The 72089-nt window shown below is 37.9% G+C and overlaps 1 long non-coding RNA gene across 1 annotated transcript; it reads right to left on the minus strand.

Annotated features, from left to right (window-relative positions):
* Window positions 1-8175: 8175 nt before the first annotated feature.
* On the minus strand, window positions 8176-37960 carry LOC107973687 (uncharacterized). Its single transcript, XR_002942762.3, has 3 exons — window positions 37929-37960; window positions 36110-36209; window positions 8176-8380 (listed from the first exon to the last, which is right to left on the minus strand). It is a non-coding gene; the product is annotated as an uncharacterized LOC107973687 (long non-coding RNA).
* Window positions 37961-72089: the final 34129 nt, after the last annotated feature.

The raw sequence follows: 72089 nt of genomic DNA on the forward strand, positions 1-72089 counted from the left end.
CACATTTGAACAAATAAAGGCTTTTTGTTTGTTTGTTTGTTTGTTTTTTGAGATGGAGCCTCACTCTGTTGCACAGGCTTGAGTGTAGTGTTGCAATCTCGGCTCACTGCAACCTCCGTCTCCCAGGTTCAAGCGATTCTCTTGCCTCAGCCTCCCCAAGTAGCTGGAATTACAGACGTGTGCCACCACACCCAGCAAATTTTTTTTTTTTTACTTTTAGTAGAGACGGTGTTTCACCATGTTGGCCAGGCTGGTCTCGAACTCCTGACCTCAAATGATCTGCCTGCCTCAGCTTCCCAAAGTGCCGGGATTATAAGCATGAGCCACCGTGCCCAGTCAATAATGGCTTTTTTAAGGAAGGAAGGCTTGGACAAGCCATGGGGAGGGATGAGCTAAAGAGCCAAACCAGCAAGCATGCACATGTTCAGCATAAACTGTCCGTGAGCCCAGTATACTGGGCAAGCTGAGAAATAATTATGTCCTCCTTCCTTGATCTTGCCCACCAATTTCTGCCTCTCATCCTACTGTGGTATCCACTCCCAGTACCTGTGGACTCCTATCGCATCATCACATCTATTGCCTGGCTTCACAGATCCTTCCGTCCAGGCCATGTAGACCCTCACACTCAGGTTTGCCTTCCTTTGGCACAGTCTCACACCCCTAACTCTTCTACTTACCACCACTATAAAAAATATATGACCTCTCACAATGCTCTATCCTCAGAGCTCAGAGAGGTGCTTCATAGACAAGGACACTGCGGAAGCAAAAGGGCACAGTACAGTTTAAGATGCATTCCCAGCTCATAAAAAATTAGCAACTAATTGATAATTTATCTAAGGTCATTTGCTTCCAGGGTTATTTTGAAAAATTATACTTAAGAGAACAGTAATTTAACCCAAAATGAATGCCTCAGCAGTGGAATCTTAAACCAGTCACAGGCTGTTGAGACATTTTTGGAGTAGAGCTGGGTGATGGGGTGAGACAGGTGGTGCCCTGCAAATCACATCTGAAAAATGTCAGTTCTTGACCACACCCCCAGAAGTGTGATTTCCCTTTTGCTGCAGTCATGGTTAGAACTTTAGCATCAACATAGTCCCAGGAAAACATGGACATATGGTCTTCGGGTGTTTTCTCCTCTAGGCGAAACACTGTTCCACATAATGTTTATGTGAATATTAGCACTTACCTTTTCATTCGGGATAATTCAGGGATATGTAGAAAAAGAGACACAAAATAGACACCACTCTAAGCATTATTCTGGAGCTGAAGCATGACATTCTGCTTTTCTCTCTCTTATTATTTTTTTTTTTTTCTGAGACTGAGTCTGGCTCTGTCGCCCAGGCTGGAATGCAGTCTCCGCTCACTGCAAGCTCCGCCTCCCGGGTTCACGCTATTCTCCTGCCTCAGCCTCCTGAGTAGCTGGGATTACAGGCACCTGCCACCACGCCCGGCTAATTTTTTGTATTTTTAGTAGAGACGGGGTTTCACCATGTTAGCCAGATGGTCTCAATCTCCTGACCTCGTGATCCACCCGCCTCAGCCTCCCAAAGTGCTGGGATTACAGGCGTAAGCCACCGTGCCCGGCCGACATTCAGGTTTTCAATAGCTCCCCATCTTAATAATTTCTATGAGGCACATGCCATCACTTCCAGAACTTGGTTTCATCATGCACCATTGTTGACGTTTCTATCTGGTTAAATGTGCAACACCGTGTTTCCTCTCTCTGGAAGTTACCTTTCTTCCATGTCTTCCTCCAGACTTAGATTTTTCCATCTCTGATAGTTGCTTGATGGAATGAGTGTAAATTTCATAGGTAAAGAAATAGACATGAGGTCATTCATGAAGCCTGGGCCCACCAAGGTTGCCTGAAAAAGGTTTGGGCATATTGCCTGGTGAGTTAATGTCAGATTTTTCACTTGTGACTGTTAGCTTTGGTGAGGTCTAGAATGTCAATATTACAAAGTATTTGAACTCAGTCATGGAAAGATATGCAATCAATAGTCCCCTTATCTTATTCCAAACAGGTCTTAAAAAAAAAAAAAAAAAAAAAAAAAGATGGCCAAAGAATGACCTACTAGCATTACCTAATGAACAAAATATTCTCTTTTCCCTTTTACCTCTCCAAATATTAAATTGTCAATTTTATAATTTAACATTAAATAAGTGCTTACTACATGCCAGGTACAGCCCTAGGCCCTGGAGACATACAGATAAATAAAATCCCTGCAGTCCTTAAGGAGAGCACAGTGAAATGGGGAAGACATGTGTCAATAAAAATGTGCAAAAAAGAGTGGTAGGACAAGATGATGTAAATCCATTTCTCCCTGCTGTTTGTTACTAAGAAGCCACAGGAGGAAGTGACTCCCTTTTCCAGCAAGCTTGAGACGTCCATCACCCTCCAAAAGTACAAAGGTAGGGAGGTGGAAATGGTAAGATAGATTCAACCACAGCAATCAGCCTGTCCAGAAAGCTTCTTATCTCCACGGGCCTAAGACTGCTTCCTCCTCCAGGGTAGGTGGGCCAGAACATTTCCCAGTTTACTTTATGAGGCCAGTATTATTCATATATCAAAGCCCCAAAAAGACAGTACAGAAACAAAACCACAAAGTATTCTCTCTCGTGAACATAGACACACAATTTCTCAATAAAGTATTAGCAGACTTGCTGATACAAGCAGCAAAGAAAAAAATTTAAAAAATTATTAGCAAACAAATCTATGAATGTATACAAATAATCAATTATACTCAATGTCCAAGTGATATTTATTCTAAGTATGCAAGGCTAGCTCAACATTCTAAAATTAATGAATATAATCCAATATATCACACACAAAGTTCAAAATAGATGAAAGGATGGAAAAGGATATACCAAATTAATTATAATAAAAAGAAATCTGGAGTGACTATATTAGTATCAGACAAAGTAGAAATCAGGACAAGAAATAACATAAGGAATGAACAGAGACATTGGATAATGATAAAGTGGTAAATTATTCAAGACAAACCAATTGCAAATTTATATGCCCCTTAAACAGTTTCAAAATATATAAGGTAGAAACCTATCAAACTAAAAGGAGAAACAGACAAATTCACAATAACATTTAGAAACACTACAACCCTCTCTAAGCAATTGAAAACAACTAGACTGAAAATCATTAAGAATATTTAATACCTGAATAACACTATCAATCAACATGGCTTAATTGACATGTGTGAACACTTCAACCAAAAACAGCAGTATACACATTCTAAGTACACATGGAACATTCACCATGATAGACCATACTCCTAGTCATAAAACAAAATGTACTAAACTTAAAAGGATTCATATCATACAAAGTGTGATCTTGGATCAAAATGAAATTAAAACTAAAAATTGGTAACAAAATATTATTCAGAAAGCATTCAAATATTTAGAAATTAAACACCATACTTCTCAAAAAATCCAAGGACAAAAGTGGAAATCACAATGGATATTATGTGATTTTTATATTGATTAAAATGAAAATGCAACATATCAAACCATGTGGGGCATAACTAAAGCAGAGCTTAGAAGAAAATTTATAGTGTAAAATTGTTATATTCAAAATGACAAGAAGTCTCAATAATTTAATCTTCAACCTTGAACTATGAAAGGAAGGGCAAATTAAATGTGAAGGGAAAAGTAGGAAATAATTAAAATTAAAGATGAAAATCAATAAAACAAGAAGAGAAAAAATATAGAGAAAGTAAACAAAATAAATTGCTATTTCATGAAGAGATATATAAAATTGATGTCCTTCTAGCCAAATGGATGAAGAAAAACCAGAACTGACACAATTTACTAAGAAATATAAGAAATCTCATGGACTACAAGAAAGATAATAAGGTAATATCAATAGTAATTTTATGTCAGTGAATTTGATTTGATAACATAGGTGAAATGGACAAATTACTTGAAATCAGCAAACTATCAAAACTCAAGAAGTACACGTAATGAACAGTCCTATATCTATACAAGATATTGAATTTTTATTCAACAGTCTTTTCACAAAGAAAAAAATCCAGGAATATATAAGAACAAATCTACCAAACATTTAAGCAGAAAAATCTACCAAATGTTGAAATTTACCAATGTTTAAGCAGAAAATTATATACAATTATAAAAATTATTCTGAAGAAAATAGAATTAAAGGAAAGCCATCCTAATTTCATTTATGAGGCCAGCATCACACTAGTGACAATATCAGGCAAAGACAGTAAAATAAATAAAATATACAGACCAATACAATTATTATTATATACATAAAAATCCTTAGCAAATGATTAGCAAATAGAATTCAGCAATAAAAATATAAGGATAATGCAATGTGAGCAAATGAGATTTATCACAGGCATGCAAGGTTGGTCCAATATTTTTTAAGTGAGCCAATGTGGTCACAAATCTATTATCTCAGTTCTTACCTGAAAGAAAACTAGGAAAACAGTAGTAAAGCTGATCAGTCAAAAAGAAGATATTTCTTAATTTTTGAAAGATATCTCTTTATGTGAAATATGACAACTTATTTGAAGATAAGAGCAGAGATCAGTGAAATAGAAATATGGAAAACAACTGAGAAAATAAATGAATCAAAAAGCTGATTGTCTCAACGAAATTAAGAAAATTAACAAACCACTAAAAAGGCTGACAAAAACAAAATGAGAAGGCATGAGTCACCAATATCAGGAATGAAACAGAGGACAGCACTACAAATCCTCTAGCAGTACCGACAATGAGAGAATGGTAGACACAACTTTATGCTGATAAATTTTACAATTTAGGATAAATGAATGAATTCCTTGAGAAACTTAACCAAGATAACATATGTAATCTGAATAGCCCTATAGTCAATAAAGAAATAAAAATTTATAAAAGCCCTAGAAAAAAATCTCCAAACGCACAAAAATTTACTAGAAAATTTTACCAAACATTTAAAGGAAATTACACATGATAACTTCCAGAAAATACAAAACTAAGCAGTTCCCAGTTCATTTCATAAAGCCAGTATTATCCTGACACCAAAAGCCTAAAATGACATTACATGAAAGGAAACTGTCAGCCATTATCTCTCATGAACTTAGTCACAGAAATCATTAACAAAATTTAGCAAATGAATTCACCAATATATTTAAAAAAAAAAAAACCTCATGACCAAGTGGGATTTCTTTTTCAAGTATACAAATCTTCAACATTTGACCATCAATTAATGTGATTAACCATATCAACAAGCTAAAGAAGGAAAGTCGTATCATCTTATCAATTGACACATGAAAAGCATTTTCTCCCATTCATGATAAAAACTCTCAAAAAATTAAGAATAGAAGCAAATTAACTCAACTTGATAAAGAGCTTTCCAACATGTTTCAGTCAGACCCTTTTTAAGATACTATCCTCATTAGTGACTGCCTGCATATAATGTCCCCTTTTTCCTTGGATACTTCATAAAGGCCTTGCTCAAACACAACCTCCTCTAGTAAGCCTTCCATGACCAGCACACCCTTATTTACTAGCCAGTTCTACATTAAAAAAAAAAAAAACATGATTTGTGTCACAAAAAATCCATGTAAAACATGTAATATTGTTCATTATTATTACATGTGGCATTAACTTTGTTCCATCAATAACAACAGAAGATTCTTAAGGGAAGGAATTTAGGACATAGTTTCTGTGTTATCCACTGGTCCTCCTACAAAAATAAATGAATTATAGATTCTGAGTAAATCCAACTAAACATAAGGGAAGAGGATGAATTGAGTAAGAATGAGAGAAAAGAGTAAATGAGTACTTGTCTGCAAGAAAATGTATGTTCTATGTTATAATATATAACATTTAGTAAATCAAATAATTTCCACAGCTTAATTTACCGTATATGTAAAATAAAGAGAAATATATCTGTGCTGGTTATGGTAAGAGCTATTGGGCTGAACTAGGAATGAGATGGCTCATAGAGAAGAATACATGAGCTGGCCTGGGAAGCCACTTCTAGGCTGAGGGGAGGTAAGCATGAGGAGTTCATAGGCACCACTGTCAGGCCTAAGGTTGTAGGACTGAGGTGGGGTGAATAGATGCAGGGATTTAGGGTGGAGGGCTCCTTCAATGAGTATGACTATGAAAGTAAAGACAACGGAGGCCAGGGTGGAGAAGCAAGTCCATAGGTGGTGTGTGATTCAGAATTCTCCAGAGAAACAGAACCAATAGAATGGGTGGATAGATAGATGATAGATAGATAGATAGATAGATAGATAGATAATAGATAGATAGATAGATAATAGATAGATAGATAGACAGATGGTAGATGATAGACAGAGATGGAGATATATAACAGACTAGATAGATGGATACATTCGATAGATGAATAGAAACAGATAATACATATAAATATAGATAGACAAAAATCAGAGGAATTTATTATGGGATTTGGTCACAAAATTATGGAAACCTAGAAGTCCCATGAAAACCAGAAATGCTGGTGGTGTAATTCAGTCCAAATCTGAAGGCCTGAGAACAAGGGGAGCCAAATGGGACTCCCAGTCTGAAGCCAATAACCTGAGAACTAGAGGGATGCTTAGTGCAAGTTCCAGAGTCCAATGGCCTAAGAATAGGGGCTTCAGTGTCCGAGGGTAGGAGATAGATGTCCAAACTCAAAAGGAGAGAGACAGAATTCACCCTTCCTCCTCCTTTTTGTTCTCTCCTGGCCCTCGAAGGACTGGATGGTGCCCCCCTATGTTAGTGAGGGCAGATCTTTACTCATTCTACAATTTGAACGTTCATCTTTTCCAAAAACACCTTTACAAACACACCCAGAAATGATGTTTTGCCAGCTCTCCAAACATCTTTTAACCCAGTCAAATTGACACATAAAGTCACTCATCACAGTCAGGAAGCTCCAGAAAAGATGTGCAAGAGGCTGAAGTAGAAAAAAGGGCAGCACTTAGAAGGTGTCCACAGAAGGCAAGAAGAAATGACTGTACACTTGGATCTGGCTGAGAGTCAGGGAAGGTTTTTCTGAGGAATTGGGGAAATGTGGGTCAGTACACTTCAGTTTCAAGTGACAAAGACCCTACTCAAAGTAGCATAAGTGAAACGAGGAATTCATTGACTCTTCTAACTGAAAAGTTCTAACTGGGGGAACAGTTTTTTTTTAGACTTTTATGGAGTGGAATTAATGTGATTTTGCTCTTTTCCTCTCCCCACTTCACTTGTTTTGACACTGTCTGTGCTTCTTCCTCTCTTCCTGACCTTGGTTACTTCTACTATAAGCAGCATTTATCCCTATGGCAGGGGGAGTGGGGAAGGGAGAATAGGGCTGGACAAGCTGTAAGCAACTGCAAGCTTCTGTCATCCCAGATTGGAGCCCATTGTAGCAAGCAAACTCATTATATCCTAAGGTGCATATTCAGATTCAGAAAATAACTCTAATTATTCGAGCTTAGAGCACATGTCCATTCCTGGATGAAACTGAGACTAGAGAGAGAAAAGTGTTAATTAGAGGAGGACCAAGCCTAGGTCCTATGCCCACTAGTAGAAGAAGAGTGAGATCCTGATATCAGCAGACCTATGAGAACCACACGAAGTAGAGAAGCTACAATTTCCCAAAGCATTTTGTTTTTACTGAAAGGAAGAGGAAAAGTCCCCTGGACAGAAAAAAATACAATTGACCCTTGCACAACACGGGTTTGAACTGCACAGGTTCACTTATAAGCAGGTTTTCTTTCACCTCTGCTACCCTTAAGACAGCAAGTACAAGCCCTCCTCTTCCTTCTCCTCAGCCCACTCAACATGAAGATGGTGAAGATGAAGACTTTTATGAAGATTCACTTTCACTTAATGAATAGTAAATATATCCTCTTCCTTATGATTTTTCTTAATAACATTTTTTCTGTCTCCAGCTTACTTTATTTTAAAAATATAGTATATACTACATATGACATACAAAGTATGTGTTAATGGACTTTTTTTATCAGTAAGCCTTCCGACAAAGGTATGTCAATTTAATTATTGTAAGTAGTGAAGTTTGGGGGAGTCAAAAGTTATATGTGGATATTCAACTGCATGGGGGTCAGCACCCCTGATTCCCATGTTTTTGAAAGGTCAACTATAGTCTACTCTCTAGGCACATACTTATAAATAGAGTATATTAGAAAATTAATACATTACGGCTTTGAGATAAACCTCCTGAGGAATTCCAACGTAGGCCTTGGATTTCAGGAAATGTACTTGTGACTCCTGTCTCCTGCCCTTGTTGCGGTCTTCCCTTCTTCACTTCCTTTGACTAGCCTCATGGGTTGGTGTGCCCCAGGCTTCCACGCCATACCCGCTTGCTGGAAAGCCTCCATCACTTTGTGTTTTCCGTTTTCACCTCCTACAACAGGAATTCAGAAATTATTCATTTTCTTATATGCAAATGCTACACAATATCTCTGACAATTCTTTCCAGAGACATTTCAAATCCAGCTGTCCAATACCAAATTCATTACATTTCCCTTTAAAACCTGATCCTTATTCACATCTTCTGTGTCTTGGTTAATGGAACTCATTGTACAAACATAAATTTTGAAGCTATTCTAGACTCCTCCTTCCCCTTCCATCCCCAAACAGTAAGTTACCAAGAAAAATTCAGTGTACCTCCTAAATGGTTCTTAAATCTTTCTCCTTTTCTCCAACTTCATGATTACTTTCATAGTCAAGCCCCTCAAGCTCACTTCGTATTACTTATAGCCACTATTTATTGAAAGTTTACTGTTTGCTAGGCCAGCACTAAGCACTTTATGTAGGTTTTCTCAAGTAATCTCTAAACCAACGTCAGAAATTATGTTTGTGAGAGGTATAAAATGGCCCTCTTGCTTGCCTCTCCATTCACTCTCTTTCTTGCTCCTCCTGCCAGGCTGGAGGAGATGCTAATGTAATTTAGGCAGTAGTACTCACAGAGCAGCATCATTGCTCTTTAACAACCATATGTAAATGTTTGGGGCCCTTTAGCAGCAATAAGAGGGAGGGTGCTGTTGGGATTTTGTGGGCAAAGACCAGTAATTGAAATTCCTACAACATTCAAAATAGTCTCCGATAATGAAGAATTGCCTTAAACAAAATGATAATTGTATCTCTATTGGTAAAGCACTAAAGTAGGACGTTGATTGAACTGTATTCCCAAGCCAGCTCACTCATCATATGCTTCAAAGAAATACACTTGTGTGTAATCCTCCCTTCCACTCTTTTTGAGTGTGTATTTCTCTCCTTGTATACAAACGCAAGCATTCAGGTCATTACTGTGGGTCCATTCATTCATTCATTTATTCAGTGGCTAACTATTAAGCAACTGCTGCATGCCAAGTACTCTGCTAATGCTGGGTAATAAGCAACACTGACACAGTTTCTCCCATGTGGAGACTAGAGTGTAATTGGAGAGAGAGAGAAAAAAAAACCAATAATCACAAAAATAAATGGAATGACAACTGACATAAAAGCAATGGAAGGAAGGTACATGGAACTAAGAGCAAAAATGAAAGGAATTAAAACTCTGTATCTGGACTGGGAGGTAAGAAAAGGTCCTCTTGCAAAAGTGATAGTCTAGCTTAGATACGAAGTCTAGGTAAGAGTGAACTAGGTAGAGATCTGCTGAGATTGGAGTGAAGAGAGGGGAGAGATTTTCAGAAAGCATAACAACAAATACAATTATCCTGTGACAAGAGAGAGCACATTGGATTCAGGGACCCTAAGGAGGGACTTGTGGCTGGCACAAAGGCTCCAACAAGGTGTGCGGAGCAGGTGAGGCCAGAAAGACAGGTAGGGGCCAAACCATGCATGGATTTGCAGATCATGCTGAGATCATGAAGTCACAATCCAAGGGTTTTGAGAAGCTAATTAAATCTTGCAGAAAGGGTTGATGTGGTCTTATTTGCATTTTGAGATAGGTCACTCATAGGTGGATTTGAATCAGGCAAGAATGGATGCAGTAGATCAAACAGCTTGCAATTGTATTGACCCTGTGAGCAGGGTGAATGGTTTGGTCACGCTCACCAGAGGTGGTGGCAGAAAACATGGAAAAAAATTGAAGAATCTGAGGGTAGCTTAGAAAGGATAAATAAAAGGCCTCCTTCAGGCCTGAGATGAAACCTAGTGCTTGAACTCTGATTTCCAGAATTACTAATGAGGATATCAGACCAGATATTAAACATGATAACTATTTTTCTATATGATTAACCTGTCCATCACCCTTAATGCTATCTTTTTTTAAGAGGTCTCTTATTTACAGGAGTTGCATAGATGTAAAACTATTCGTAATAAATGAAGCCAAATTTAAACCTAATTCTGTTTTAACCCAAAGCCTAGACTCCTTGAAATAGTACCTCACATTGTGTCTTTGTGCAATGGCCATTTAACCGGGATTCTTGCCTCAAGTTCTACCATCTAATTTTGTGATTCACAAATAGTGTACCTCAGACCAGCAACATCAGCATCACCTGGGAATTTACTAGAAGTGCAAATTCTCCAGTCTCTTCCCAGTCCTAGAGATGCCAGCATTAGACTCACAACTGGTGTTTTGACAAGACCTCCAGGTGAATCTGATGCATGCTGAAGTTTGAGAACCAATGATTTAACTCATTTTCCACATTCCTTCTGTAAGAAACACTTTGAAGTTTCTTCAGCCAAGAGTCATGCATAGTCAATGCATGACTCTGAAAAACAGATTCCCTCCCTAGATTTTATCCAACTCCCTGAAGGATAATAATAGTCAGAGAGGTTAGTAACTTAACAATTCTCTTTTTCACTGTTATATTCCAAGCTCCTAGGACAGTTCCTGGAATGAAGAAGTACTCAATAGTTGCTGGTTGAATAAATATGATGCATGTCTCTTTTGAATATAATTTTTCTTCACTTCTCATGCCCAGTCTTTCAATATATTTTCAGCTGAGCCTATTTTCTCACAATTCTTGTAAGAGTAAATCACTGGTACCAAAAGGAGGATAAACATCACAGTTCCCGTTGCTCACTACTCACCCTCTCACCCTTCTCCTGACACTCCCTCCTTAGGGGAAAAGAGTCACTGCTGTAAAAGTGAGCTATTCTCTGTGCATTTTTTAAAACCTCATCATTTCCCCCAGCAAAATGTCAAGAGCTATTTGGCTGGGAACCCATAACTTGGTAGGTAATAAAATAAGCATAGATTTGAAAATCATGTCTTAGGACTAAAGGACTCCAAGGAATTTTAAATAAATGATTTATCTAAATGAGTGATTGTATTAATTGCTATATCTAGAATTTAGCTTATCTGTTAATACACCCTGGTGAATTCAGTGATATGGCTCTTCCCCAAGGTGCCTGTGGCCATCAGGATGTCATTCAGACAGGACGAAATATCCACCCCCAAGGCTAAATGAGAAACATTATCTCAGCAAAGCTGCATTCTAGCCTTGAAACATATGGGCAGAGAAGAAATTAACAATGGGAGCTGGAGGGGCAATAAACATATGACATTATCACTAAGAAAATTCATTTAGATATTTAAGTTACACACTCTAGTGTCAGGCTGTTTAAATGGACCTATTGATCTTTCAGTTTCAGTAAAATTGCTCTCATTTTGATTATACTGTTTAACCTTGAAGAATTTTAGGAAACATCTTAGTTCCAGAACTTTCCTTTCTCCCTACATATTACATTTTAATCGTTTCTTACTTTCCAGCTCTCTCTCTTATTCTCTTTCCTCCTTCCTTCCTTCCCCACAACCCTAAAGCTTATGATATTATTTAAGGCATCCTGAGTATCTACTACATTATATGAATACAAAAATAAAGATTACACAATATTCACCACAATCTAGTGCTGTAATTTTAGCCAATTCTTCAATTTTCTCACTAAAAAATATTTTATGATACATATGATATTATTATGAAGAGTAAATGAGCTAATATGTATAAAAGTTATAAGAAGAATTAGAGCAAAATACGCTGTATGTAAATGTTAGTTGTTATTTAAGTGCAGTGACAGAAAGAAGGGATATGAGGCATATACCACTTGTAGGATGGAGAAGTGACATGCTAGAAGACCATTTCTAAGTGACATTATTTGAAATGGGAACTTAAGAATATGTGTACCAGTGTACTCATTTATTAAATATACTGAGTTATTTTAATAGGCCAAGGCCTGTGCTAAGCACATGTGATGAGGAGATAACGTGTGTGTGTGTGTGTATGTATGTGTGTGTGTGTGTGTGTATGTGTGTGTGTTGTTGTTGTTGTCATATTCCTTGGTTCTAGGAGGGGCTCAGCTGTGTAGATCTCACTTGGGACTTTTCATATGTTTACAATCACTGGAGCCACAGTCTTCAGGCTTATCCATTCATCCGTGTGGTACCTGAGCCAAAACAGCTGAGGTGTCAGGGGCTGCTCAGGCATCTCTCTCTCCATGAAACCTCTCTGCATAGCTAGTTTGAGCTTCCTCATATCCTGGAGATCCTTGGGTGGGTGTACTACTTATACAGCGAATGTCTTCTTCCAGAGCAAGCATTTCCAGGAAAACAGACAGAAGTTGCCAATTCTCTTAAAGGTTAGGCCCAGAACTTGTAGGGATCCCTTCCACTGAAGTCATTGTTTGAAGCAATTGCTAGTCAAACCAGCTTCAGGGGATGTGCTTTTGTAATCACCCCGTGGGTTCTTCCTGCCCCCTGCACAAAGTCCATTCACTGAGACCATGGCGTTGCAGTAGAGAAAGTTTAATTGATGAGAGTCTGGCCCATGCAAGAGAAATGGAGTTAACACTCAAATCATTCTCTCAGGCTTGGAGCTTAGAGTTTTTGTAGACAATGTGGTGGGCAGGGAGCTATGAAATGGGTGCTACTGATTGGTTGAGGATGAAATCATAGGGGTGTAGAAAATTAGCCTGGTGTATTGACTCCACCTCTGGGTGGGAGCACAGGACAAGCTGAGTCATGAGTCATGAGTCTGGGTGAAGTTAGTCTGAAATAATCTAAAAAAAAAAAAAATCTTAGTTTTCACAATAGTGATGTTATCTGTAGGGCCAATTAGGAAAGTCACAAGTCTTGTGACCTCCAGCCACATGACTCCTTAGCAGTAAGGGATTACAGAAACTGACTACATTTTAACAGAGTTCAGGCCCCTCTCATAATCCTAATCTTGTGGCCTTTAGTCTTACAAAGGTGGTTTTCAGTCCCTGAGCAAGGTGGGGGTTAGTTTTAGGGAAGGACTATTATCATCCTTGCTTTCAAGTTAAACTGTAAACTAAATTTCTCCCGTGGTTAGCTTGGCCTTTACCCAGGAATGACCAAGAACAGCTTTGAGGTCAGAAGCAAGATGAAGTCAACTATGTCAGATTTCCCTTACTATTATAATTTTGAAAAAGCAGTTTCACTTTCAGGGAAGTACAGAATTGATGGTGGCCATTTTACAGGTAAGTCTTCAAAGTAATGGCTTACTATCCTCCTTCTACAGAAAAAGAGGTTGAAATTAAAGAGAAACCCGTCCAAAATCAAGCCATAAAGTAGCAGAATTGAGATACAAGCCTAAGTTTGACCCCAAAACTTTATGCATAACCACTGTGATATTCCTTTCCTGGGATATGATGAAGGAATGAGAAAAGTCCTGGTTTGAGATCTGATCCCAGCACCACTCCTATTTTGCTGTGTGATGTTGGGTAAGTCTCATCCCACCTCTGGGCCTTACTCTTCTCTTCCGTATTGTGAGGAGGTTAGACTCAGTGATGCTGCAGGCAGTCTCAGCTCTAAAATTCTGCAGGTCTGACAATCTTTGCTTTTCCCCTTTGGCTATGGATTGAAAGACTGTCTCCTTCATTTATGGAGAAGCCTCACCATGTCAACTTCATGCCCGTGTGGGTTATGAGCCTCTCTGATTCCCCTTCAAGGAGGACTTGCTGCTGAGACTTTCAGGGATGCTGCCAGACACTTCAGGGTCTGCCTCAGCTGCAGAGAGCTGCTTAGACCAAGGTTCTGCACTTCTAGGGTGGCCCACATTCAAGGGCCAATCAAGGCATGAGTGTAAAGACCTGGCCATTTCAACTTAACAGAGGGATAGCTCTGATGGCTATTTTAACTTTAGAACTCTCCTGGGAGGTAACTGGGTTTGTCATTAGGCCTCACATCTCAGCTTTGGTCTCTAACAAATCCTGCTTCCTCCTTCTCCCCAAGGGCACTCCCTAATAAATATCCTTTAAGGAAACTTCATCTCTGAGCCTGCGTCCCAAAAAAACACAACTAAGATCAACTCAGCTGATCACTAAGATCCACCTCCTAACATAGGTTCCAACAAGCTGGATTTTCTAAGAATAATTGATGGGAAGATGGGAAAATACATATTTTCCAGTGTCCCCAATTTTATGTGTGAAAAAAACTCAGTCTTAGAGATGAGAAAGGGCTTTCCCCTATAATAGAGCAAGAAATGACAGAGCCAGCATTCAAATTGTGTTCACCTAACGGCAAGACCCATGCTCATCCCAGTATTCACAGAGAAAATCTGAAATTTTCCAAGGTAGTTTTGATGTAATATAATTGGGTTTCTGCAGGAACTAAGTAAAATGTCATGTTTACACATTTTTAAGCATTTAGATTTAAATGCTTCTTCAAATCAGAGAAAGTTCTTTCATACTCCAGGTGTCTGAAAGTTTTCCACAGAAAATGTAATAAACATAATTCACATGTGGGACCCACTGTTTATATTTTCCAACCAATTCTATATTTATTTGCACTGTTTTTCCCTATTTATGATTTCTTATATATATAAGAAATCAATACATATGTTAATCAACTATTATCTGATATTCCTTACTGGAGGAAAATGGTTTAGGTCAGTGCTTCTCAAACATGACAACACTGTTTAATCTCCTAGGAAGCTTTTCAAAAACACAAATTCCAGAACTCTCGTTTCCCAAGCCAAGTAAATCAGAATCTCTGGGGAAGACACACAGGCATTTTATGTTTTGAAATCTCCCCAGAAAATTCTGAAGTTAGGATTAGAAATAATGGGTTTTGTTGTTGCTGCCTAATATACATTATATTAGCTTCTTTTAAAGCTGCATAATAGCTTATATTAAGACTATAACATTGATCTGTCCACATTCACTCCTTTAAAAAAATTTTTTTTGCCTGAAACAAACATTTCCTGAGTACCTACCATGTGCCAAGCCTTTAGCTAAGGCTTGGGGATTCAGTAATGAAAAATACAGCCTTTCATTTTGAGGAGTAGAGTTTATAGTGGGAGTGAGCCAGGTTAGAGACATGTAAAAAAGCAATTTGACTTCAGTAAATGATAAGTTTGTGCAACAAATTAAGAAGGCCCAAGAATGGTAGGTTTTCTAACTCATAATACTGGCTTAGAGAGAGCATTCATACACAGGTTGTACTTGAAATTACCTAATAGAAAGCGTAGGAATTATCTATGGAGACTGAATGACTGAATGGGTGAGGTGTTTTTTGTTTTTTGTTTTGTTTGTTTGTTTTTGTTTTTGTTTGAGATGGAGTCTCACTCTGTTTCCCAGGCTGGAGTGCAATGGCACGATCTCGACTCACTGCAACCTCCGCCTCCCGGTTTCAAGCAATTCTCCTGCCTCAGCCTCCTGAGTAGCTGGGATTACAGGTGTGCGCCATCACACCCAGATAATTTTTATATTTTTAATAGAGACGGGGTTTCACCATGTTGGCCAGGCTGGTCTTGAACTCCTGACCTCTTGATCCGCCCACCTCAGCTTCCCAAAGTGCTGGGATTACAGGCATGAGCCACCATGCCTGGCCAAGTGAGGTGTTTTAGGCAAAGGGAACAGATTCAGAGGACAAAACACTGTGGTTTTTGAGGCAAGTAGGGCCAATTCAAGTACTTGAAAGACTGCCAAATTCTGAGATCATATCTTGCAAATCAAAAGCAAAGTATTAGTTTATCATTCATGGCAATTTATATCTACAGTTCCTACAAAATTGTAGAAATAAGATATCTGCTGCTCTATGTGAATTCAAATATTTATTAAAATGTTTACATGGGGGGTAGTAAAAAACAGTTTTACAAAAATCAAATGCTAGGCAGTGGCACCAATTTTGAACAATGTTTCTACCTCAAGGATGATGTTAGGGCTTTACATATATTATTTTACTCAATAATTCTGTAAAGAAAGCCTTCTCATCCCTACTTTTTATGTGAGATAAATGAGGCTCAGAGAAGATAAAGTACTTAAACAAGGTCATATCTCTTAGGAGTGGTAAAACTAGGATTCAAGATCACAGTAAGAATACAAAAAAGTAAAAAGTAGAAGTGCTTGCATTTTTCTATCCTCAGTCTTATTTTTACAATCATGAGCTTAGAATTCTGAAAAATGCTAAATCAAAATACATGTAAAATAGAAGGTTGCTCAATGGTATCTTGCAATGAAGATATAAATGACTGTGTTATATGTTTATTGTGATAATTGTCATAAACAATGCAAATAAGATACATCAGATTATCTGACTATAGTTGTGCACAATAGGTGGTAGCCATTGTTGTTGTTGTTAGTGCCACTAATAACTTGCAATCATATTTTGTAGAAAATTTTAGGTTAGATAGTGCTTTCAAGAAAGTCACCTTTTGTTATATTACACCACCTCTACAAAATAGACTATCCTTATTTTACAGATAAGGAATCAAAAATATCTTCTGCTTAAGTAACTTTCAAAAGCTATAGAATTAGTGGGCAAAAAGATGAAATTCAAAACAGTATCATGCCTCTTTCTTACAACTATAATTCATCAGTTTTTATGAAGCCAACCCTCCCACCAGGAGCAAGTGGGGAAGCCTTGTAACCCAAACACACATCCATGCACATACGTGCACACAACTGTTTCAAGGCTTCAGGGGATTACTAAGAAATATAGGATTTAAGGAGTCAGAATCTCACAAAAAAGAGAAAGGTGCTGATGTGAACATCATGTTTCATCTGGCCTTTCCCCTCCAGGCATTCGCTGGTTGCCAAACTGCACAGGACTAGAGTCTAAAAAGCCAAACTAAAGCTGCTCCAAAGAAGTCCAAAATCCAAACAAAATTTTTGACAATTACATGGGATTGGAGAGATAAAACTTAGAATTCAAGGTTCCCAAGGAAACAGGGGTACCAGAAAGGAGGGAAGAACACAGCAGGTGAGCTCAATACACAGCCCCAGGTTTCTGTTAGGGGCATTTGAGAAGATGAAACACTAAGCACAGCTTTGGAGAGCCTCACGGTGTTACGTATGCAAAGAAATATGGGTCCCAATAAGGAGAGTTCTTATATAAGCTCAAAGTTTGGGCTTTTGGAAGCGTTCACACTGGGAGTAGGTGCAAACCAGAAAGAGAACATGATTAAAATATAGAAACTCAATCTTTCTACAGCTGGATATCAGAGAGCGGTGTTGGAATCTGCTCCTTCTCTAGCTGCCTAGCAAAAATTAAATCGAATGAAGTCATCTATGAAGGTAGAGAACATCATTCAGCACCTCTATAACTTGTCCATATACAAAAGTTAGGACTCAATTATAAATTACCATTCCGAAACTGAAATAGTGCCAAAAGGAAAGAAAAAAGGAAAGAGAAAGTAGCAATATACTCACAGATGATTCAGATATTGAAGTTCCCAGAAATGGATTCTAAAATTGCTATGACTTATATGTTCAAGAAAGTAGATGACAAGATATAACATTTTACCGCAAAGGGAAAAGCAATAAAAAAGAAGCAAATAGCAATTATAGAACCCATGGCTTCTGCTTCAGACCAGATTGGAGTAAAAGGAATCAGATTTGACATCCCATTGGAAACAAATTTCAAAATGAGTAAATATATGAGAAAATATATTTTCAAGACATTGGAGATCAATAAATGAAGAACAGTAATCCCTAAGAGTTATGAATGAAAACAATGGAAGCTCTACAATTGTCCATATTATCTCTTTGAGAGAGATTCTAGGCTGTGGCTCAGGAAAGGGAAATTCAGGAGTCCAGGAGACTAGGGTTGAAAGCCTAGGGAGACCAAGTAGATTGAGTTTTTAGGGCAATGGACCAGGAAAGGTAGAACTGCACACAGAAAGAATTATAAATAGGACTCTGGGTATGTGAAGATGACACCTACCTTGAGTATTCAACAACATACTAATCAATGAATGCATGTGAGAAAACCATCCAAAGTGTCTGGGAAGGAATAACATGAAAGAATTAGAGAGAAAGTTGCTTAGAGTTTACGCAAGGGCAGGGAATAGTGCCTGTTTCCACTCAACAGACTGGAAAATCTACTGAGTCACAGGGCACTGGGTGCAAAGCAAGTTCACTTTGCACTGGTATTAATCCCAGGGAAAGACCCAAAACCCCTCACCCACTGCAGGCTGAGCTATGACAGTTTCTATCACTTGCACAAGTCTGGTGACCCAGAACACTTGCATACAACCCTTCATGAAGTAGGTTTATTACTTACAGATAGGCAGCAAGGGACAACAGAAGCCTAGAATTCATGACAAACCAGTCCCCCAAGCTTCAGGAAAGCTACCCAGGGCAAATGGAACCTATGCGTATGTGCCCCACTTGCACTTCAGCTGAGGGGCCCTGGAAAGCAGCCCACAGTGGATTCTATACTCTGGGGATTATATGGTTACTGGGCTAAAGCGCTGTAGGACATTCTGTTCTAGGAAGGACTTGGAGCAGCCCCTGGCCTGTTGTAGCCAATTCCACTATATGTCAGGATGTTGCATTCCCAGCACATTCTAGTTATTCTTGAGAACTATAGGCAAGAAAAGGGGAGAAGACAGCGTTGGCCCAAGACACCTGGAGAACTGTCCTGCGTTGGATAGAATACTCGGAAGAAATTTGTTGAAGTTGTAGGAAGAATTCACCCTAGACTAAAGGCTGCAAACAACCTGTGTGTCTATCAAGACGTGAATGGATCAACACACTGTAGCATATCCCTATAATAAAATAATGCTTAGCAGTGAAAAGCAATGAACTATTGATTATGCAATTACAAAATAATCATGCTGAGTGAAAGAAGCCAGTCAAAAAAGAGTACAGACTAATTTATATGTATAATTATTATGCGTCATTTAAAAATAAAAAATAAAATAGAACTCAAATTAGCTACCATTCTCATATGCAAATATTATTGCAACTCTTTGTAAGCTTTTTGCATATACCAAAAGATAATTTACAGGTTAAATACCAGATTATTTTTTATTTGTTAAAAAACTCTTCAAAAAACTGATTGTTTAGAAACTAATAACATATAAGGTTAGAGAATTACAATTATCAATATAGTTTTTCTTATTAGGATAAAAAAGTCCCTTTAAATCAAAAAGCATATAATTGCAATAGTAATTGCATGTTAATTAATGTAATACAAACTGACTATTAAAACACGGATTCATTTTTTACTATTATATGGAATAAGAGCATATCAAAGCCTTAGGTAATTAAAATTTACATTGATGAGATGTCCATTCTAAGCTTAGTGCAGCAATATCAGGCTTATAATTGAAAAAACAATTATATGCATGATTACATATGTATAGATTTAAGATTATTGTTTACATATTATAATCCACAATAATCATAAATCTGGTGTGGGGGGAAAACTTAGGCTTTACATGTAATGTAGAAAGATGAGATGTATCAGGAATGAGTGGACTTTTATATAAACCTTAAAAGTCATAAAAGTGCTTTCTGAGGCCTTTTGAAAATCAGTTGCTCCAGGGGAGGGCATGATGGTCAGAACTTTGGTAATTAAAGGGTAGAAAACATGCAGAATTGGATACACATTTTATAACTCTATTTTTATCTTCACGATTTTTGCTAGCAATCATGTTTCAAGGTAGCCAAAGGGCTTTTGAATCACAATTTATATCCAAGTCAACAGGTTTATATTACCTCCAATTGTAATTAGAAAATGATAAGCATGAAATATTTTCTAGTTCTCTTAAAATTAGTAATACTACATGTTTTTCTGTGTGTCCTTACTCCAAAAATAAAATTTACCAAAAAAGGAAGAAAAGTCTTCCCAACCCATCATCATGAACATGTTAACAGAAAAATTAAATGAGGCAACATATCCTGAAGACATTTATGAACTTAAAGTGCTATATGATTATGTAAATGTAATTAATAACCTGTATCTTTTTCCATAGCTAGTAATATAATGTTTTAGAGCGGGAGAAACTTAAGAAATTGCCTTGTCAAATGCTGACATTGTACAAGCCAGGCGATCAGTGCTTTGCTTGGTGAGTTTACCTATCCAAGACTCCACAGCCTCTTTGTGGCAGAGAAAAGTCCAAACTCTTAGCCCCTAGTTTTAACTCATGTGTTGTCTCTCCACCACCTCCAACTTCTCGTGCTGATTTATAAGTGAAGTTCATCGTAGATTCTCTGTAGATATTTATAAGCACGCAGAGCTCAGGTCCTCGCTCCTGAGCAGGTGCCGCTCGGCTGCTTGCCATGACTCCTCTCCTTGCACTCTGAAAACAAGGTCATTTTGTTCACAGGCTGAGTGCAGAGAACCTTGTACAGATCAGGGGTTTTAAATATGACAAACAGGAGTGTCTAATGCTGAACATTTCAGAATTCATTAAATGTTGCTGTTTTAGTAATCAAAACCATTAATTGCAATAAATAAATTTACCCATTCCCCATGTAATCCAGGGTGATATGGAGTAATTAGTACTTCATTTCATTGCTTGGAATTGATATCAATTAATTTACTTGCCAGGTAATTTGTTCAACCTGTTTAAGAATTTTTCCTTGTAATTCTTTTATTACCTTTGTCTAATAATGTTTAAAACATAATGTAATTAAATGATAACTAAAACTACTGTAAATCATATTTAGTGAGTACAGTGATTGACCATCTTTTTTTTTCTGTCAGTGCATTAATTTTTTTTTTTTTTTGAGACAGAGTCTCGCTCTGTCGCCCAGGCTGGAGTGTAGTGTCGTGATCTTGGCTCACTGCAACATCCACCTCCTGGGTTCCAGTGATTCCCTGCCTCAGCCTCCCTAGTAGCTGGGATTACAGGCTGTGCCACCATGCCTGGTTAATGTTTTTTAAATGTTTTTAGTAGAGAAGGGGTTTCACCATGTTGGCCAGGAGGTCTCAGCCTCCCAAAGTGCTGGGATTACAGGCGAGAGCCAATGCACCCGGCCCAGTGCAATAATTAAATACACAATCTATGTCATATGTCAGGTGGACTAGCCTGCCCTTTTTTTGAGGTCATCTTTGGTTTTCAGAATTAAAAAAAAAAAAAAATCCCTTGAGCATTGACAGCAAGAGTGACAATATTCTTCTCCCCACTTACCAGTACATAAACCCACCCAGTCCTTCCTGGTTCTATTCCCATTACCTCCTCTTCATTCTGTTTTAGCCACCTCCACCTTATCCTTCTCTTCCCTCCGTCACTTATCTTACTTGCCCCTCAGATGGGTAGGTCCCCTCTCTATCCTTCTTCAGCCCTGTTCTTCTTCTGTCATAGTACTCCTCATCCTACATAAGAATCATTTATCTTCGGAACATCAACAAGTAGCCACTGTACTCAGGTTCCAAAATCTCTGCTGGAGATGTAGTGGTTAGAATGACCAACACAGCTCTTCTCCTCACAGGACTTCCGGTAGAAACAAGCAGGGGACTTGAATCATCAATCATATTTTAATCATCAGAAGCATGCGAAATACTATAAACTAGAAATACAGGGCAGTACCAAACTAAATGACTGCTGTACTGTCTTCAGTATCCCGATCATATCTACAATATAAGCAAGTACACAAAAAAATACAAAATGTTTTGTTTTCTTCAAGCATTGTATATACACAAGATACAAAAATATTCTTGGGAAAACCGAACACACAAATGACTATTATCCTAGAGTCCCCTCCCCTAGGCTCATGTGGAAAACTGAAACAGAATTTTACTTCTCTACTTACCCTGAAACCCCACAACTTTCTCAGACTGTCACTAAAGTTGATGAATTTTGGTTCTCATTTAAGGGCTACTTAAATGTTTCTTTCCTAGAGCATGAGGTTCTTGTCTTTCTCAAGGCTGTGCCTCACTTCCTTCTTGCACTCTGTCTTGAAGATGAGCAGGAAAGCTCCTCAGAGCCATCTAAGGTAGCCATCATTTCTCCTTTGCCAAGGAAACCTTTCTCCAATCTGTTCTTGCCTGGATACCAGGACCAACTCCCTACTAAGTAACTGTGGCCCCTTGGAGAGTTGTGCAGTACAGATCAGTGTCTGCCAAACATGTATCCAAATGATTTCGAGATCATTTAAAAGTGCAGTTGGATTCAGTAGGTCTAGGGTGGAGTCTGAGATTATGCATTTCTAACAAAATCCTGGGTGATGTCAATGTTGCAGGTCTGCAGACCACATTTTGAGTAGCAAGGATGATGGAAACAAAGAGATTAATCTGCATGAAAAAATTTTGGATATTTATTGGTGTCATAATATCTACCAAATCAGGGCCAAATCTAGAGATATCTACAACTGTGACTCAACATAAAGGCATATATTTTTGAGCAGGACCTTCAGAGGTTCTAAAAGCTTATTCTATTACAAAGTTTCACAATATGCTCCTACTTTGGATCTTGTTTCTAACTCCATAGCAGCGTATGTCACTAAAGAACTAATGGGGGCATTATCAAAAGAGAAGTCTGACGTCTGTCCCAGGTTAGCCCCCAAGGTCTTATCACAGCTTTTTCATGTGAGCTCCCAGTACCCTATGGCTGCGGCATCCCCTATAAGAATATGTTCTGTGTTACCACCAGGTTTCCTTCTGCATCCTGTACCAGGATTATCATGGGATTACTCCCTAGATTCATCATCAGTGAATGTGATAAATACCAAATGGCCAGAAAGATTGCAAACTACCTGCGTGAAAAGAGGTCAAAAGTTTCAAGGGAAGGGGAGTTCAGTTATCATCAGGCAGCTTTTTAAAAGCTCATTAAAGCACAGTCATGCAGGGTTATAACAGTCCAATTCTAAATAACAGAGGAGAAACTATTGACCAATAAACTTTGACTTAAAATCCTATCAATTAAATGGGGGAATCCCTAGTGACAGCCCAATTCTAATTGAAGTTTGCTCAACAAAATCCTTATCTGGCCCTTATTCCCTTTATTACCTCTTATCATTTTTCATTCTTTTCATTTTGAATTCTATGAAGACAAAGAGATGTTGAGCACCAGCTCACCACAGAACCTTCCCTTTGTGACAGACCCAGTGGGCCCTGCCACATTTCTCTTAGTTATTCTGTTTGTTATGTTACCTGCTTACCCCTGGGACGCATACGCTATCCCCATCATGCCCTCCCAAAAATGCCCATTACAATTTTATGAAATAGGGGCAAGGACACAAGGGCTGCAAAAATGAGCCACAGTCACTAGTTTGTGAAAAAAAAAAAAATTAGTGTTGATGCCAACTAACCTTTGTCTTTACCTATGAGACAGGAAAATGGCCTTTTGTCCCCTTTTTTTCTCAGCTCAGTTACTTGGCTATTGCTTTGCAGTCTCTACTCGTTAAATAGAGATACCTACTAGAATTTTTCATCCTCCTTCAAAGTGTTATGAGGAACAGAGATAATGGCCTAGAAAGTCATTTGAAATGTTGAAAATCTTGATTCAATGTGAGACAGCTGTTTAAATCATAGTTTATGAACAAGAAAACAACAATGTAGCAGGTTTCCAGCATACTAAAAATAGTAAAGTTTAGTTTCCCTAGAAAAAGTCTCTACACAGTTTTTCCTTCAAGGGATATGTATAATTCTGATGCGCTTTGGAATATCCTAGTCCCAAGCTTTTTAAAATCAGCTTTACTTAAGAGCACTTAGCTTTACGAGAACCTAGCATAGCACAGACATGTTTTCTTTATTTTTCAGAGGATGGTCGGCAGAGAGTATCCAAATTATTGCTCCATGCTGCGAGATCCCTGTTCCTAGGAAAGCCGAGGTCTGCCTTCCAATGTGCAATTCTAGCTTAATAGGGAAGTTATATCACTGTTGACAGTCTTGTCCTTTCTTAATAAATCTTAGGAGTTATCCCATAAGGAATATTCATTTTCCTTCAGACATGAAGTGACCATTAAGATGCGCCAGTAAAGAATCCATGGCTTTTAGTGTCTGGCCCTATTTCTTCTAGTTCAAGAATTTTAAGAAAAAATATTGCAATAAAAGGTATATTTTTATTAGCTACAAAGTGGATACATTTCTTGTTTCTCAAAAAAAAAATGTGTTATTCTGGAAATGTTCAAATAGCCAGGATTTATATTTTGCTAAAGTTAGATTTTAAATAAAAGATTCCTGCTTAACTATAAAGAGAGAATATTTACTGATAGAAAATGTCTCTATAAATGGAAACATGTTTTCATGCTTTCCCCTGACACCCGTCGGGGGTGGCAAGAGAGTGGAGAGTGGAGATTGCTCAACACCAAAGGTGAAGTTGGGTCATCAAAGGGCAGGAAGAATTATGATGGCTGAAAATAACAACAGAGGGGACCCACGGCAAAGTCCAACCTTAGCCTCCACCGATAAATAAATGTACCACCAATAGATAAATTTAAAAAGTGACCTTCTCTGTGTCTGAGGGTTATTGACTATCCATTTTATTTTTTTTCTGCCACTTATTAATACCTGTTTGCATAGAGAGATACTTGCATTTTATGCAATCAGGAATAGAAAGCAGTTCCCTTTGAAAATATTACAAGAGAAGGTTGATAAGCATATATGTGTATGGAGAGGCATGAAATCAACATTTATTGATACCTACCATGTGCTGGAATCTGAGCTAAGATGCTTTTATATGTGTTTTCCTAACTAAATAATTATATCCCTACCATTTAAAGATCTATGATACTAAGAAGTTAATTAACTTGCTCCAGATGAGATAGCTGCCAAATACGAAAAACAGTCCCAATGTCCTGTTGTGATGTTCAAGTCACATCACACTATATTTTCTCACTTATACAATAGAGCAGCACTTTCCAATCACAAGTTTTGCAATGATGGGAATGTTCTATATTGATGCTGCTCAAAATGGCACTAGCCTCATGTAACTATTGGACCTTTGAAATTTGGCTACTGTGAGTGAGAAACTGAATTTTACATTTAATTTTATTTTAATTAATTAAAATAAAATTTCTGTCACCCAGGCTGGAGTGCAGTGCCATGATTATGGCTCACTGCAACTTTAAACTCTTGGGTTCAAGTGATCCTTCTGCTTCAGCCTCCCAAGTGGCTGGGACTATAGGTTTGCACCACCAGACTCCACTATTTTTTTTTAATTTTGTAGAGATGAGGTCTGGCTATGTTTGGCCAGGCAGGTCTTGAACTCCTGGCCTCAAGTGATCCTACTGCTTAGCCTCCAAAAGCGCTAGGATTACAGGCATGAGCTACTGTACCCACCCTAAATTATATTTAAGCAAACACACGTGACTACTATATGAAATAACAAATGTCTAGCCAGAAACTTTGTTTTAATGAGAATTGTAAAGGTTCTTTCAACTCTTATATTTCTCCCCAGTCTGGCATCACTGTTTCTCCCCATCTCCTGTTTATCTCTCAATCCTTAGATATCAGCGATAAAGACATCTGCAAAGCATATCTTCCATGAAAGCAATAAGAATAGCTCAACAAATTGCATGTAGGATCACTCAAAGAGATCTATTTCTAGATATTACAATTAAATTGTTGAAAGCCAAAGACCATCTTGAAGGCAGAAAGAGAGAAGTTATGGATCGTATGCAAGGGATGCTCAATAAGATTAACATATTTCTCATCAGAAACCATGGAGGCCAGCAGGCAGTAGGATGGCATGTTCAAAGTGCTGAAATACAGACTGTCAATCAATAATTTTATAGCCTGCAAAACTATCCTTTAAAAATGAAAAAAAAATTAAGATACTCTCGGGTAAACAACAACTGAGACAATCTGTTGCCAATAGACTTACTCAAAAGAAATTTTAAAAGGAACCTGAAAGAAGGCTGAAATGAAAGAACACTAGACTGTAACTCAAATCCACCTGAAAATTCAAGGAGCACTGGTAAAGTTAAATACAGAGGTAAATATAAAGCACAGTATACATGTATATTTTTTTCTACTATCTTATTTTTAAAACAACTTTCTAAAACAATAATTAGAATCATTATTGATGGATGCCCAGTATAGAAAGATGTAATATGTATAACAATACAACAAAGGAGAAAAGATTAAATGGAGGTAAGTAAGAGCAAAGCTAGTACTTACTATGGAAATTAGATTGGCCTTAATCTGATCCAGATAGTCATAAGCTATGACATTAATTGTAACTCTCAGGGTAACCGCTATGAAAATAACTCAAAAAATACTTAGTTAAAGAAATGACAAGAGAAGTAAATTGCTACCGTAGAAAAATTTATTTAACATATAAAAGACAGCAACAGAGGAAGGCGGGGAAATATGTAGAAAATATGTAGAAATATGTAGAAAACAAATAGAAACATCATGGAAATAAATGTTACATTACCAGCAGTTATATTACAGGTACATTTATTAAACATTCCTAAAATGGCAGAGAATAGATAAATAATTAAAAAGAAAACATGATCCAACTATATGCCATCTGCAAGAGACACACATTAGAATCAAAGACACAAATGAATTGAAAGTAAAAGGATGTAAAAAGAGATACTATGCAAATAGTGACCAAAAGAGAGCCAGATTAGCTATATTAATACCAGCCAAAATAAACTATCATCTACTTTGTGGTAGATAGACTCATGGAAGAGAGAAATATTCAATTCAACAATAATGGTTGGAAATTTTAATATACCATCTTCAATGATGAGTAAGTCAACTAGACAGAAAATAAGAGAAAATCAAATACTTGAACAACAATATAAACCAACAAAGCCTCACATATCTATAGAACATTCCATTCAATAGCAGCAGAATGAATATTCTTCTCCAGTGCATTCTTCGTATAGACCATATGCTCGGCCATAAAATATATTTCAGCAAATTTAAAAGGCTTCAAATTACAGAAAGTATATTCTCTGAACATATGGAATAAAACTAAAAGTAAATAACAGAAGCAAATTTTGGAAATTCATCAACATGGCAATTTCACCACACATTCCCTAATAACTAATGCACAAAGAAGAAATCACAAGGACGTTTAGAAAAATGCTTTGACAGAAAGAAAAAGGAAAGCACAATACATAAAAATTTTTGAGATGCAATTTAAGGAATACATAAAGAAAAATATATGACTATAAACACCTATATTAAAATGAGAATAATATCAGTAATCTAACCTTCTACCTTAAGAAACTAGAAAAAGAAATGCAAATTAAGTACAAATCAGGCAAAATAAAGTAAATAATAAGAATTAAAGCAGAAAAAAATTAGATGATATAATTGCAACAAAGAAAATCTACAAAACCAAAAGGCAGTTCTTTAAAAATGTCAATAAAATTGACAAAACTCTAGCTAGACTGACCGAGTTAAAAATGGAGAAGACTCAGATTATTAGGATGAAAAAAGAAGAGGAATATTATTATTCACCTTGCACAAAGAAAGTGGATTATAATAGAATACTATGAGCAATTACATGCAACAAATTAGATAACCTAAATAAAACAGAAAATGTCTAAAAATACATAAACTACCAAAATCGACCAAAAAAGAAATAAAAACACAAATAGATCAATAATGAGTATACTGTTAATCAAACACTTTTCAACAATGGCATAAAAGGACAAATAAAGGAATTACATACTGATGAAGGATGCAATTCAATGAGAAGACTTAACTATTCTAAATATATACATACCAAACGCTGGAGCATTTAGAGTCATAAAACAAGTGCTTCTAGACCTATAAAAAGACAGCCACACAGTAATAGTGGAGGAACCCAATACCTCACTGACAGCACTAGACAGATCACCAATGCAGAAAACTAACAAAGAAATTCTGGACTTAAATTCAATACTTGATCAACTTGATTAATTGAACCAAAGAGATATCTATAGAACATTCCACCCATCAACCACAGCATATACATTCTTCTTATCTGCTTCTGGAAAATACTCTGAGATCAATCACATTCTCAGCCATGAAGAAAATCTCAATAAAATAAAAAAAATAAAAATAATATCAATCATACTCTTGGAACACAATGGAACCAAAATAGAAGTCAATTCCAATAAGATCTCTCAAACCACACAATTAAGTTGAAATTAAGAAAGTTGCCCCGGATGACTTTTGAGTAAACAAAGAAATTAAGACAAAAATAAGAAAAATTATTTGAAATAAATTAAAAAAGAGGTAGAACACTTCAAAATCTCTGAGATGCAGCAAAAGTGTGTTAAGAGGAGAGTTAGTAGCACTCAATATCCATTTCAATAAAATAGAAACATACCAAATTAATGATCTAACATTAATGATCACATCTAGATGAACTAGAAAAATAAAGACAAGCTAACCCCAAAGCTATCAGAAGAAAAGGCATATTAAAATCAGAGCAAAACTAAATGAAGTTGAGATCCAAAAATCCATAAAAAGTATAAGACCAAAAGGTGGTTTTTTGAAAGGATACCCAAAATTGATAGACTGCTACCTACATTAACAAACAAAAAAAAAGGGAGAAGATCCAAAAAAGAACTGTCATAAACAATAAGTGTGACATTAAAACTAATCCCACAGAAATACAAAAGATCCTTAGAAACTTTTATGAACACCTCTATGCACACAAACTTGAAAATCTAGAGGAAATGGATAAATTCATGGGACCACAAAACCTAGTAAGATTGAATCAGGAAGAAATTGATACCCTGAACAGACCAATATTTGGTTTAAAAATTGAATCATTAATGAAAAACTGACCAACCAAAAAAAGTCTTGAACTAGATGAATTTACAGCTGAATTCTACCAGATGTACAAAAAATAACTGATACCAATTCTGCTAAAACTATTCTAAAACCTTGAGACAGAAGGACTCCTCCCTAAATCATTCTATGAAGCCAATATCATCCTGATACCAAAACCTGGCAAAAACGTAATGAATAAATAAAACTTCAGGCCAATATCTCTAATAAACATAGATACAAAAATCCTCAATAAAATATTAGCAAACTGAATCTAGCAGTACATCAAAAAGCTTATCCACCACAATGAAGTAGGCTTTATTCCTAAGATGCAAGGTTGGTTCAACACACACAAATCAATAAATGCAACTGACCACATAAGGACACTTAAAAACAAAAACCATATGATCATCTCAATAGGTGCAGAAAAAGCTTTTGATAAAATCCAACTTTCCTTCATGATAAAACCAGACATTGAAGAAACATACCTCAAAATAATAAAAGTCACCTATGATAAATCCACAACCAACATCATAGTGAATGGGCAAAAACTGGAACCATTCACCTTAAGAAGAGGAACAAGTCAAGGATGTCCACTCTCACAACTCTTATTCAACATAGTACCAAAAGTCCTAGCCAGAGCAATAAGGCAAGAAGAAATAAAAGACATCCAAATAGAAAAAGAAGAAGTCAAATTATCTCTCTTTGCTGCTGATGATTCTATACTTTAAACATGCTAAAGACTCTGCCAAAAGGCTCCTGGAACTGATAAACAGCTTCAGTAAAATATTAGGATACAAAATCAATTCACAAACATCAGTACCATTTTTATACACCAATAACATTTCAGCTGAGAGCCAAATCAAGAACACAATGCCATTTACAAAAGCACCCATCTCTCCCAAAAATACTTAGAAATACATCTAACCAAAGAGCTGAAAGATCTCCACAAGGAGCACTACAAAACAATGCTAAAAAAAAATTATAGATAACACAAACAAATGGAAAAACATTCCATGCTCATGAATTGGAAGAGTCAATATTGTGAAAATGGACACACTGCCCAAAGCAATCTATAAATTCAATGCTATTCTTATCAAACTACAAATATCATGTTTCCCAGAATAGAAAAAACTAGTCCAAAATTCAGATGGAACCAAAAAATAGCCCAAATAGCCAAAGCAATGCTAAGCAAAAAGAATAAAACTGAAGCCATCTTATTACCTGACTTCAAACTATACTATGAGGATATAGTAACCAAACCAGCATGGTACTGATACAAAAGCATACACATAGACCAATGGAACAGGTTAGAGAACCAAGAAAGAAAGCCACACACCTACAACCATCTGGTCTTTGACAAACTTGACAACAATTAGCAATGGAGAAATTACTTCCTATTAAGTAAATGATGCTGGGATGACTGACTAGCCATAAACAGAAGACTGAAACTGGACCCTTTCTTTCACCATATAAAAAAGTAAATAAAATGAATTAAATATTTAAATATAAGACCTCAAACTATAAAAATCCTAGACATAAACCTAGGACGTACCATTCTGGACACAGGCCTTATCAAAATATTTATGGGTAAGTCCTCAAAAGCAATTGCAACAAAAACACAAATTGACAAGTGGGATCTAGAACTTCTGCAAAACAAAGAAACCATCAACAGAGTAAACATACAACAGAATTGGAGAAAATATTTGCAAACAATGCACCTGACAAAGGCCTAATATACAGAATCCATAAAGAACCTAATGCAACAAGCAAAAACAAATAACTTCATTAAAAAGTAGGCAAAGAACATGAACAGACACTTATCAGAAGGCCTACAAGCAGCCAACAAACATGAAAAAGTTCATCATCACTAAGGAAATGTGAATCAAAACCACAATTAGATGCCACCTTGCACCAACCAGGTGGAATTGTTATTTTAAGAAGTCAATAAATAGGCCAGGCGTAGGGGCTCATGCCTATAATCCCAGCACTTTGGGAGGCTGAGGCCGGCAGATCACTTGAGGTCAGGAGTTCGAGACCAGCCTGGCCAACATGGTGAAACCCCATCTCTACTAAAAATACAAAAATTAACTGGGTGTGGTGGCAGGTGCCTGTAATCCCAACTACTTGGGAGATTGAGGCGGGAGAATCACTTGAACCTGGAAGGCAGAGGTTGCAGTGAGCTGAAATTACATCATTGCACTCCAACATAGGTGACAAGAGCGAGACTTTGTCTCAAAAAAAAAAAAATTAATAAATAACAGATGCTGGCAAGGCTGCGGAGAAAATGCAACATTTTACACTGTTAGTGGGAATAAAAATTATTGCAGCAACTGCAGAAAGCAGTGTAGACATTTCTCAAAGAACTTAGAACTACCTTTCCACCCAGCAATCCCATTATTGGGTACATACCTGAAAGAAAATAAGTCTTTCTACCAAAAAGACACATGCACTTGTATGTTCATTGTAGCACTATTCACAGTAGCAAAGGCATAAAATCACCATAGGATACCCATCAACAGTGGATTGGATAAAGAAAATGTAATACATATACACCATGGAATGCCATACAGCCATTAAAAAGTATGAAATTATGTCTTTTGCACAACAGGGATGCAACTACAGGTCATTGTCCTAAGCAAATTAAACCCAGGAACAGAAAACCAAATACTGCATGTTCTCACTTACAAGTGGGAGCTATAAATTGGGTACACATGGACATAAAGATGGGAACAATAGACACTGGGGACTGCTACAGGGGGGAGAGTGGAAGTTGGGGGGCAAGGGCTGACAAACTACCTATTGGGTATTATGCTCACTACCTGAGTGTCGGGATCATTCATACCCCAAACCTCTATGTCACACAATACAGGCATGTAACAAATCTGCACGTGCACCTCCGAGTCTAAAATTTAAAAAGGAAATATATTTATATTTTACATTAAGATGAAAAAAGATCTGTACAGTAAAAACCACAAAGCTTTATTGAAGGAAATTAAAGAATTCCTAAATAAATAGACTTTCCATGTACATGCGTTGGATGAGTTCATATTATTAAGATGGCAATATTCTTCAAATTGATCAACAGATTTGATTCAATTCTTACAAAAAACACAAGGTAGATTATTTGAAAAAATTGACAACATAACCCTAATATTTATATGGAAATGTAAAGGATCTAGAATAGGCAAAATAGAATAATAATGTTGGAAGAATCACACTCAGATTTAAAAATTATTGCACAGCTACAGTAATCAAGGCAGTGTTGTATTGGCATAAGGACAGGCATATAGATCAATGGATCAGAATTGAGAGTTCATAAAAAAAGAACAAATTCACATTTTGGGACACTTAAATTTTTACAAAGTTACCAAGATGATTCAATTACAAAAATAATAATATTTTCACAAATAGTGCTGGGACAATTGGATATTCACATGCAAAAAAAGTTAGTAAAGTTGGACTCCTAAGTACTCCTACTCTACCATACACAAAAATTCACCAAAAATGAATTTAAGATCCAAATGTAAGAACTAAATGTAAAAACTGAACCTATAAAACTCTTAGAATACAACATAGCTATAAATCTGTGTGACTTTGGAATGGTAATGATTTCTTATGTATGGCACCAAAAGCACAAGCAACAAAAGAAAAGAAATAAATTGTCCCTTATCAAAATTGAAAATATTTGCTCTTTAATGGATACCATTAAGAAATTGAATAACAGCCAGGCATGGTGGCTCATGCCTGTAATCCCAGCACTTTGGGAGGCCGAGGCAGGCGGATCATCTGAGGTCAGGAGTTCGAGACCAGCCTGGCCAACATGGCAAAACCCCGTCTCTACTAAAAATACAAAAAATTAGCCAGGCGTGGTGGCGGGCGCCTGTAATCCCAGCTACTCAGGAGGCTGAGGCAGGAGAACTGCTTGAACCAGGGAGGTGGAGGTTGCAGTGAGCCGAGATCATGCCATTGCACTCCAGCCTGGGTGACAGAGCAAAACTGTGTCTCAAAAAAAAAAAAAAGAAAAAGAAAAGAAATTAAATGACAACCCACAAAATGGGAGAAAACATTTACAAATCCTACATCTGATTAAAGACTTCTATCAAGAACATATAAATAACTCTCACAACTCGATGAAAATATGACAAATAACCAATTAAAAATAGGCAAAGAATATAAATAGACATTTCTCCTAAGAAGATGTACAAATGTTCAATATACACATATAAAATGGTCAACATCTAGACCCAAAGTAAATACAAATAGGAACCTAATGCGATACCAATTTACACCTGCTAGGATGGCTATAATCAAAAAGACAGAAAATAAAAAGTGTTTGTAAGGACGGGGAGAAATTAGAACCCTCTTACACTGTCCATGGAAACAGGAAATAGTGCAGCCAGTATGGAAAACAATCTGAAAATTTTTCAAAAGTTTAAACAGAATTAATGTATGATTCAGCAATTTTATCCCTAGATACATACCCAAGACAAATGAAAACATAGTTTCACACAAAAACATATACAAATATTCATTGTATCATTATCTGTAACAGCCAAAAGTCAAATACAGACCAAATGTCCATTAACTGATGAATGAATATATGTGGCATATCCATTTGATGAAATATACTATTTCTTGGCAATAAAAAGAAAAAAAATGAAGTACTTATACCTGCTAAAACATGGATGCACTTGGAAGCTACACTGAAAGATGCCAGGCACAAAAGGCCACAGATTGTATGATTCAATTCTTATGAAATGTTCAGAATAGGGAAATCCATAGAAACAAGGGGAGATTCATAGTTGCCAGAAGCTGAGGGGAAGAAGTAGGGAATAAATGCTAATGAGTATGAGGTTTTATTTCAGGGTAGTAAAAATGTTCTAAAATTGATTGTGGTGATGGCTGCAAAACTCTGAAATACTAAAAAAATCATTGAACTGTATACTTTAAATGGGTGAAATGTATGGTATGTGAATTCCATCTCAATTAAGCTATTATTGAAAAGAAAAAGAAAGAGAGATGGGTGGGGAGGAAGGAGTTTCCAAACATCTAAGGAAGATGTATCCAAATCTGGTACCTAGCCAGCATCTACATATAGAAGAGCAGAAGAAAACGACTTGGAAATGTCTTTGACATGTGCCATGCCATCATTCACAGCCCAGCTGGTTGGAATGATGTGATCAGTTCACTTCAGTAATTTCCCTTCTGTTATCTTGTTCTGGGAGCGTTATCCCTTCTAGAACTGTGACTCCTGTCTTAAAACAGTCTCCTCTGAGGCTATTTCATCTAGAAAATAGAACTAGAAATAGTCCCGTATGCATTGAGTTGTTAAGAGAATTAGATCAGAAAAGGTAGAAGGTGTTTAGCACAATGACTCTCATGTAGTAAAGGCTCAACAAAAGTTACGTATTTTAAATTCCTTAACTCCACCCCCCCGCCCCCACCATTTGCCCCATTCTGGCATGCATTTTTATTGCAGGTCATTTTAATGACCTAGAGTCATTCATTGATCCTTCATACATTTGTTTTTGTTGTTTGTTTCTTTGATATGATTCATTTTTTCTTTTTTCGTTTTAGCAAAACCCAAGTATCAAGTTCTGCACTCAGTACTGAGATAATTGCACTGCACAGTGATGAGTGCAATATGGAAGCTAAACACAGGATGCTTTGAAGAAAAGAAGAATCCCTTCTATTTTGTCCTGTACCATCCTGTACCGCATAACCATGCTCAGAACTCAAAGAACACACAGCCTTTCTCAAGATTATGGCTGGATGGCCAATTTCTAATAAAGAAGTGAAAGCAATTTGCCACATTAAAATCTTAGCAAGTCCACTGGTCCTCAGTGCCTCCTCGAGAACCAGTATGAGTCAGATGTTACCAAAACACAATGGAGACAACATCAAGGCTGTACACAACCTAAAAGGGATATTTTACATTGAACTAATCTTTTTTTTTTTTTTAGATGGATTCTCGCTCTGTCACCCAGCGTGGAGTGCAGGGGTGCGATCTCAGCTCACTGCAACCTCTGCCTCCTGGGTTCAAGCAATTCTCCTGCCTCAGCCTCCCGAGTAGCTGGGATTACAGGAGTCTGCCACTATGACTGGCTAATTTTTTGTATTTTTAGTAGAGATGGCGTTTCACCATGTTGGCCAGGCTGGTCTCAAACTCCTGACCTCAAGTGATCCACCCACCTTGGCTTCCCAAAGTGCAGAGATTACAGGCATGAGCCACCATGCCAGGCCTATACTAATCTTTATGCATACTCTGCAGATGCTTTTGGATTGCCATGTCCTATTTTTCAGCTTTAAGCAAAAGGTTGCACAAACAGGCACGGACAACTGCTGATGAAACACAGGAAGACTCTCAGAGAGATAGTCATCACGCAAACACCAGAAGTGGCCAGGAACTCACATAGTTCTCTCTTTAGGCTGCAGTGGTAATTGAGTAAAGGGAGATAGAGGGACACTCTAGTTTGCTTCAGGAAAGCCCCAGAAATTGTAACACTTCTCCAAAACTCTGATACTATGATGTTGCCTGACCACAGAAATTTCAGTGAACAGATGACTGTTTATCTCAGATTATGAGTGCTCCATGTGTACAGAACTTATGATTTAATTCTGTGGCTCCAGCCTTATCACTACCTGGCACAGGGCAACACTTGGTAACTGCTTATTGGGTTTATTGTCTGAATTAATATTGTATCAATCATGTGAGGCATTTGCCTTTCACATTGGGGGTCTGTAATTTCTATGACATTTCTAACTGAAAACACAACAGTTCTAATTGTTTACCTTTTATTTTAATAGTAATCTAAACAATATAACACAATAATTAGGATTATTTTATAGCCACCTAAAGATGGCATTCTGACTTGGGATTCCAGAGTCTGCCTTTTTCCTAAGATTATACTTTTACTGAGCTAAAGTGCGTTGGCATCACTATAGGATAAACTGGCTGGTCAAGACTTCCATGGGCGTGAAGTTCTGAGCCCCACCACCTGTACTATCCCCTCAGCATTTACTACAATGCCTGGCAAATAATAGCTTTTAAATCAAGATTTCATGGTGAACTCGATGAAACTAAACCTTTGCAGTTTAGTGACATTGTGTCAATTTGGGTAGGCTAAAATACATTTGTCAGAATTTTTCTTGCATGGTTGCAGTTACGGTGAACTGTAAAGGGGTTTCTTGTTAGATGTGGAGGACAGGAGGGAAGGAATAGCCAACATGTACCCCACACCCATTGTGACAAATCTGCTCACTTACCTCGTTAATGAGCGGCTGCAGCAATGCCTGCACCTGTCCCTTCGTCCCCTGGATCCTTCTTCAGATTCCTGACTCCTGGGCCATATGTTTGTGCTTAGCTCTGTGATAAAGGGTTTCAATTTCTAAAGGGCACCCATGTGACCAATGTCACAGGCAAGAGGAGCTACTGTTTTAGTCCATACTTATGAGATTTTAGCCCATGCTGTTACCTCCTGCCTACCCATGATTTACCACTCTAAACCTCTCTTCCCTTTCTGTCTGCCTGTCAGGTGGACTTCAAGCTCCGGTGTTAGAAGCAAAAACAACAGCTTTACAGAGAATGCACAACTGGTTCCCACAATTGTGTAAGCCAGTTCTCTGCAATGAGTCCCTTTATCTCTCCTGGTGGTGTTTCCCTGGTTGAACTGATACAGAGGTTGATGCATTACTTTGTTCTTATCTCTGTTTTACTCTCTCCACAGTTTTCCTGGTAGCACATACAGTAATAAGTAAGCAATAAGGAGTTTTATGTTCCTGACTCCATAAATAAATGCATTAAAGCAAGCTTTAATAACACTATAATCCTAACCTTATCTCCACACCAAACAATTTTTACAGTGTTATTATGTGAGGTATGTAATACCTGTAAGCCCTGTTCAAGTGCTTGGCACACACATACCTTCCACAAGCACAGTAAAACAGAATCTGCCATTGGCAGAAGAGCCTGAGCATTTGGGATGCCTGAAGTCCAGCCAGCTCACCATCCTTGCTTGCAAGCATTATCCCTTGAAAATGGTGGTATGGTTAGGAACCATTTTGTGTGACAGACTTTCAGTTGTGCAGAAACTATAAATCTTACTCAAGCAAGGATATTTTGCAGTGACTGGGATCAAGAACCGCAGACCTGAATGTTATCTCACCTCAAAGCACCAGCCTCTGAGCCCAGTGTTCTTCAGGCTTTAGACAAGCCCTACGGTGCTCATGCTATCAATGGCAAAGGAAAAACTCAATGGATCCACTAAATGGGGACCCACTATTCCAGAATATTTAATGCTCTTGCACTGGGTTGAAAACAATTTTGTTTTTCTACAAACCAATAAGAGGAAAGTATAAACTCACATAATCTGGAAAGGAGGCAATGATCAAATACTGAGATTTGAACTTTAGCTTTCATTAAAATTAGCATGCAAGAATTGCTTGCTGGAAGAATTTTTGTTAAGGACAAAGGATACTTATTCTTAATCAAGCAGCAATGCTCTTATTAATATAATTTAGCATACTTAAAGGACATTATTACTGAACTTGAAATTCAAAAACATTAAATATAAAACAGAACCTGCAGCTATATCTTTTCATTGTAAAATCAACACTAGTGATGTTGTTTCAGCAGACCATTAGACACTAAATAAATGTTGCTAATTTGAATCACACTGGTTTTGTGGTTTTGTGTGTAATTCTTATATTTGTATTGCTTTTACAATTCTCCATCTATTTTTTGCATGTTTTAAGCAACATACAGACATTCCATTATTAAGATATCTCTTAATAATGGAAATACATTCTGAGAAGTGCATCATTTGATGATTTTATTGTTGTAGGAAGATCATAGAGTGTACTTACATAAACCTAGATAAAATAGCCTACTACACACCTGGGCTATATGGTGTAGCTTATCACTCTGAGGCTAACAAACCTACACAGCATGTTACTGTACTGAATACTACAGGCAATTGTGAGACAATGGTAGTATTTGTGTATCTATAAATATCTAACATAAAAAAGTACAGTAAAAGTACAATATTAAAGATAAAAATGCTACACATCTGTATAGAGCACTTACTATGAATGGAGCTTGAAGGACTGGACGTTACTCTGTGTGAGTCAGAGAATGACTGATGAGTGAATGTGAAGGCATAGAACATTATTGTAAACTACTGAAGACTTGACAAATGCTGTACACTTTGGCTACACTAAATTTATTAAAAATATTTTTCTTCAATAATAAATTAACCATAGCTTACTCTAAATTTACTTTATACTTTTTAATTTTTATAACATTTTTACTCTTTTATAATAATATTGGATTAAAACATAGACATATTATACAGCTGTTTAAAAAATTATCTTTGTATCTTTAGTCTATATTCATTTTTCTATTTTTAATTTTTATTTTTTTTAACTTTTTAAACATGTTCAGTTAAAAACTAAGAACAAATACACGCCTTAGCCTAGACCTACACTAAGTCACGATCATCATCACCACCTCCACATCTTGTCCCCACTGGAAGGTCTTCAGGGGCAATAGCATGCATGGAGCTGTCATCCTATGATAATAATTCCTTCTTCTGGAATTCCCCCTTAAGAACTTGTGTGAGCCTTTTTTACAGTTAATATTTTTTATAAGTAGTAGCAGTACACTCTAAAAAATGATAAAAAGTATAGTATAATAAATATATAAACCAATAACATAGCCATTTACTATCATTATCAAGTATTCTGCATGATACATAGATGTATGTGCTACATGTTTATATGTCTGGCAATGCAGTGGGTCTGTTTACCCCAGCATCATCACAGATACGTAAGTTGTACTATGATGTTATGATGGCTGTGATGTCACTGAACAATAGGAATATTTAAGTTCCATTATCAGCTTATGTGACCACTGTCACATATATTCGTCCTTGACTAAAACATCATGCAGCACATGACTGTAATTACAGAAATGGTTTCTGCTGGGTGCAGTAGCTCACACCTGTAATCCCAGCACTTTGGGAGGTTGAGGTAGGAGGATCACTTTGAGCTCAGGAGTTTGAGACCAACCAGGGCAACATGGTGAAAACCCATCCCTACAAAAATACAGAAATTATCCAGGTGTGGTGGTACATGCCTGTAGTCCCACCTACTTGGGAGGCTGAAGTGGGAAGATCTCTTGAGTCCAGGAGGCAGAAGTTGCAGTGAGCTGAGATTGTACCACTGCACTCCAGTCTGGGTAACAGAGAAAGGCCCTAAGAATGAGACCCTGTCTCAAAATAATAATAATAATTAAAAAATAAAAAGAAGTGGTTTCTATCAACAAACAGTTTCAATAAGAATTTCCTTTTTTCTCTAGAATAGTAGTTCTCAATCTTTCTGACAAATTAAAATTACTTGGGGGGAGTACATTTCCAGTGATTTTGATTTAATTAGTCTAAGGTGGATCACTGATCTTTAGGCCACTTTAAACATCCATCTTTTAGTAACCAATAAAATAATTAGAAAAAAAGTAAGAACATTAAAAATTTGAACACCACTATTAACCAGTATTAACATTTATAGAACATTACACTCAATAAATGTAAGTTTATTTTAATAACACCTGGAATCTTTAACAAGATAGATTAAATTTGGGGCCATTAAAATAAGTCTTAACAAATTTAAAAAATTATAGTATTTTATCATATAAGCTTCAGCCACAACATAATTACATTAACATTTAGTGGTATTAGTATATTTCGTGAAAAAAAAACCCAAATATTTGGAAATTAAGCAAAATACATCAAAACAATAAATTGGACAAAAAAATTGGAGACGAATTAGAAAATATTTTGAACTAAATGATATTAAAAAGAGCATTTCAGAATGTAGAATTCTGTCAAAGTAGTGTTTTGATGAAATTTTATAGATGTAAATACTTATAGAAAAAAAAGGTTTACATGCATTTTCTCTCTAAGAAGTAGAAAGTGAAAAGCAAGTTAAACTCAAAATGGAAGAAAATAATAATAATAAGAGTAATAATCAATGACATAGGGAAGAGAGAAAAATTAATAGAGCCTAAAGTTGATTCTTTAAAAAAAATTAATAAAATTGAAAACATCCAAGCAACAGCAAAGTTATAAAAAAGAATTAAAAAAAACACCATCAGAAATAAAGTAGACAGTACCTCTACTTATCCTACAGACATTAAAATGATAAGTAATGATTCTGAACTAAGTTTTGTAATTTGACAACTCAGATGATGGGCATATTAGAAACACAAGTAATAAAACTGACTCAAAGAGAAATAGAAAACTCAAACAGTCTTACATTTAGTAAAGAAAGTAAACTCAAAATTTAAAACCAGCTTTTCACAAATAAAATACAAAATAATTATCCTGGTTAATGCTACTAAACTTTTAAGAGTGAAATAATACCAATCCTAAACAAACTCTACACATCTTTTCTTTCTGAAAAAAATTTTGAAGCAGCATAATCCTGATACCAAACCTAAAAAAGTATTATCAGAAAGAAAAATAATATGGACTAATACCTCTCTTTACCAAATTCTTTACTAAATATCAGTAAACAAATTTAGCAATACAGACAGTTCCTGATTTATGATGGTTAGAATTAACAATTTTTTTATTATCAAATAAATTTGTGGCTTATGGGTCTATCTGGATGAAATGCCATTGTAAGTCAAGGAATATCTGTACATTAAAAATATACAATATATACCAAGTAAGGCTTATCTCAGGTAGTCCAGATTAATTCAACATTTTTAAAAAATCAATGTTATTTGTCACATTTAAAGAAGAAGAAAAAATTGTCTCAATAGATGTAGACTATAAAGCTAACATAAAATTTAGCAATCCACTTCTGGGTGTTTATTGAAAAGAATTGAAATCAGAATCTGGAAGAGATATCTACACTTCCCTGCTTATTACACCATTATTCGTAATAGCTGAGATGTAAAAACAGCCTGAATGTCCATTGACAGACAAATAAACAAAATGGGGCATTAACATACAGTAGAATACCGTTCAGCCTTCAACAAGAAGGACATTGAAATATGCATGGATGAATCTTGAGAACATTATGCTAAGTGAGATAAGCCAGTCATAGAAAAATAAGTACTGTATAATTCCACTTAATATGAGGTGTCTAAAATAGTCAAATTTATTGAATCAAAGAGTGGAATGATGGTTGTTCAGGGCTGGAAACAGAGAAAAATGGGAAATCATAAATCAACTGGCATAAAGTTTCAGTTAAGCAAAATGAGTAAATTCTAGAGCTCTGCTGTACAACATTGTGTTTGGAGAAAACAGTATTGTATTATATACTTAAAACATTGGCTAAGAAGGTAAATCTCATGCTAAGTGTTATCACAATAAAGTAGAAAAAGTATTTGATAAAAGTCAAAATCCATTCGTGATAAAAACAGAAAACTCAGAATAAAAGGGAACTTTTCCAATACGGAAAAGGAAATCTACAAAAACCCTACAACTACTATTATATTTAACGACAAAGTTTTTAGAAATTTTCCAAAAGATCAAAAATAAGGTGACAATATCTCCTTTCATACTTTGAATCAACATTGTAATGTACCTCCTGACAAGTTCAATAAGACAAAAAGGTGTAAAAGGAATAACTAGTGAAAATGAAGAAGTAAAGCTGCTATTATTTACAGATGGCACTATTGTGTATGTAGAAACCTATATGGAATCTAAAACCAAAGTGAAACAAACTTCTAAAACTAATAGGTACATTTATTAAGCATGGAAAATACAGTATTTCTATTTATTAGCAAGAAAAATAGAAATCTCATTAGAAAATTATTCCATTTAAAATAGCATCAAAAGAAACTTACACCCATCTCACACCTATTGGAGTGTCTACAATTAAAAAGAAGAATAAGATCTGTTAGTGAGAATGTGGAGAAATTGAAACCTTTATGCACCGTTGATAGAAGTGTAAAATGGTAAAGCTACTAGGGATCACTATGGCAGTTCCTCAAAAAATTGAAAATAGGATTACCATATCATCCCCCAATTCCACTTCTGGATATATAACCACAGGAATTGAAAGCAATGGCTCAAATAGATATTTATATATTCATGTTCATAGCAGCATTATTCTTAATAGTCAAGGGATTGAAACAATCCAAATGTCTATCAACAAACACATAAACAAAATGTGCTATACACATAAAATGGACTATTGTTTAGTCTTAAAAAGAAGGTAATTCTGACACCTGCAGCAACATAGATAAACCCTGGGACATTATGTTAAGTAAAATAAGCCAGTCGAAAAAGAACAAATACTGTATGATTCTTCTTACATGAGCTTCCTAGAGTACTCAAATTCATAGAGACAGAAAGAAAATGATGGTTGCCAGAGGATGGGGGAAAGGGAAAATGGGGGAATTATTTTTCTTTAATTATTTTTTAATGAGTACAGACTTTCAGTTTTGCAAGATGAAAAGAGTTCTGGAGATGGATGGTGATGATGGTTGTATAATAGTGTGAAAGTACTTAAAGACATCGAACTGCACATTTAAAAATGTGTAAAATTTTTATACCAGTACCATGCTATTTTGGTTACTATAGCTTTGTAGTATAGTTTGAAGTCAGGTAATGTGACACCTCTAGCTTTGATCTTTTTGCTTTTGATTGCTTTGGCTATTTGAGCTCGTTTCTGGTTCCATCTAAGTTTTAGAATTGTTTTTCTAATTCCATGAAAAATGACATTGGTATTTTGATAAGGATTGCATTGAATCTGTAGGTTACTTTGGCTAATATGGTCATTTTAATAACATTATTTCTTCTGCTCTATGAGTATAGTATGTTTTTTCATTTGTTTGTGGCATCTAAAATTTCTTTCATCAGTGTTTTGTAATTTTCCTTGTAGAGATTTTTATGTCCTTGGTTAAGTATATTCCAAGGTATTTTTTCTTGTAGCTATTGTAGATGAAATTGCCTTCTTGATTTGATTTTCAGCTTTGTCATTATTGGTATATAGAAATGTTACTGATTTTTGTACACTTATTTTATATCCTGAAACTTTATTGAATTCATTTATTAAATTCTATAGTTTTTTGGAGGAGTCTAGGGTAATCTAGATATAAGATCTTATCATCAGCAAACAAATGCAGAGAAAAGAGAATGCTTATACACTGTTCTTGGGAATGTAAAGTAGTACAACTTCTATGGGAAATAGTAAAAAGATTTCTCAAAGAACTAAATATAGGATTACTAGTCTATCCAGCAATTCCACTACTGGGTATCTACCCAAAGGAACAGAAATCAATGTAACAAAAAGATACCTGCACTCATGTGTTTATTACAGCTTTATTTACAAAAGCAAAAATATGGAATCAACATAAGTGTTCATAACAGATGACTGGATTTTTAAAGTGTTATATGTGTGTGTGTATGTGTATATATTACACACATACACATATATACACACAATGGAATACTATTCAGCCATAACAGAGAGTGAAATTGTGTCTTTTGCAGCAATATGGATGGAAATGGAAGCCATTATTCTAAGTGAAATAACACAGAGAGTTGAATACCACACATCCTCACTTACAAATGGGAGCTAAATAATGTGTATACATGGACACAGAGAGTGGAATAATAGACACTGGAGACTCTAAAGGGTAGGAGGGTGAGAGCGGGGTGAGGGATGAGGAAGTACATAATGGGTACCTTGTACATTGTTCGGGTAATGGTTACACTAAAAGCCCAGACTTTGCCATTACACAACATACTAATGTAACAAACTGCACTTGTACCTCTTAAATTTATAAAGATAAAAAATGCTTAAGATGATAACTTGTTATTTTTATTTTACCACAATTAAAATAATAATAAAACTACCTAATGTACTTAATAAATTTAACAAAAGATATGTAAAAGCTCAATAATAGTAACTACAAAATACCACTTGAGGTAGAATAGATTCAAATAAAAAAGAGACATCCCACAATCATGGACTAGAAAACTCAATTTTTAAAAAATATTCATTTTTTTTAAGTTAATCTATGCTAGGGATTGGCAAACTATGGCTCACAGATCAAATCTAGTCTGCTTCCTGTTATTATATAACCTAGAAGCTAATATTTGTTTACATTTTTAAATGGTTGAAAAGATAAAAAAACTAACAGAAACTGTATATGACCCATAAAACTTAAAATATTTACTACCATGTTCTCTTCAGAAAAAAAATTTGTCAATCCTTTTCTGTACTTAGAGTCTGAAACTCTAAGCAAACTCGTCAATATAAATTAGAAGTCTATAATTTACAAGAAAACTTTTTTTTGTAGAAATTGAGTAGATTCTAAAAAATATTTGGAAACAGAAAAGCCCCAGAATGCCCAAAACAATTTTTAAAAAGAAGATCAAAGGCTTCACTACTGTCTTTCCAAACTTACTGAAGGCTGGGTGCGGTGGCTCACACCTGTAATCCCAGCACTTTGAGAGACCGAGGTAGGGGGGGAATCACAAGGTCAGGAGTTTGAGACCAGCCTGGCCAACATGGTGAAACCCCGTCTCTACTAAAAATACAAAAAATTAGCTGGGCGTGGTGGCGCACACCTGTAATCCCAGCTACTCGGGAGGCTGAGGCAGAGAATTGCTTGAACCCAGAGGCAGAGGTTGCAGTGAGCAGAGATCACGCCACTGCACTCCAGCCTGGGTGACAGAGTGAGACTCCATCTCAAAAAAACCTTATTGAAAAGTTATAGTAATGAAGACAATGTACTGCATAAGGACAAAGAAATGGGCCATGGAATAGAACAGTGTATTTCTGAATACACGTGTTTTAGGTGTTTTTTTTTAAGTGCTAAAATATCAATTGAGATTATTTATTTCTTTGCTCTTACAATGGCAAAGTAATTCAATGGTAATGAGATAATCTCTTTTTAAAAAATGCTAGAACAACTAGATAAAAATATGTAAAAATAAGAACCTTTATTCTTGCATCACACCATACATAAAAATTAATTCAAAATGGATCATATACTAAAGTAGAATTAAAACTATAAAGCTCATTTAAGAAAGCAGAATAATGTCTTCATGACCTTGATGTAAATAAAGATTGCCTAAAATGACTCAAAGTGTATTAACTGTAAATAAAAAATAATAAATTGGAATTCAACAAAATTTAAAACTTCAACAAAATTAAAAACTTCTGCTTATTAAATACATGGTTCTGCAAGTGAAAAAGCAAGGCAGAGACTTAGAAAATATATTCATAATATATATCTGAAAAAAGAGACTTATGTTTGAAATAGAGAAATAATGTATAAAAATCAATAGTAAAAAGACAACCAATCTAATTTCAATATGAGCAAGAGATGTGAACACTTTACAAAGGAATACATAGGAATGGCCTTCAAAGTATGTGAAAAAGAAGCTCAACATTGTTAGCCACCAGGGAAATGCAAATTAGTACTACAGTGAAAAATCACTACAAAATAACTAAAATTAAAAAGCCTGCTAAAACCTAACATGGACAAGTACATGGGATAATTAGAACTATCATAAATTGCTGGTGGTAGTATATAATGCTACAACCACTTTGGAAAAAACGTTGGCAGTTTGAGGCAATGTCAGCCATTACAGAAATCCTATTCTATGGCCCAACATTTCTACTTTTAGGTATTTACACAAGAGAAATAAAAATAAATGTTCACAAATAAATTGCCTAAGAATGTTTATTTTATGGCAGCTTCATTTACAGTAGCCAAAGTCTGGAAACAATCCAAGTGTACATCCACAGAAGAATGAGTCAAAAACTACCCTATTTTTATATAATGGAATACTGCTCATCTATATATATATTTAGTTATATAGTTGAGTTCTCCAAGAGAGAAGTCACAAGTATATAAATAAATCTCAAAAACAATATGTTGGGTGAAAGAAACCAGGCACAAACCACATACTATATAATTCTATTTCTAAAAATTTCAAGAGCAAACTTACCTTTGGTTATTACATATTGGGACATTGTTTCCTGTAAGAGGTGAGAATTTACAGGAATGAGGTATCAGGAATGTTTTTGTTTGATGGAAATACTCTATGCCTTGACTGTGGTGTTAGTTACATGGGGTATACATTACCAAAGCTTGCTGAATTATATACTTATAACTCATTTCACCTATGCATTTCATCATTTGTATTTATAAAATGTGTTTAAATATTTTTGTGTATTTGTTTTCTATTTTATTGACCCTGATTGATATATTTAGCCACAGGGTGCCAGGTGCAGAGAGTCTTGCTCATCTTTGTTTACTCAGTGCTTGAATGTAAAAATGAATGAATGTCTGTAATGAAGAAGTAAGAAGGTAGAAGAGACCAAAACAGTGAAACTGTAATTCAGATACACAACATAAATTAAATGTTGTACTACATCTTTTTCTTGCAAATCCTCACTGCTCTTAGGACACAAACTTCTAGAAGCCAAACAAATGTCTGTAATTGAATCCAAAATACAGTGTCATCAATTTTTGAAGTTATTTTAAATTAGAAGAAAACTGTATAAAGGTCAAATATATGAATATACTATATCTATTAGTATTAATAACTGGCACATTCAAGTAGCAAAATTGAGTACTGTTATAAAAGTTGACATTTTTTTCTCTAAGCTCTACTTTTCACTCAAGATGCATATGAAATGGAAAAGTATATTGCTTACAACCTCTACCTACTCAATAGGCTGTTCACTAATTTGTTCATTCACTCATTCCCTAAGCATTTGTTTACTGAGCATCTGCTCCATGCTGGACACTTAGCTAGAAGCCAGAAAAAAAAAAAAAAACAATTCATAAGAAACTGTTCTTTCTAAAAATAAATTGACATGCTAGTTGGAGAGAAAACTCAATAAGTAAACAAATATAAAGATGGCTAATTGAGCTATAAAAGAGATAGGTATAGAGTAACATGGGTTTTTGCCATTTCTTTTGGGGAAAAGTCTATATATATATAAAGACAGGGTGGTCAACTCCACCAGACATCTCTACCAGTGGCAAGTTTCTTCATTGTTCACCTCTTGTTCTCATTCCCCAATCTCAGAATTTTACTCCAGTTGTGTTCCCTATCTGGAAAGTTCTTTCTCCATCCCTCCCTACCATATCTAGATACCTTCTTTTGAAAAAGACCCAGTCCAGGTTCCGCTAAACACCTTTGATTCATATCTCTCTCTTCTGCATCCCTGTGGCTCTCCTGTGGTTCCATGTCCTTTCTCTACTTGCACCATGTGAGGTTGTCTGTGCTGCATTGATGTTTTAAGCTCCTATGAGAACAGAGACACATCTCAGACTCAGTGCCTGCTAGCAGCATTGAACCATGGTTGCCACATAGCAGATGCTAAAAAGGAGAAGTTGGTTTCATTAATGATAATTATTGAGTGCATCCTGCACAAAACACTGATTTTTTTTCTTGCTGAAGGGGCTTGAAGATATTTGGAATCCAGACTCTCTTGACCCAGTCTCCCTTCCTGTATCCACACACATTCTATTTCAGCATAGCTGCTGCAACTTTCACACAAGCAGCAGTCATGGTGTGGAAATTCTCTATGCAGCAAGTGTGCGGATGTGGAAAGTCTGTAAAATACAGTATTATATCACCAATGGCCACTTCTGGACTTTTTTGTTGCAGCAATTTGCAAATGTGTCGGTGTGACTGAGGTGACTCATGAGGGGTTGGCTGGAAGGTCAAATACAAAAACTTTCCAGCTATCTCCACAAAAGTGAAACAGGCCTGTGTCTCCTTGGGAAAAACTTTTCCCCCAGTAATGGAGTGGGGATAGCTACAGAATATAACAGGGCTGTTTTTGCATAGGTCTAAAAGTTCTGGGTGCACTTTGGTCCCTGGCCAACAGTCTGGGGTGAAAAGTGGCATGCCACCTGAGAAAGGCAAAATGACGATGCCTGATGGCTGGGAGCAAAGTGTCACCAGCCACATTTCAGAACAAGGGTTCTAGCTGTGGTTGCTAGCTCTGACTGCACGTAAGACTCGGACACATTGAATCAGAATCCCCAGGAGTGGGAATCGGTATTAGCAATTTTTAGAACTCCTTGGGTGCTTTCAATGTGCAACAAAATTTAAAAACACTGAGTAAAGTGATAGGAGGTAGTCCAGGGCTTTTGACAGCTTAATTACCCAGCAAGAGCTTCAAAACTGCTTGTGATGATTAATTTTGTGTATCATCTTGACTGGACTAAGAGGTGCCCAGATATTTGGTCAAACATTATTCTGGGTGGGTCTGTGAGGGTGTTTCTAAATGAGATGAACATGTGAACCCGTAGACTGGGTAAAGCAGATTGTCCTCTCCAGTGTGGGTGGCCACACCCAATCCCCTGAAGGCAAGAATAGAACAAAAAGGCTGACAGCCCACTCCACAGTGAGAGTAAGAGGGAACTCCTCCTATCTGACCATCTTCAGCTGGGACGTTTTCTGCCTTTGGACTTGAACTGAAATAACTTATTGATTCTTGTTGGATCTCAAGCCTGCTGGCCTTCAGACTGGAACCACAGGCTGTCCTAGGTCTCCAGCTTGCCAACAAAAAACCTCAGGACTTTTTATTCTCCATAATCACATGAGCCAATTTCTTATAATAAATATACCCCCACCCCCCAAAACTCCTGGAAAACCCTAACTAATATACTGCAGGTGCTTTAATCCCATCTCTAAGATTCAGTTTCAACTGTGAAGGTATGGTGCAAGACTTTTTAATTTTTTCTCAGGCAATTCTAATAAGGCCAGGCTTTAGAGTTTTGATACAGCTAAGTGATCTCAGACAAGTTACATAACTTTGTCTAAGGTAGTTATCACCTTGGTATTTAAGATGAGAATAACTATACTCCCTTATGAAGTTATTTCTGAAATTTGAACCATACATGATACAGTACTCGGGACATAAATAATATGAGATAATACTCATTTTCACACATTTGTGTGCCACCAATTTGTGTGCAAAACATTTTTTCCACAGTAAATGCTCAATATTTATGTTGCTTTTTTTGTTTGTTTTTTAAAAAGGTCTTGCTCTGTTGCCCATACGGAGTCTTTCTCTCTATGATCATGACTCACTGCAGCCTGGACTTCCCAGGCTCAAGTGATCCTCCCACCTTAGCCCCGCAAGTATCTGGTACTGCAGGCATGTACCACTATGCCTGACTTTTTTTTTTTTTTTTTTTTTTGTACAGATAGGATCTCACTATGGTTGCCCAGGCTGGTCAGTATTTATTTTGAAAGAAACTAGAAAATATTTCCAGATCATCAGTCACTTCATCCCCATCAGAATATAGTTTGAAAGCTATATATGTCTCTGATACATCATTCTTTTAATTTGCCCCATAACAATAAATATGTACTTTCTGTCTTTGTATTGATGATGGAAGAGCTGACCCAGTACCAATGACCCGTATGCACTGGCGCAGCTAATAGGATTTGCTGAATGTTTTTGCCTGCTCCAAATTTCTTGGAGTTTATTACCTGACGTCTGGAACTGAGTGCGTAAGTAACTTTCAGTCTCAGCTTGGCTCTTTTCAGAGAAATAGGTGGTCATAGCAAACAGCTATCAACTGACACTTGAGACAGGATTTAATGAAACACTACTTGAATATGATTGGTCTGAATATTAAGCTTGTATTTCTTATTCATGCTGCTATACCATCATCTGAAATTCCTTAAACAATGCATTTAACCTTAAAACACTGCAGCGCCCATTGGCCATAAGGTCTGATTTGTATTCACCCTGTCTTTGTTTCATTGAAAACACTTAAAAATGAGCTTCTGTTGTAGGAAAGTGCTAGCATGTTCAGCTAGCCATAAATCAATGGGTATTTAAGACAGATTATCTATAACAATTATTTTAGATTATTTAAGTATCATTTTTATTTTAAAAGATTACTTTCCATGAATTTGAAACCTCAGTAATGGCAAATAACTCAGTCTAAACAGAAAGATGTTGCAGTTATAATTATCTGAATATGTTAACATTTAGGGAACAGTCAGGCACATTACTGGCCTTTAGAAAAATGGTATACTTCATGTAGATATTAATTAATCAATAAAACCCTAATTGGATTCTATTAAGTATTGGAAATGACATTTCAACTTAAATATTCCATGTACAACCCTGACCCATTCCCAAGCAGCAATAAAAGCCAATTAGCGTGGTATTCAAATTATGATTATGAATGTGATCACCTCCCTCATCGGCATTAATATTATAACAATTTAAAAAAGCACAGTAAGGAATGAATCAGGCAAGTCCTCCTGCACAGTTGCCTTATTTCCTTGCTGTTGTTGAGAAATTTAATATTCCACAAAAGTGGCTTTTAAAGAACGTGAGCTTTGAAATTTGAAAGCCTGAGATGATTGATTCTCATTTGTTACTAATTGTGTCTGTATCTGAGACTAATGTCCCCATCTGCAAAATGGGAATGACAGCAGCCATTTGCAGGACTTTGTTAAGATTAGAATTGCTATACGTGAAGGATCCAGCAGAGGGCTAGACACACTGGAGTCATGCAGAAAGTGGCAGCTTTAGTCCAGAATACAGAGGTCTGTATTCATGGGATGTTAGAAGTAAACCCTGGGCTCATCAATTCCCTCCTGCCATTTTCAGTGTGGAAACCTATTTTACTGTGTACAAGTAGCATCTTCCAATCACTGCTTGAACACATTTATTGCTACAGAATGCATTTCCTCATGGGGTACCACAGTTTCATTGCCAGAACAGGCAGAAATGCCCTCCTTATTGACTCCCATTGAACCAATTTTTACCATCAGCAATAATACACCTTATTGAAATGCTTTTATAGATAATTTTTTTAGGAAATATAGCCAACTGTTTGATAGCACAGGCTTTGGAGCTAAGCTCTCTGGGTTCACATCCTAGCCCCATCATTGACTAGCTGTGTGACCTTGGACCCATTAACCTCTTGGTGGTTTAGTGTTCTCATCATTAAATGTGGATAACTCCTATCTCTTATGTTGCTGTGAATGGTAGCTATTATGGAATTCTATTCATTTCATTTTCATTTTTATATGAAATATTTCAAGCCCTCTCTTAGCAGGCTATAATGTACAAAGCCCTTTCCCAGCCTAGTGAAGCATGCCTGGATGTCTGTTTAAACACCAAAACCCCTGTTAAATTGATCATTTGATCCACAACTTTGTGCAGTGCGTTACATCTTTCCATATTCACATGATAGCAAAATTCCCTTTCTTTCCAGCATGCCAGTGAGGAAACAGAGGCTTAGAAGGGTGAGGTTAGGGAACTTCCTTCTCCACAGTCACCCAGCTTGTACTAGATTGGTACAAAAGTAATTGCACCAACCTAATATGTAGAGAGCCAGAAATTACAAAAAGCCTGCAGATGCCAGAGCTTAGGCACTTAAAAGGGCTCTGTTTTTGTTTCTGCGGCATGAGCCACTGGTAGGCAGGGAAAGAAAGCCAGAAGGCTTGAGAGCGGAGGTGCGAGAGCCTGGGACCTTGGATTTAGGATTGGTTAGTGCAAGAAGTAACAGTGCTAACCAGATTTCATGGGCATGACAAAATTGTTTCATCAGGTGGCACCCAGAAGGTTCAGACTTTGATGCTCAGCAGTCGGAGGAGAATTATGCTGATTTCTACTGGTAATGGCAGAACCTTCATGTGGACCTGGTGCTGTGATACAAGCCCTCAGCTGAAAACATCAGTCTTGACTGCACAGCACACAGAAGTGTAAGACCAGATTAGCCACTAAGAAAGATGAACGTAGTTCAGCAGTGATATTCTGGAAGCAATGTCTTTATGCAAAGGATAAGTTTAATAGTCAAATTTTTGGATGCAAGTGACAGTAGAATAAATTTGAGTTGGCACTGGGTCTTATGATGACCTTCAAATCATATTATATAAGTAGTCATCTCCTTTTATTATCATTATTCTTATTACTACTATTATTATTACTTATAAAACCATTCCTGGCTCTTAGGACTGCATGGATGGAACTGCCCAGCTGAGGCTCCCTGAATTAAGACTTGTTCCTGAACCACAACCTACTAGATAGGAACATTCTAAGACTGGACCTCAAGGTGGTGTAAAGTGATCATTCTGCGGACCCCGAGCATTATCTTGAATTTTTTCCTTAGCATTACAAAGCCAACACACTGAGCTGAGGTAGATCCTAAACCCAAACCTCTTATCTCCAAATTCCACTCTATTTTGGCAGCCATTTGTGTGACGTGAATTTATGTCCAAACACTGAAACTATTTTATTAAGATACCTGAAAATTTTCCCATATTAAATTAAAGTTTCAATCAGTTTGTCTCACAGACTTCCTACGTTCCAAAAGAATTCTAATTAAAAAGGCCATCATGTGAGTGTCTGATTCCATTTATATGAAATATGCAGAAATGTCTGAAATAAGCAAATTCATAGAGACAGGAAGAAAATTAGAGGTTGCCAGGGGCTGGGAGGAGGAACAGTGAGTGACAATTTAATGGGTACAGAGTCTCCTTTTGGGGTTATGAAAACATTCTGGAACTAGACAGAGGTGATGGTTACACAACATCATGAATATACTAAATGTCTCTAATGGTAAGTTTTATGTTTTGCATACTTAATCTCAATTAAAAAATTTTCAAAAACATTATTTTAGGAATATTGCATCCCATGGAAGTGAGCAGGATTTTGTGGGGGGGGCAAAAAGGTTGGAGATAAAAAACAGACCCTTGTTCTAATCCTGGCTCTCCCATTTCCTACCTCTATGACCTTGAATAACTAGCCTGATCCCCTGAACCTAAGGGGAACATAAGCTTATCGTAGGACTGGGTAACTCAGGTCAAACATGTTGCATAGTATTTGATGTACAGTAGGTTCTTAATAACAGTACTGGCCACATAGTCACGGTGATACAATAGGTAAGATGATGTAGAGGGTGGTTTTATTGCGAAGAACCTTGCTGAAAATGTGCAGCAGTGATTCCCAGAGGCCTGGTTCTAGTGTGGGCATACTAGTTCATCAAGTCTTTAATCTTTTATTTCTCCCTGAGCTGGAATTCAGTGCAAAGAATATTTTGGCATTTCAATACAATAAAACCAATAAGGAAAAATATTATCCACCCAAATTATTCTACTACTTCTAAGTCAGATATCAATACTCCTGCTTAAACAAAATAAGATGTGCGATAAAAAAATAAAGTTATCATGAACAAAATATAAGGGGTTAAGCTACTTATTAATAGAAAACTATACATTCTAGAATATATGTATTCTACCAATACTTTTTGCAGTATCTTATTTTGGCTTGATGACTGGGGCAAACACAGGTAAATTACAGCAGGTGAAAATACAGGTGATATAATTACATCCCCTAAGACATTCAGCATCTGCTATGCTTCATGCATTGTCCTAAGGCAGATTATATATATTGCCACAACTCTGTGATATGGGTACTATTGTCATCACCTCATTTAAAGATGAGAAAACTGAGACAATTAGAGTTAAGTGACTTCTTCATGACTATGTAAGTAGTAAGATGTACAGCCAGGACTATAAATTGTTTTTAGCCACCACTTTATAGCTACCTCTCTAATCCATGAATGTGTTTAGGTTTAATATTGGATCAAGGAGTTTTTAACTTGGATGTTTATAGACAGCAAATGTATTTACAGATGCTTTTTAAAACATAAAATGTAAAAAGAATTTTATATAGTGTGATGCAGTTAACTCATCCATATCCATCTGCCAAAAAAAAAAAAAAACCGTAGATGTTTTCCTTTACATTCTGTATAAATTTCTCATTCTTTTTAATGTAGGAACTTATGAGAATTTTCTGTATGGACAATGGAATATTGTGTTAGGCGTTTAGGGTCCCTTCCACTGCTTTTCTCTTCTAGAGTTCTGGAGTTTTGTATCACATGAAAAACACATACAAAGATCAGAAGCCAATGGAGGAATGAAGTACCACTTTAATGATCTTGAGGAGGACCTTAAAACCTTCACAAGAGCAGATTGTACCAGTTAGGATGTCACTGATTTCAAGTTGCAGAATGTGCAACTTGAACTGCCCTAAATGGTGAGAGGTTAACTGTGTTATGTAACGAGTCATCCAGAGGTAGCTAGGCTATACTTGGTTTTGTGAAAAGAGGCAAAGTCTCAAAACTGTCCTTAGGGACTCATATCTTCCTCCCTGCCTCTGCCATGCTCCTCAATATACTGTCTTTTATTGAGATGTGTCCCTTTATGGTTACAAGATGACAGCCTCACCTCCAAGCACATATCCCAACACAATTGTGTTAAAAAAAAAAAAAAGCCTAAAAAGAGCAAATAAAAGGGGCTTTCTTCAAACACCTGTTTATTTTTATTTAGGAAGAATATGGTTTCCAGAAGCTTTGTAATATGACTCATTGACCAGAACTGAATTCCATGGCAACCCCTAAGTGCAAAGAAGCTGAGAGAATAAATGGCATTATCAGTTTCTACAATAGGAAAAAGATTCAGTCAGTAAGAAGTAGGAGGAAAATGACTTTTAGGAGTCTAATCATCTGCCTTAAATGTTATAGGTCTTAGGTGTAAGTGGGTTTTTGTACTTCCCCCCAACATCTAAATCCGGAGGCCAGAATGCCTGTGAGCACCAAAAGCAGACTGGGGGAACAATATCACATGAACAAGTTGCTGCTCACAGGGGACCTGGCAGACCAGTTTACTATCAATTCTACGCAGAGCAGAGATACAGCAGGAGAGACTGCCCTTTTGTGAGACTCTTCCCAGATCTGCTTTTCAAGAAATGACAGAAAGCACAAAAGCGCCCTTTATACCTGAACACTAGATGTGAAAGAGGAGGTACAGAGCCTAATTTCTGACATGAGGCACAGGACACAGATGTGCCCCACAATGGGATAGATCCAGAGAATGGTCTGGGTTCCAATCCATCAGAATCATTGTGCCTTTTCTCAAGGGAGATGGCCAAGGGATGACAAGAGAGTCTGGGAGGTTGGCAGAATAAAAAAGCAGCTTTCTCCCTCAGAAGAGTGCTTTTGGCTGGAATCCAATCGATCTTTTGGATTGATTGATGTGGAGTGTTGGTGAGTTCTGTTGACCCTCCTCTGTACCATTTCCTGCTTTGCCCACCTCATTTACACTGGGAAAAGGACATCCATGGAAACCTTCACTGATCTTTGAAGAAAGTACCTGGTATCTGCAGATGCAAATGCTCAAAGTTCATTTTCAACTCCAGTCTCTATCCATCCATTCCTGTGGAGGCTTGCGTCGCTCATCATACTCTAAATACTGTTGGCTGCTTGCATTTTGTATGACAGTGGGGCTGTCTTCAGATTGTCTGCTTGGCTCTTTTGTTCTCTCTAGTCTAAGATTGTGATCTCTGTGTTGAGTCTCTGCAGCAACGCAGGACATGTGAGGTAGGGATGAGAATGATAAGGAACTCCTCTATTTTGGAAAGAATACTTCCAGTTGATGTCTGAGCCAGAAGTTAATTAATCTGTTCCCTAGAGTAGAGTCATAACACGTCCTCTATGACACTGTTAAGCATCACTCCTCAGGCCCCCCAGATCAATAGGGGAATTATTAATTTATCCCCATTCTGCACCTAAGAACCGATGACACAAAGCTGGCAATGAATGGCAATTTTTTTCCAAGATCATAGTCTAACGGAGTATCACACACAGGTAAATAAGTGTGATATAGTATGAATTCAAGATTTGAACAAAGTGGAGCAGAGGCTAATGAATAATGGACCCTGTCTGAGAATTCAGAGTAGCCATCAGGTTTCCATACCCCAGGTTGATGGTGGTGACTGGGCATCCACCCAGACTTTGCTACATGGTATGAAAAACAGAAGATTGAGTAAAGCCAAGCTATAAGTTCCCAGTCTAAATTATTCCAAAGCAACATCTATGTTCCAGGAAGACGTAGATGTGGGTTCTGGTAAGGGAGGCTTATCTAAGATCCGAGTCCTGGAAGTCAGTCCCTGACACTTTTTGAGGTCTGTCTGTATGTTGACATTAACTCTGTGAGTGCAGGGGAAGGTGAGGGGATGGGGTGTGTGTGGGGGGTGTGTGTGTGGTGGAAGGTGAGGGCATGCGGGATGTAAGGGAGCACCCTCCAAGCTGACAGCCCACTGAACACCTCTGTGAGACTCACTCCATCTCAATCTCTAGGAAATAAAACTAGTTTTAAAAGATATCTTTTCAAAAAGGCACAAACCTTTTTCCCCCAAGTTGACTGCCCATTTTCTCCTGGTTCCTCTGTATTTTGTCTTTGACGCACAAACATGAAGCATTTTAACAAAGCCTTACTGTTGAGCATGAAGCATATTGGTGCCCTAGGAGATCCTGGGACACCTGCCACAAGCCCCCTCTATTGGAGTGAAAACTTAACATTTTACCCACATTTGGTGAAAAGGCTAGTAAAAAGGGCAACATTATCTGGAGGAACACGTGGAAAGTTCATGAAGAAAAAAAAAAAAACAAAGAAATAAGAGCGTAACTGCACCTGGCGGCATATATTCGGGTGGGACTAATTTTAGGCAATACTAAAAATGTCTGGATTTTCCATCTTTCTCTGTTCTCAAATGAGTCTAAACAGAATCAGGCTGTTTAAAACACTGGATATTGTTGTATTATAATATGTTTATGGGGGAATTATTTTCCATGTTAAATCTGTTAGTGCATAGAACAAAGCTAAATAATAATTGTGAATTCCATAATTGCCTTTTGTGGAGGGAGACATAAAATATCACCTTATCACAGTTGTCATGTTAATGTTACAAATGAAAAAATAATGCCTGAATTCCCTAAGCTCGTCATAAAAATATCTGACATTTGTATAGAACTTTGAAGTATTTCTTAAGTGTATTTTATGGACCAACTGCATCACAATCATCAAAGTGCTTATTGGAAACTCAGATTCCTGAGCAACTCGTTCAGCTCTCTGGAAGTGCCGTTTTGGAGTTTATATTTTACCAAGCGCTGGGTGTGTATTAGCTTCCTATTGCTGCTGCCACAAGTTGCTGTGAGTTTGGTGGCTAAACAATCAAATTTATTCTCTTATTCTTCTAGAAATCATTTTCACTGGGCTAAACTCAAGGTATCAGAGCTTTCTGGAGGCTGCAGGGGAGAGCCTGCTTCTGTACCTTATTTTTTTAGCTCCTGGAGGCTGCCTTCAGGCCTTGGCTCATAACCCCTTCCTTGCATCACACCAGCCTCCTGCTTCTGTTGTAATATTCCTACTTCTGCTCTGGTCTCTTGCCTCCCTCTTAGAAGGACACCTGTGATTCACAGAACCCACCTGGATAATTCAGAAAAATGTCTCCATCTCAAGATTCTTATTTAATTACATCTGCAAAGTTCCTTTTACCATATAAAGTAACATTTCCAGGTTCCAGGGATCAGGACAGGGCCATCTTTGGGGCATGGATCAGCCTGCCAAGGAATGATTCCTATGCAAGCAAACATTTGAGAAGCATGGTCACGGAGAATAGGAGGCATGCTTGAGTAACAGGGTGTTTCAGTACATAAAACTTCAGTAGTGGCTAAGTGACCTAGATGATAGGCCACACATACAAGACAGTCTAAGGAATTATATAATCAAATAGACTATCATTAGCCCATTTCCCCACTCAAGTATGTAAGATAGCTCAATTGAAAAGTTGAGAATGAGATGTGTATTTAGAAATAGTTTGGCTAACCTTTTGGGAGGAAGCTGAAAGGGAGAAGGGCTGTTTCTGCCCCCAACTTAGCCTAAGTGAGATGGATTTGCAAGGGCTACTCAGCTTAAAATGTATTTGAGAACATAAAGCCTAACGTCTTACTCACAAATAACAAATACAAAGGTGAGTTTCAAAACAGACCAGTCTAAGAAAAAATTTTACAGACTCTGCTCCTCTCTTTTCTAAAGTCAACTTTTTTTTTTTTTTTTCAGTTGATCTCATCCCTCTGCCGCCAAACCTTTGGTTCTGTGAATTTACCTTACAGATTTGGTGACATTTGTTACTTTTCCTAACATTAAAAATGCTGATCTTACCTAAATACTCAGGGAAAAAAAATGACTTTTTTGGCCTTGTCTTCTATTCTCCTGGCCTAGGTAGCTTCCGATGAGAAGATGTCTGTAATTGTTTTTCTGTATGCAATGAATCTCCTATTTCCACTGCCTTAACATTTTTCTCATCATCTTTAAACAGTTTAAACATGATGTATCTAGGAAATCTTCCAAACTTCTTTGTCTTTCTTTTAGATATGTATTCTACTTGGATTTCTACGAGTTTTATGATTTGTGGGTGGTTTCATGCATGCATTTATTATTTTTGGAAAATTCCCTGCTACTATTTCTTCAAATATTTCTTCTTCTCTGTTCTTTCCTCTTTTTCTTTGGGATTTTAATGATATATATGCTAGACTATTTGATATTGTCCCATGGCTTTTTGATTCAGTTTTTTCTTTTGTGGTCTGGGCTTCAGCAGTTTTTAATTCTTCCAGCTGATTCTTATGTGCAGCTAAAGAAGAGAGTCACTGTAAGATGTTGTAAGTCACTCCCACCTGAGTCTTCACAATGGTCCTCCTCTCGTGCCCCACCCCAGAGGGTTAATGCACAGGCCGAGCAGGGTGGACCCAGAGTGAGGAATCCTGGGAGCTCCACCCACGAGCCTCCTCAGATACCCAAAATACCCCTACTGGTAAATTTCAATACTAATGGCATTGAAAGATCCTGTTAAGGTGTGTGTTGGCTTTGTTGTGTTATGTTGGGGTGGGCTACCCACATCACATCCAGGACACGTTCCATAATTACTCATGATAAACAGTTTGCCAAGTAAGGGGGAGATTCGGAAAGCAGGGACTAGGCTAATAGAACCAGTGTGGGTTGCAGGGGACTTACTGGCAGAAATTTGGGGTCAAAGAGTTTATGTAGTATTGAGTGTGGCTTCGTGAAAGCTGGTGTAACTAGGAGCTGTCCTGGGGACACCAACCTTGAAGAGAAGGGAGCAAGGACAAGAAAGGAAGCATGTGAAAGAGGAAGTTGAGAAAAAGGAAGGTCAGCATGGAAGGAGTACAGGATCCAAAGGCAAAATAGCAGCATCCCAGTGTGTTACGTAAGCAATGCCTGTGTACTGCATGCAGGCAAATCCTGCCACTCTAGTGACTGTGGGTGATTGGCACCCACCTGGTCAGGACGAGGCTGGGTCAGCATTAACAATCTTTAGCTTTTGTTTGCTACTTTGCCTTTGATGTACCTGCCTCTTACAGGAGCTATATTTGTTTTTGCCTTCCAGAGTACAGAGGCCAGCATCCTTCCTATTATTAGGGGTTATGAAAGTTCTAGGTGGCGGGGGGCAGAATTTCAATAATACCAACACAATTAATTATGTTACCTAATCACTTAAGAGTATTTAATTCAGTGGTTTAGTGACTCAGTCAATCTGCAGGCAGTTTTTGAGCATTTATTAAATGCAAGGCACCCTCTGAGGCTCTGAGGCATCTGAATACTTCTAGACTTCAGGATCTGTAGCTGAAGGAAGCAGCTGCTGCTCCTACTTCCTCCTAGTGACTTCAACAAAACTCATTGGAGGTGGTGGAGAAACATCCAGGGCATTAGGAAGCCTGCCCTAGTCCTGGCTCAGACATGCCCAGGTCATGTGACTGAGAGGAAGCTGCCTCCTCTCTCTGATTCCCAGTCTTGTGGTATAGGCAACGTGTAGCTGTAACCAAACCCAGGTTCGGGTGCTCTCAGCTCAAAAGTCAAGCATGAGAGAAGAGTTGGTGGGAGGAAAAGCAGGTTTATTTAGAGAGCCAGCAAACTGAGAAGATGGCAGACTAGAGTCCTAAAGTATCATCTTAAGTTAGTACAAATTTAGGGCCCTTTTATATTAAGGGCATGGGGAAGAGGAGGGGGTTGGGATCAAGAGGTGACTGACAACTGCAGATATCTGGACCCTGTGAGGGTCTGAGAAAGTTGGGATTTTTTTGTCCTTGGTCAGGTCGCAATGCTCCCATAAATCTACAAAACATAGTTAATTGTTTATATACTTCTCCTTTAATCCCAGAGTTAGTTTTAAAAACTACATGACTGCTTTTGTTGTACGTTGTCTCAGGGCTCTAAAATTAGCCTGCATGCAGGAATGCGTAAAGGCCTCTTAAACAAAACTGGAGTTACTTATGCTCATTGTATTGCTATTTCACTGCCATATCCGTAAAACTAGTTATTCCCTCCTGGCACTGACATTTCTAGTTTCTATGACACTGTGTTCAGACACTTAGAAAGTTCACAATATGAAAAGGTAACATTGGCATTGTTTAGACGATTCTCAGGGAAAACTAGCAAAAACTTTCCTGATAACCCTAACAGTCCTGCTATATTCCCCACCTCCCACCCCTGGAGATCAGGCTGGAATTCCAGATACAAACCATTTTTGGGCTGGAAGTTACTCAGCAAAAAGCACTCATCTTCTTCCCATAACAAAGACATATAGTGAGCACATATGGCAAATGAAAGTCCATTACAAGCTCCCTTTTGTTTATGATTTCTCCTTTTGTATTGCAAATGCAGTCAAAGAAATTTGGGATAGGGTTCCAGATCTAGGCAGGGTTTCTAGCTACATTTCACCTGAACATCTTGCCCTGAGGGAAATGATACAAAGGATCCCTTCACCCTTGGCTTCCTGGAGACGTTTTCTCATGGCTTGGTTGTGAGATGCAGGCTGGTTTTGGTCTCTGCCCTTCTTAGCAGGCAAGTCCTACCACTCTAGTGACTGTGGGTGATTGGCACCCACCTGGTCAGGATGAGGCTGGGTCAGCATTAACAATCTTTAGTTTTCGTTTGCTACTTTGCCTTTGATGTACCTGCCTGTCTTGTTATGATGTACAACACACAAATCGGCACACATATTGTCACAGAAAAAACAAGTCTCCCCACTGTTGGCTAGAACCAGGGCCAATAACAAAAGGCCTCTTTCATTTGATGGCAACAGAGCCAAAGAATGGCTTTCACAGGTCAAGCCCAGCTTTTTATCACATGCCTCTGTAGTTTGATCACTCTCCTCTAGTGACCTTGTCTATTTCTCCTATCTGGATCTTTATTCCCAGGGCTTAGAATAGCAGCATTCATGAAACTGACTAGGAATGTTTCCTCCAAGTTTGTTATCCCCAGAGACAAGATTACTCACATCCCTTCTTTAAGAAGTGAAAATATTTTCACTTAGTGCAAACCTACAGTAATGAAAACAGTGTGGTACTGGCGTAAAGACAGACATATAGACTGGTAGAATAAGAATGGAGAGCTCAGAAATAAACCCTCACATACATGGCAAAATGATTTTCATCAGTGTTGCCAAGACCATTCAATGGGAAAGAGACAGTCTTAAATAAATAGTGCTGGGAAAACTAGATATTCAACATGAAAAAGAATGAAGCTGAACTCTTACTTCATACCACATACAAAAATTAACTAAAAATGGATCAAAGAGCTAACTACAAGAGCTAAAACTATAAAACTCTTAGAAGGAAACAGGAGAGAGCTTTATGGCATTGGATTTAACTGTTGTTTCTTGGATATCCCACCAAAAGCACAGGCAAGAAAGGAAAGATAAGTTGGAAATCATGAAAATTAAAAACTGTGTATCCAAGACACCATCAACAGAGTGAAATGACAACCCATCGAATGAGAGAAAATATTTGTGAATCACGCATCTTATAAGAAATTGATAGCCAGATTATATTGCCAATCCAAAATAATTGGAAAGATAAAAACCTAATTTTTTTTCTTTTAACTTTTATTTTAGGTTCAGGGGTACATGGGCAGATTTGTTATATAGGTAAACTCATGTCACCGTGGTTTGGTATACAGATTATTTCATGACCCAGATGTCACGTTCATGACTACACCAACTGTTATGCTTGGGGTTAGGTTCCACCCCATGCTGAGGTCCGGAGGGAATGGGTGGATGAGCAGCAAGAACACTCGGGGGGCCATAGGCAGGTGAAAGATGATTTCATTCAGCAGTAGCTCTCATCAACAGCTTTCCCACACTGTTTGCTCTGTCTCAGCTGCTTAGTCCAGCGGCACCCCCACACACCTGTGCAGCCAGCTCTGCCTTGCCTTCAAGGTCAGCAGCTTACCTCTTTCTCTCTCTGGGCATGAGGAAGACGAGCTTTGTCCTGGCCCCCATCAGTCCATCTGTAAATATGGACAGCTTTGGCTCTCTCTCTTTCTCTGGGCACCAGCATGCCTATACCATGTTGGCAGGGCAATTATACCTTTTATAGACAATAGTGGCATAGAGGCAAGCGATGGCCTTCCCATGTTATGGCTACACGGCTGTGATAACAAGTGAAGTTATAGGCCTGTGCTCTGAACTCACTGAGTCACACAGGATGTCAACATCCTACCTCAGCCTATCCTTGACCAAGGCACAGGCATGTTCCTTACACTCCACCCCCTAGGCCAAGGGAGGCATAGGCCTTGGATACACAGGTTATACACATAAGCTTTGGGTACATAGGCTCGATATACACACACAGGCTTTATACCTAAGTTTTGGACACATCAGTTTGATGTACAGGCTTGGCACACAGGCCTTACGTTCCACCCACTAGGCCGAGGGAGTTTTCTTAGTGGGGCTCCATGCCCACAGGGCACCGATCTGAATTCATAGGTTACAGCAGCAATACAGAAGGCAACAACCTACCATTAATATTCCTGTTATGCTACCTATGATTATTAGAGCCCAACATTGGGTAGAGCCCAGAGATGCCCACTATCTCTGCAGGGAGTCATCAGTAAGGCATGCAATCGCCTTAATCTCCCGTGACACTTATTGTAAAGGTGTCCTGGTGGTTGTCAGGAATAAATGTACAACATTGTGTCTCCACAAGGGCACAGGTGCCACCCTGGGCAGTTGTGACTATGTCTAAGACCATTGGGTTTTGCAGCACCACCTTCCTGATCTGATTAACCTCATCAGTTAACAAACAGAGAGTCACTTGGGTATAATTTAGGTTCCGAACTATCTGCTCTGCAAGGGCTGTAACTTGCGTCTACAGAAATGACACCTGCTCCAGGCATAGTTATTGCTAAGGGGTAGAGTCACCAGGGAGCCCACCGCATTCGCAAAAAGCAGGAATGCAGATCCTCCCAGTTACATGGGCGACTGGGTAATGTGGGAACCACAGTGGCAGGCTCAGAAGGCCACCCCCAGGTACAATGTCCAGTCCAGTTGGCTGGCAAATAGGGCCATCCTGTGTCCTTAAAGACCCATAAACTCCCAGGTGGCACAAAGTCCATGGGGGCCTGGCCTCGGTAAGGCCACTTGTTCCACCACACCATTGGTGTGGTGACATGTGTTACGTTTGCACAAACCTCAGCAGGCAACCATCCCACAGTGACTTGTGCTGCTCTATGCATCATGGTACCTGCAATGTTGGCACCACGTGTTCTCCCATTAGCCAGCGCCATCCATCATGGACACTGTGAGTCAGCCAGGGGTCAGGCTTGCCATGGGTTTTGCGACACTCTGACTCCAAAGCCTGCCCTGTTGCATCCCACCCATTGTCCGTGGGACTTGAAGTGTCTAGCCATATCCAGTTCTGCACTGAAGCTGGATGTATGTGCTAGGGCAAGCCGTCCACCACCGCTGCTGGAAGGGTGGTGCAGATCTAACAGTTGGAGACATTGGTCACCTGAGCGTAGGTGTGGGCCCAGTTGACGATGCTGTTGCAGCATGCCAACCTGCGGAAGGGGTATCTTCCCCTTGTTTATGGCATGGGTTCCCCAGTCCCACCAATGGCCTTCTACCTCCCCAAGGGCTGCCATAGCAGCAGTCACTTCATGTATGTGGTGCTCCACATATAGGGTGAGAACAGCAGCTAGAGAGCCAAAAGCATCCAGGGACGCTGAGCCAAGCACAAGATCCCTCATGTGGGAAGTAAAGCGTTCATCATCTGGCCCCTGGGTATTCAGATCAAACATAGCCTGCCACATACCCATCTCCCAGAGTACCTTCACCAAATTGGTATATGATTGCCATTTACTTACAGTTTCTGGTATCTCTCCGGCATCATTCTGGCATCATTCCAAACAGTCCGTATGGCTGCTGCCGTTAGCCACTCCATTAATGTGTGGTCACCATGCCCTTGTGGGGACATAATGTTGTACATTTAGCCCTGATAACCACCAGAACATAATGACAGCTTTACAAGGGGTGTCGTGGGAAATCAAGGTGATTGAGTGCCTTACTGACAAACCCCCACAGAGATAGTGGGGCGTCTCTCCGCTCTACCCTAAATTGGGCCCTAATGATCACAGGTAGCATAACAGGAATATTAATGGTAGGTTGTTGCTCTCTGTATTACTGCTGTAACCTAGGAGTTCAGTGTGCTTCCCTATGTGCATGGATCCCCACTTGGAAAACTCCCTCGGCCTAGGGGGTGGAACGTAAGGCCTGTGTGCCAAGCTTGTATATCAAACTGATGTGCCCAAAGCTTATGTATAAAGCCTGTGGGTGTATATCGAGCGTATGTACCCAAAGCTTACGTGTATAACCTGTGTATCCAAGGCCTATGCCTCCCTTGGCCTAGGGGGTGGAGTGTAAGGAACATGGCTGTGCTTTGGTCAGGAATAGGACAAGCTAAGATGTCTATATCCTGCGTGATTTAGTGAGTTCAGAGAGTAGGCATCTAACTCCACTCATTATCATAGCCATGTAGCCATAACATGGGAAGGCCATCACTTGTCTCTATACCACTGTTGTCCATAAAAGATATAATTGCCCTCTTGACACTGGGCAGTCACTGGTGCCCAGAGAAAGAGAGAGAAAGCCAGAGCTGTCCATCTTTGCAGATGGACAGTGGGGAGCCAGGACACAGGCTGGTCTCTCTCATGCTGAGAGAGAGAAAGTTAAGCTGCTGACCCTGAAGCCAAGGGAGAGCCGGCCATGCAGCTGCAGGCGTCGGGGCGGCAGGAGACACAGATCCAGAGCAGACAGCCCGAATAAGGGCCAACAGTGTAGAGAACTAGTGTATGAAAGCTATTAATGAAAGCGGCTGCTAAATAAAATCATCCTTCACCTGCCTACAGCCCCCGAAGTGTTCTTTCTACTCATCCACCCACTCCCTTCAGACCTCAACATGACATTTGGCATAGTTGTAACCCTGACACCAGGTAATAAGTATAGTACACAATAGATATTTTTTTCTGATCCCCCCTTTCTGATCCTCAGGTAGGCCCCAGTGTCTGTTGTTCCCCTCTTTGTGTCCATGTGTTCTCACAATTTAGCTCCCACTTATAAGTGAGAACATGTGGTATTTGATTTTCTATTCCTGCATTAGTTTGCTAAGAATAATGGTCTCCAGCTTCATCTCTGTTGTTGCAAGGGACATGACCATTCTTTTTATGGCTGCATAGTATTCCATGGTATACGTACCCCCCTCCCTTTTTTTTTTTTTTTTTTTTTTTGAGACAGAGCCTTGCTCTGTCACCAGGCTAGAGTGCAGTGGTGCTATCTTGACTCACTGTAACTTCTGCCTCCCGGGTTCAAGCAATGCTCCTGCCTCAGCCTCCCAAGTAGCTGGGACTACAGGCATGCGCCACCACGCCCAGCTAATTTTTGTGTTTTTATTAGAAATGGGGTTTCACCATGTTGGCCAGGATGATCTTGATCTCTTGACCTCGTGATCGTCCTGCCTCAGCCTCCCAAAGTGCTGGGATTACAGACATGAGCCACCTTGCCCAGCCCCATTTTCTTTATTCAGTCTACCACTGATGGACATTTAGGATGATTCCATGTCTTTGCTATTGTGAACAGTACTGCAATGAACATACATGTACATGTGTCTTTCTGGTAAAACGATTTATATTCCTGTGGGTATATACCCAATAATGGGATTGCTGGATCAAATGGTAATTCTGTTTTTAATTCTTTGAGGAATCACCACACTGTTTTTCACAATGGTTGAACTAATTTACACTCCCACCAGTAGTGTATAAGCATTACCCTTTCTCCACAACTTCGACAGCATGTTTTTTTTTTATTTTTTACCTAATAGCCATTGTGACTGGTGTGAGATGGTATCTCCTTGTGGTTTTGGTTTGCATTTCCTTAGTGGTTAGGGAAGCTGAGCATCTTTTCATACACTTGTTGGCCATATGTATGTCTTTTTCTGAAAAGTATCTGTTCATGTCCTTTGCCCACTTTTTAATAGGGTTGTTTTTTGCTGGTAAATTTATTTACATTTCTTATAGTTTTGGGGTATTAGACCTCTTTCAGGATCATAGTTTGGAAATATTTTCTTCCATTCTGTATTTTGTCTGTTTACTCTGTTGATAGTTTGTTTTCCTGTGCAGAAGCTCTTTAGTCTAATTAGGTCCCATTTGTCAGTCTTTGCTTTTGTTGCGATTGCTTTCAGCATGTCGTGAAATCTTTGCCAGTATCTATGTTCAGAATGGTATTTCCTAGGTTATCTTCCAGAGTTTTTACAGTTTTAGGTTTTGCATTTAAGTCGTTAATCCATCTTGAGTTGATTTTTGTATGTGGTGTAAGGTAAGGGTCCAACTTCAGTCTTCTGCATGTGGCTAGCTAGTTATCCCAGAACTATTTATTGAATAGGAAGTCCCTTCCAAATGCTTGTTTTTTTCAGGTTTGTCAAAGATAAAATGATTTCAAGTGTGCATTATTATTTCTGGGCTCTTGATTCTGTTCTACTGGTCTCTTCCGTTCTTGTACCAGGACCATGCTGGTTTGGTTACTGTAGCCCTGTAGTATAGTTTGAAGTCAGGTAGTGTGATCCCTCCAGCTTTATTCTTTTTGCTTAGGATTGCCTTGGCTATTCAGGCTCTTTTTTGGTTCCATATAAATTTTAAAATATTGTTTTCTAGTTCTGTTAAAAATGTTACTGGTAGTTTGATAGGAATAGCATTGAATCTGTAAATTGCTGTGGGCAATATGGCCATTTTAATGATATTGATTCTTCCTATCCATGAGCGTGGAATATTTTTTCCATTTGTTTCTGTTATCTCTGATTTATTTGAGCAGTGCTTTGTAATTCTCATTGTAGAGATCTTTCACCTCCCTGGTTAGCTGTATTCCTTGGGGTTTTATTCTTTTTGTTGCAATTGTGAATGGGATTGCATTCGTGATTTAGCTCTTGGCTTGGCTGTTGGTGGTGTATAGGTATGTTACTTTTGTGTGCTGATTTTGTATCCTTGAAACTTCACCAAACTATCAGCTCAAGGAGCTTTTGGGCCGAGACTGTGGGATTTTCTAGACATAGAATCATGTCATTTGCAAAAAGGGATTGGTTGACTTCTCTTTTTTAGTTTGAATGTGTTTTATTTTCTTCTGTTGCCTGACGGCTCTGGCCAGGACTTCCAATACTATGTTGAGTAGAAGTGATGAGAAAAGGCATCTTTGTCTTATGCCAGTTTTCAAAGGGAATGCTTCCAGCTTTTGCCCTTTCAGTATGATGTTGGCTGTGGGTTTGCCATAGATGGCTCTTACTATTTTGAAGTGTGTGCCTTCAATGCCTAGTTTATTGAGAGTTTTTAACATGAAGGGATGTTGAATTTTATTGAAAGGCTTTTCTGCATCTCTTGAGATAATCATGTAGTTTTTATATTAGGTTCTGTTTATGTGAAGGATTGCATTTATTGGTTTATGTATGTTAAATCAACCTTGCACCCCAGGGATAATGCATACTTGATCCTCATAGATTAGCTTTTGGATGTGCTCCTGGATTCAATTTGCCAGTATTTTGTTGAGGATTTTTGCATCTATGTTCATCAAGGATATTGGCCTGAAGTTTTCTTTTATTTTTATTGTGTCTTTGCCAGGTTTTGGTGTCAGAATTATCCTGGCCTAATAGAATGAGTTGGAGAGGAGTCCCTCTTCCTCGATTTTGTGGAATACTTGTAGTAGGAATGGTACCAGCTCTTCTTTGTACATCTAGTAGAATTTGGCTCTGAATTTTTCTGGTCCTGGGGTTTTTTTGGTTGATAGGCTATTTATTACTGATTTAATTTCAGAGCTCATTATTGCTCTTTTTGGGAATCCCATTTCTTCCTGGTTCAGACTTGACAGAATGTTTGTGTCCAGGAATTTATCCATTTCATCTAGATTTTCTAGTTTGTTGCATAGAAGTGTTTGTAGTAGTCTCTGATTATCTGTATTTCTGTGGGGTCAGTGGTAACATCCTTTTGTCATTTCTAATTGTGTTTATTTGGATCTTCTCTCTTTTCATTTTTATTAATCTGGCTAGCAGTCCGTCTTATTGTTTTTTCCAAACAACCAACTCTGGGATTCATTTATTTTATTTTTATGGTTTTTTATGTCTCAATCTCCTTCAGTTCAGCTCTCATTTTGGTTATTTCTTGTCTTCTGCTAGCTTTGGGGTTGGTTTGGTCTTTCTTCTCTAGTTCTTCTAGTGGTGATGTTAGGTGGTTAAATTGAGATCTTTATGACTTTTTGATGTGAGAATTTAGTACTACAAATTTCCCTCTTACCATGTCTTAGCTGTGTCTCAGAGATTCTGGTACATTGTATCTTTGTTCTCATTAGCTTCAAAGAACTTCTTGATTTCTGCCTTAGTTTCATTATTTACCCAATAATCGTTCAGAAGCAGGTTGCTTAATTCCCATGTAATTGTATGGTTTGAGCTATTTTCTTCATATTGAATTCTATTTTTATTTCACTGTGTTTCAAGAGTGTGAAGAACCCAAGTTTTAAAGAGTTTATTCAAGTGCAGAGTTTAAGGGGAGCCACTCAGAAAAAAGACTACAAAGGGAAGGGGTCAGTGCTCTGAAATGAAGAAGCTGAGGCTTCACTTATGGGCAGAAGCAGGAAAGCTTTGTGAGATTGCAACATTTTCCATACAGTGCTAGTTTATAAGTTAAAACAATTTGATTGATTACAGTTTGTCCTTTTTCAGGAAAGGTAGATTTATCATTTCATCCTGAGCAATTTGATTATCAAAAGGTCTTCTGTCACCTGGTCTGGGTAGTGTACAAGAAAAAGGAAGGAAGTTAATCTATAATAAAGGGTCAATAATTAAGAGGGGCGGGGTCTTATTTCTGGAACCAGTTAGTCTTTTACAGCATTTTACAGGGCAAAATAAATAAATTAATTAAAAAACAAGAAATGAGTTAATCTATAATCAGATAAGCAAAGGTTACAGCAGCTTGCTGTGTGACTTGGGTCTCACAATCACATTTTCTTTAAGGCTCAAAGGAATTTAAAGTCTCAATAGCTTTAATCTAAATTATTTTCACAATATAAAGAACTCCTATCATTCAACAACAACAAAAAACCAGTTTTAAAAATTAAATTTTACTGTTTGAAATTTTTAAAAATAATAAAATGTAAAAAGTATACTCCACTATTCAAGCATCTTTTTAAATTCCTCATTTTATATGGAGTAGAATTCAAACTTCAAGGCAACCTTCCTTCATCCTCCTCCACTCTTTGTGCTTCCCTTTGTAGTCTGTTTTCTGAGTGACTCCCCTTACACTCTGCACTTGAATAAACTCTTTAAAGCTTGGGTTTTTCACACTCTTGAAACACAGTGAAATAACCATCAACAGGCAGTTAATAAATATTCGTGTAATTTTTACCTAGAATTTTACATTTATATTTTAAAATGAACAAACCTGTTTATTATTCCCTCCTTAAGAAACTGGCCTTTTTTTTTTTTTTTTTTTTTTTTTTTTTACTTAACACTTTTTCTTCTAATTTCTCCCTAGGGAAGCATTATCTGGAAATATTTTTCCAGAGTAGGATTCATGAGTATTGAAGCAACTCCCTGCCTTTTATTTTTAAGAAAGGAGGTGAGGTCTGTAGTAAAAATAGCTGCCTACATTAGATGGGATTGAGTGATGAAAGGCTGTTGGTGTTGATTTCTGAAGACCAAAAATCTAATACAAGATGAGAGACAAAATCAAAGGAAGAACAATCCAAGCAAGGGAACAGTTTATGAAAAAGTGCAGAAATTTGCAAACAATTCAGTACTTTTGAAATGCAAACACGTGTGAGGTCAGGGTGGAAAGAAGAAAATAGGAGAGGGGCTGAAACGCAGGATGTCTCTTGGCAGAAACAAGATAACAAAAAGCCTCATGAACTGTACCAAGGAATTTAAGTTTATATGTACTTGAAGATGACAAGCAAGGGACTGAATGTTCGCAAGATCACTCTGGCAACCCTGGGGAGACTGGAATCGAAGCAGCATCATTGTCTAGGGTAAATACCCAAGACTTGTTGTCTCATGGCCACGGAAAACTAGGATGCGGACACACAAACACTGAGGTTCAGAGTGGAAGTTTAATAGGTGAAAGAAAGAGAAAACTCTCTCTGCTGCAGAGGGAGGGGTCCCAACTGGGTTTTCTGCTTCTATGGTGAAATTCAGGAGGTTTTACAAATAAGCTTGAGGAGGCAGTGTCTGATTCACATAGGGCATGAAAGATTGGTCAGAACAGGTGTGCCATTTGCATAAGGCATGAAAAACTGGTTAGGACTAGGTGTGGCATTTGCATAGGGCATGAAAGGCTGGCCGCCACCACCCTAATCTTTTATTACGTAGATGGGTTCTCTACCTCTCAGTGCCATGTTGCCTGTTTCTTTACTGTACATGGTAACAAAGAAAATGGAAGATGGAACCTCCATGTTGAACATGCCTGGCCCCAGGTAGCCCTTTTCCATTGGCACAGCTGCCAGCATTCCCCCGTGCAAGCTTCCAGCTTGCTTATCTATGTTTGCAGCCTGATTTTTCAGGCTGCTCTTTGTTAAAAAAAAATAATTTCTTGGGCTGCTTTTTTGTTAGAAGGGAAGCCTTGCCAAGGACTCTTTTACCCTCACTGTCTGCCTAAATAATTTCTTTCTATCTCCTGTATCAGGATGAAGAAGAGATGCAACTTGGAAAAGAGATCAGCAGCAATCTAGCTGGTAAATAGTGATCATCTGAGAGGAGAGTGGCCGTCTGGTTGAATGAAGGGCAACAGGTGTGAATAAAATGAAAGAAGTAGGCTTGATGGGTAACTGACCACCTGTGGGGAATTAAGGATGTTTATCAGACAGGATGAAATGTTGGAATGGTTTTGCGGAGGGAGGGCAGTAGAGGGGTTCAAGCCAGGACATTTGGGCAGAGATGCCCTACCTCTTGGCTTATACTAGTGAGTTCACCTGGATAAAACTTTTACTGTGAAGCGGTGACACTCTGCCCATCCACCTTATAAGTTCTTCTATTATAAGGCTGTAGAAAAAGACTCAAGTGGCTATTTAATTTGATTCCTTGTGCAGGTTAGATTTTTTTCCTAGAATAACTTCAGTCTGCTAATTTCACATTAGTATTACTTAAGGTCCTCAACAATCAAAGAAAAGCTGCTTTCAGACTTCAAGTGCCCACAAGGCAGTCCTTGGGAACATGTACTACTAATCCTGTGTGTTCCTTCTAAGCCGAACACTGACCTATGAAGTCCCTCAATCAAGTATCTCTGCTCTTTTCCATAGTGTCACTATTACTGTCTTCACTTTTTTTCTTTCATGTCCCCATTTCTTTCTCAGTTTACCTCTTTTCCCTGGGCAAAGATGCTGCCAAAACTATACAGCCAAACTGCCTCCCTAATCAAGACTGGGAATAATAATAGACCACTGCTCCAATGGAGCATCTCTTTCTTTTCAGGGCTGCATGACACTTTGCACGGAGCTTCCTACCTCCAAGTGACATTCTTACCTGCAGCTGAGTAAATGAGTCTGCCTCCCACAGTTGTTTTATAGGATTTGCTAGGGATTAATTCTTTCTTTTCAGCTGTACCTTGTCAGAGACCACGAACGAACAAAGAGGAGCATCAAGAAATAGGAGATAGGCTGTGTTTGGCTTTGTCTGGCATTCACTCCTATTCACCCGGCCAAGTTTCTTGATGCTGTTGTGACGAGGCGTTGTTGTGGGTGGAAAGCTTGGAGCTATAATGCATGTGGCTGCCACACAGCTGGCGCTGTCGGTTTCAAGCTGGAATGGAGTGAACCCGCCTGTTAATTTGTACATGAACACACACTAATCTCTCATTCACACCCTGGGTGGCTGGTTTGTTCTGCACACAGATGAATCTAAAAAGCTTTGGCCCTCTGGCATTCCACAGATGAGATTCTCATTAGGAACGGCAGTTCCCTCTCTGACCCAATGGAAGAAGTATCATGGGCTCCAATCCCAGCTTCTCATTCTCTCCCTATTTAATACTACTACTAATATTTAGCATATTTGAGTCCTTCCTAC

The sequence above is a fragment of the Pan troglodytes genome, chromosome 13, assembly GCF_028858775.2.
Source record: "Pan troglodytes isolate AG18354 chromosome 13, NHGRI_mPanTro3-v2.0_pri, whole genome shotgun sequence".
Taxonomy (NCBI): Eukaryota; Metazoa; Chordata; class Mammalia; order Primates; family Hominidae; genus Pan; species Pan troglodytes.